Consider the following 66,981-nt stretch of genomic DNA (forward strand, 5'->3'; position numbering starts at 1 on the left):
ACTGCTCCCACTCCCAGTAAATCGAAGGGAGAGCTATGTTGTTTGACTTTTCTACTCTCAAAAGCATCTTCCTGCCCAGCCACTAACAGGGACTGGCAGTGACAGCTCCTGCCCATGGGTGTCCAGATGCACCCACCCCATCCCACCCCTGGGTTTGCAGCACTCTCCAGAGAACTCCACTCCTGGAGTGGCCCGGGAACCCCCTGCCCACACGCGGAGCCTCAGTCTTCCGAAGGAAACCAGGGCACCCAAATTCTGACAGCGGGGCTCTTTCACCAGCAGGAACCCAAAACTTTTTCCTTAGGACGCCAGAGTAAGGGAGAGGTCAGAGAGAAAGGAGACACCCTCTCATCCAGGGTGGCCGTGTCTCATACCCAGGTTCAGAGATGGCCACAGCTACACAGGCATGCCCAGTCACTTTCCCAAAACATAAGGAGAAACAGTGACAAAGACGCTGGAGTCCACAGCTCACACCCCTCGACTGTACCTATGACACCCCAATTTCACCTGCACTTCAACAGGACCTGAAAGGCACACCTAGTTCTACATTGCCTCCCCCCGCCGGGGGCCGTTTCCACACGCAGCATCCACAGACAGAGGAAGCCACGCAGCGTGACCCGCAGATTAGCGGGCCACACTGGTACCCACACCCATAAGGGACAGAGTTGGTTACACACACACACACACACACACACAGGGTTAACTGCCCCCCAGGACTGCTAAGATCTAAGCCAGACCAACCAAGACCCACCCGGGCCCAGCACCTCACCCACCAGCGCGCACTAACACGCGGAAAGACAGGCGCACGGCGGGCGTGGATGAAGCTTCACAAAACCCCACCGGCCGATATACGCACGAGTTGTACACAAAGCCTTGGGGCGCGCACACACGCACACGCAGGTCCACGCTGTTATACCCAAAGTTCCGCGCAGGAAGCGCCGACACCCGGCCGCCCGCCGCACCCGCGCGCCACCTTCCCCGCCGCTCACACCCCCCGGTTCTGCCCTTGACCACAAACGCGGCCGGGCCGGGTCAGGCTGGACAGGGCCGGGCGACGCCGGTAGCAGGGTGGTCAGGCGGCCCTGAGAGGCCAAGCTCCACGAGCACCGGCGTGCGCCCGGGTCCCCTCGCCGCATGTCCTTCGGCCGGGCCGCGAGGTCAGACTAGCTCTCCGTGGTAGCCCCTCCCCGCCTCGGGCCTCCGCCTCCCGCCACCCCCGAAGTCCCCTCTCCTCGTGGGTACCTGTGCCAGGCCTCCCTCCCGGCCTCCCCACGCGGGAAGCTCCGCGCCGGGAGGCGGGTGGACGAGGGCGAGGGCGCGTCCTCGCCGGCGCCCACCCGCTTCCCTGCAGCCGGCGCCCGCCAGCCGGTGTCTCCGCTGCGGCGCAGCCCGGGAGGGCGCGGGCCCGGCCGTCACCGCCTCTCCTTCCCCGGCTCCCGCCCCTTCCCGGCCCCGCGCGGAGCCGCTGCCGAGGCGCACGTACCTGCTCGTGCCGCGCGGGGCTCGGCGGCGTCGGCCGGGGCCGCCTGGGGGCTGCGGGGAGGAAGGACGAGGGAAGGGGCGGGAGCCGGGGATCGCCGAGCGCCGCGGATCGAGCTCCGCCCGCAGCCGGCGAGGGCGCCCGGAGAGTTAGCGTGGGGAGGGACTGGGAGGCGGGTAACAGACGGGGGTAAGGCTGGGGGGCCATAGCTCCATCCTTCTCCTGCTCTCTTAGGGCTGATCTGCGGGTTAGGGAAACTGAAGCTTCGTGCGCCAGTCGGCCGGGCCCCAGGGCGAGGCGTTGGGGGGTGTGCGCTGAAGAAGCCCCCTCCCCCGCTGCCTGCCCGTCTCCGCCGCCCGAGAGTCCGGACTGCGCCGAGCTCTGACGCTGCCTCCCGCCCCAGCTCTCCCCGCTGTCGCCCGACACGCTGGGCCCCCAGGTAGGTCCCAGGTCCTTAGGTCCGGACGGTCCACACGGACTCTTGAGGTTCCGTGACTCAAGGGCGCCACCTGAAGGCTGAACGAAAGCCTTTGACGAACGCCCCCTATATACCAGCCCCACCCCCACCTTTCCCTTGCTCTTCTTTCTCGGTGGGACAGGGAGTACGCAGCCCGAGAGAGGTGCTCTCCTGGTCCCCTGGAGCCCAGCGCGGTGGGTGCGGGTGAACGGGCGGTGAGTGGGAGTGACTTTCAGTCTGCCGCTTTCCTTCAGGGCCCGGATCAAGGTGGATCAAGTAAGGTGCCCAGAGCACAAGAGGTAAAGAGACACTCCCCTTTTGGGGCCCTGGCCAAGTCCAAACAGAAGTTTGGTCTGAAGGTCCTGGGTTCCTGGGAAGACTTGGTGGCCACTGGTGTGGCCTCAGGCAAGTCCTCTCGCTTCTGTGAGCCTCAGTGTTCACCCCTGCTGATGGGGTCGTGAAAAATGCAGGCTCCTAGGGCTTTGAGAGGAGGTCAGCCATCTGGAAGGAGACGCAGAGGAGGGGCGCTGTCCTGGCATCTCAAGCCACCTTATTGGACCTGCCCTGCTCCAAAGGCCTGGGCAGTCCTCAACCACCAGGACAGCGGAGGTCACTCTGAAGCCACGTGTCTGGCCCTTCGAGGAGGCGAAACGCAGGCAGGACCTCCAGGGTTGGGATGGCTTCAGTCTCTTCTTGCCTTCCAGAGGCCTGGGCTGTTGTTAGGGACTGAGAAGGTGCCCCTAGCTGTGGCACCAGACTCCGGAGCGAGTCCCAGCTCTACCACTCACAGCTGTGTGGCCTTGTGCAAAAGGCTCCCCTCTCAGAGCTCAGTCTCCTTACCTATGAAGTGGACTTGGTCAGGGTTACGGGATTAGATGAGATCCTCCCAACGAAGCACTGGCAGTTCCCCCGCCCCGCCGCCCCAGTCATGCACAGTCCGGCCTTCCTTTTGCCTGGGACACTCCTCTTCCTGATATCCCCAGAGCTCACTCTCTTCCTTCCTTCAGCTCCTCACTCAGAGACACCTTCCCAGACCATCCTTTTAAAAATAACAGCCCCCAGCCCCCTTTACTCCTTAACTCTGAATTTTCCTCCATAGCATGGATTAACTCCTGACATTAGCTTATCTTTGTTTATCGTTACTCCTACTAAAAATAATTGCAGCAAGGCAGAGGCTTTACCTGTTTCCCTCTCTGCTGTATCCCTGGAGACTAGAAAAGGAGCCAATACGTAGGTGGCCCTCGATAACTATTTACTGAATGGAGAAAATAAGCAAATATTTACTGAGCACCCATTTTTTCCCCTTTAAATCAGAGTCACCCATAGGCTGTGGTACATAGCAAACACTTTTCCCCCCTACAGCATAAACCTAAAGAATAAATAAGAATTGTAGGTCCAGAGTCTCTTGTTAGAAATGACGCGATGCATATACTGCAATTTACAGAACGCTCCAGTAGGTCTGGGGTAGCATCCCGGAATGAATGGAGATGCACACTAAGTGGGCTAGATAAAGGATATAAGTAGCCTCTTATCAGTTCAGAAGAGGTATTGCCACGAAATGAGTGGGGAGGAAGAACTTCCAGCGTTCGCAGCTTTTGGGGTGTGGGAGCTGCGGGTGAGGAGGTGTGGATGTGTGGAAGAACGGCGCGCCTTCGGGCTGTCTGAGGTGCCACCAAAGCCTCTCCGTCCGTAGGCACCCCACATGTTTGATATGGACATTATTTTCTCCCAAGAAAAGCTAGTCCAAAGTGAATTACTGGTAACCATTTGAGCTTACAGAGAAGACACTGAAGAAGTAGTTGATAATTTCAAGTGTGCATGTATTGTCCAGTGAAACCCCCTCGGCTGGTCTGTGTGAACAAAGTCTGATCTAGGCAAGGCTGCCCACCCATTTCCTCACTCGCTCATTCCTCTGTCTGTGTTTGCCACCCGCCCCCCCTTCCTTTGCCCTCTTTATTCAAGCCCCAGCTTGAATTATACCCTTCCTGCCCTCTCAGCTCCGGGCGTCTCAGACCACACTGATCCTCCCTTCCCCGGCTGCCCATCTAACCTTCGATCCTACTGTGCTATGCTACGTGCCAGTCATTGCCTTTTGCACATTTATTTTACAAGCTTTGCTTCCCCGGCAAGACCACGTCCTCCTTGAAGGAAAGACAGGAACTATAGTGAAGACTTCACCCGGGACTTCCATAAATAGAGAGGGGAACTTTGTAAAACATGAGTTTTGGGGTCAAGTGAATTTGAGAAATGCTGAATAATTTGTTCCCCTGTTGGAGATTTGCAATGCAATTGGCCTTAAAGGCTCTGAGGAGTCTTCCCGTAAAGAAACCTATTTTAGCCTCATCAACCAGGCATTTCCCATTCATGGTTGACCTCAAAACTCTCCTTTCCGCTAGGAATATCCTGCCAAACTGTTTTTTTTTTTGCTTTGTTTTTGTGTTTTTCAGTTTATTTAAACTAAAACAAAAAACAAAAAAAAGTTCACCCCATTTCTCCCCACCCCCACCTCTGACAATCACCAATATGTTCTCTGTATCTACGAGCTTAGATTTATTTACTTACTTACTTACTTACTTACTTATAGATTCCACATATAGGACAGATTATATGATATTTGTATTTCTCCACCTGAGTTATTTCGCTTAGCATAATACTCTCTGAGTCCACACTTGTTGTCACAAATGACAAGGTTTTATTCTTTTTTGTGGCTGAATAATATTCCGTTGTGTATAATATAAACAAAATATATTTGTGCCACGATTTTATCATCCATTCATCCTCTGATGGACACTGATGTTGTCTGCACGTCTTGGCTGTTGTAACTAATGCTGCAGTAAACACAGGGGTGCAGATATCTTTCCCAATTAGTTTTCTTCCGCTACACACCCAGGAGTGGAATTGCTGGGTTCTATGGTAGTTCTACTTTTAATTTTTTTGCGAAATCTCCATCCTATTTTCCAGAGTGGCTGCATCACTTACATACCCACCAACAGTGTGCATCCCTGCCAGCACTTGTTATTTCTTGTCTGTTTGATTATAGTCATTTTAACAAGTGTGAGGCTATAATCTCAGTGTAGTTTTGATTTGTATTTCCGTGATGATGAATGATGTAGAGCATCTTTTCCCATACCTGCTGGCCATCTCCTTGTCCTCTTGGAAAAATGTTCATTCGGATCTCCTGCCCATTTTTAAATCAGATTGTTTGGTCATATAGAATGTGTGTGTGTGTGTGTGTCTGTGTGTATATGTTATATATATAACATATGTATGTTATATATATATATATATGATGTTAATATATGTTATATTATTGGCACTTTTGGCACTCTCCCTCTGCCTTGCTGCAGCTCACCAGCATCACCCAAGAAAGAGATTATCCAATCGTCTGGAGCCCTGGTTTTTTAAAAATATTGTATTTCTTTATTTGTAGAGAGAGTGGGGAAGGGAGGGAGAAAGAAAGGGTGAGAAACATCGATGTGAGACACACTGATTGGTCGCCTCCTGTACACACCCTGACCAGGATGAAGTCTCAACCCAGGCCTGTGCCCTGACTGGGAATCGAACTGGTGGCTTTTTGCCTTGCGGAACAATGCCCAACCACCTGAGCCACACCGATCAGGGCTGGAGCCCTGAATTTTGCAACTGCCGCCTAGGTGCTACCTCCAGATCACCTGGCTCTGGTCCTGCTTTGTCCTCAGAGCAGTGAGTAGCCACTGATCAGTGCGAGTAACGGGTTAAAATCTTTCCCTCTTTTGTGTGAGAATTACACCTTTAGTTAACTGTCTAGCACTGTTTCCTTGGAAACAGATAAACATGTGTCCACTATGTTACTAGGCAACATTGCTGTGGTAAAAATGACCCCTAAGGAGGAGGCCAGAATGATCCGTGTGGTGATGGGTTAGAAGTGGAGATATCAGTATGGACTTGTGCTTAGCTCGATATAGACGCAGATGATGCCATACGAAAGTATCTATCGATACGTACATACACTCGGGTTAGTACGCATGCACAGATTTCCTTTCTCTGTCCGAAAAGAGGTGCTAGAAGCAATGATACTGCGTAATGATGAGCACACCTGGTACCCAGATCTTGGTTTCTAATACCATTCTCCAATAAAAGGAGCCATGGAGAAGTGGCCGATGCTGGGACCGGGGCAGGACGTATACAGGATGAGCCTGGAGCATCACATGGTGCCAAAACGTAAGGAAGTGCTTCAGTAACCAAACACCACACACACACCCAGGCTGAGGTGTGTCCAAGGGCATAGGGGCAACTGAAGGAGCTCCCGATGGCCAAACCTGGAAAACTTCGATCAACAAAATAAATAGAGGAATATTGGGTCGTAACCTAAAGTATGATAAATGAAAAAGAAACGGGGAGAACAGAGAAATCTCCCACTCAGAATTCCAAATATGCAGATATTCCATCCGCACGGAGAGGGAACATAACTCCCAGTTTTTAAGTGCGGGCTGAGCACAGTGCCCTTCAGAGAGTGCAGCGTGAAAGGGAGTTGGGATGGGGCGGCGGGGGCACAGGGTAACTTTCCTGGGGAGAAACCTGACAGACCTGGTTACCTTAGGCAGGTGGTCAAGGTCAACATCAACAGTCAAATCGTGTTGCTAGTCTGCACCCTGGATATGATGCAATGAGAATGGTGCTTTACCCCTGGGTCTTCCTCCCCAAACCCATATCCCTCGTGTAACCATGGGATGAACGTAAGACAAATCCCAACTAAGGGACATTTTAAAAAATACGTGAGCAGCATTGGTCAAAACTATCAAAGTCATCAAAAACAAGGAACGTCTGAGAAGCCGTCGGCCAAGAAGAGCCTAAAGAGACGTGATGACTAAATGCGGTTTGTTGTCCTCAGTGTGATCCTGGAACAGGAAAGGGGCATCAGGTAAACACTAACGAAGTCTGAATAAAGGACTTCAGCGAGTAATGCATCAGCGTTTATCCATTGTAACAAGCGCATCATGTTAATAATAGAGGAAACTGTGTGTGGGGTGTATGGGAACTCTCTGTACGATCTTCCCAATTTTTCTGTGATTTAAAATTGCTGTGAAAAAATGAAGGTTTTGTTTTTTTAAAGACCTCTGATAGGTAACTTGCACGTGGGCTGAGAGGAATTATAAACACGCAGTGGGAAATCACACTTTGGGCTTCAGAGCACGGTGACTTATGTAACTGGGCAGCTCCACAGGTACTGGCTCCGTGAGACACGAAGCTTTTAGCCGGGGCGGCTCCTGTGCCCACTGGGTGGGGACGTCACTGCCCTGCACCTACGCAGCGCTGTTCTGCCCGGCGGCGGGGAGGAGTGCCTGGTGCTGGCACTCACTGAGTGCCGTGCTAGCCGGCAGGGCGGCCTGCCCTGGATCCTGCAGAGCACGTCAGTGCCAAGCGTGGCCTAGGGCCATCTGGTGAGTCTGAGGGTGTAGCTGAACCTAAGAAGACCCTCTGTGGACATTGCAGTGGGCGAGGAGCAGGAGAGAGATTTGCATTTTGAAAACATTCTCCCTCCGGCCGCTCCCAGGGGATGGGAGTGAAAACAGAGGCCATTTGGGAAGTTCCTGTGGTCGTGTTGGCCTGCGGTCCGTCCTCCGTCAGTCCGCTGCAGTGATGTACAACGTGTGGGCCTGGGAGAGGGAGAGCGGGCACCTCTTGTAGAACCTCAGCGCGTCACTTAATCCAGAATTTTCCGAAGGCTAGTGGTATGTGACATGATTTCAGGTGTTATGTAGATAAATGTACTTTGATTATCTATTGCTACATAACAAATTACCCCCACGCTTAGCAGCGTAAAAGAAAATCATTATTTATTTGCTCGCTTTTTCAGTCTGGGCTGCATCTGGGGGGAGGGGAGGACAGCCTAATTCTGCTCTACTTGGTGTCAGCCGTGGTGGCATGAACAGCCAGGAGCTGACTGGAAGGGCCCAGACTTGGCCGTGTGTCCGGGGACTCGGTTCTCACTGTCGGCAGGGTTGTTCTCTTCCTCTTCTCTCCAGGTGGTGAGCTTGGGCTTCCTCACCCAATGGTGGTCTCAGGGTAGAGTCTGCTGTGGTACTCAACTTCGCCAAGACTAGAAAAGAAGACGCTATTGGAGCTTCTTGAAGAGAAGGGTTAGAACAGACACGGGCCACTTCTGCTGCGTTCTGTTGGTTCAGTGCAGGCCAGAGGCCAGCCCAGAGTCCAGGGAAAGGGTCTGCATGGGGTACAAACACCGAGAGGCACGGGTCCCTGGGGGCCATGACAGTCTGCCACTGTCGGCACCGTATCTGCATGCACTCGTGTGCATATGTGTGTCTACTTGCTGGGCATTCTTAATGTGTTTTAGAAAAACATAACTAGCTCATGAAACTGAAGGCGTCATAGGTAACATTACTCAGAGTGAGGGTAGGAACGTATGTCTGTATAAGGCTGACAGCGGTAAGAGGGGAGGAGGGAGGTGGGACTGTTTCAAAGAGGGTGAAGGGATTAGTCAAATAACGTATATGAAGGACCCATGGACGTGGACCGCGGTATGGGGACTGACCGTGACAGTCAGGGGCAGGCCAGGTGGAGGAGGGTGAAAGGGGAGAAATTAGGACTACTGTAACAGCATAAACAATAATAAAGCAAAGAAAAAATATGTCCATATAAAGGTGAGACAATGTCTAATCTGCTGGTTTCTCCCAATGTCCACTCTCCCTTTCTTCCACCGGGATACAATCCGTGATCAATAGCTAGCACAGTGCACTCAAAGTAAGAATTCCATTTCCCAGTCTCCATTTCCCAGTCTCCCTTGCAGCTAGGCAGGACCAAGTGGACAACAAGCTGTTAGAATATCAGAGAAGGTGATGTGGGCGAAATGTATTATGTGTTCTGGCGGAAGGTGTATGCCCTCCTTCTCCCCTGATGCAGACCTGATGGTGGAAGCTGGGGCAGCCGTCTTGGCCCGCGAGGTGGAGGGATGTCAGGATGGGGAGCAACATGGAAACACCAACCTGGGATAGTGCCCCACACTTCTATTTGTTAGAGAAATAAACTCCTATCTTGTATGAGCGACTATCACTTCAGAGTTTCTGTCACTCAGTAAAAAACGATGACTCTCGAACAGGATTGGTTTAAAGACAAATATGAGTAAATCAGAGCAGAGGTGGGAGGCACGAACTGAGGAGATATGTGAGTAGCTGAAGTTTGAAAAATATGGGTCACATCTGACCCCCTGTGTTCCAGGTGAGAAAACTCTGAGGACAGCCTGCATCGCGTCCAGGGGGCGATATGAGAGAATAGCCTTGGTGAGATTGAGATCTCTCCAGCTGAAGGAAGGGAGAGGAGGGAAAAGTATTCTTGGAGAGGGAACAGCACTCAGCAGGCTCAGGAATGAAGCAATAGTGATGAATGACGTGTGTTTAGTTTAGTGGACCATCACATACATAGGCCTCCCCGTGTGCCAGGCACTGCTCTAACTGCTTTACAAATACTAACTCACTTAATCATCTAGCCACCTTAGCATGCAGGTGCTATTATTATCCCCTTTATGATGAAAAAACAGAGACACAAGTGGTTAAAACTTGCCCAAGGTCACACAGCTGGCATACTGCAGATCCGGATTCAAATCCAGCCCCCAGGTCAGGGCCCATAACCACTCTACTGGGTACCAGCACAATTTCCAAAGCACAGGCAAAATTCCTGATCGTTAATATTATCCCCAGTTTTACATTTGGGAAAATTGACTGTCAAGAGAGAAGAAATTGTCCTATGGCCACACTGAGGGTTGGTAGGAGCAGAACCGAGGGCCTCTGACTTCCAGATTGATCGGGAGACTTCAGAGGGACCTAGAGTCTCAGGGCTGACCAGCCACAAGCCTCGTCTCCCCTACCCCATCCAGTCTGATCCGCCTCTGAGCACCTTGCTGAATCTGGTACCTGGGTTTCTTCACTTGTTTTATATTTATCCTCTGGCACCAGCCTGGCTCATCTGGTTTTCCTGGCGCTCTGAAGCTTTTATGGAGTGGCTCTGACCTCATGGTAATGGGACAGTTCAGGGATTTGAGGAAATGGAGTGCTGGCCACGGCCAGGCCCTGGAGGGAGTGACCACACGCACGCCCACACGCACGCACGTCTTCAGCCAGCTCCGTTGACATTCCCGTCCCCTCCACCTGGTCTGTCTGAAGCTCTCAGCCTTGGGGAATGAAAACCCTGGGTGCCACCATCTTTCCCTGCCCTGGAAAGAGAAAGAAGGGGAATGGAGGTCCACATTCCCAGCCTCTGGAAGAGCAAGCGCCTCCTGCTGGAGTTCCATGAGGACAGAGGACAGACATCCCATTCATGTGCCCTGCCCCCCAGGCCAGCGCAGAGCCTGGCGCACTGGAGGCGCTGGCTTAGCTAGGTTTCAAGCCATCCCCTTGGGAGAGGGTGAGCCCAGGAAGAGAGGAGGAGGGTCCAGTCCCTCACTGGGCTTCACGTGTGTTCTCTCACCTGGCTCCCCACCCCAGCCCTGACAGCTGACTACCTTGGAGTTTACCTGGGAAAGGAATTGTGATTCAAATCAATCAGACAACTTGCCAAGGGACACTCTTCCCTCTGTCCCATTCTGTTTCACCAGGGTCTCCACCACCTCGTCAGAGTCAGAGTCTGTCCTTCCCTGACTTACGGACACAGGACTGCGTTGCTTGGGCATGGGACAGGTGTGTGTGGGACATGTGTCCGCAGGGCACCTGTGTGCAGAACAGAAGGGCTGGAATACCTGTGTACAGAATGCTTATGGCCAGCACAGGTGGGCTCTTAAAGAAGGGCACCGGACTCATGAGTACAGGGTACACGTGGATAGGACACATCGCAGGCTGAGTTCCCCCAGAATTAGACCTGAGACAAGAATTTATGGGCAAGTGGCATATTTGGAAGGTAGTCCCAGGAAGCACAGTGGAGGAGTGGGGCAGCGAGACAGGAAGGGGCAGGTCCCCACGCACTGCAGGTGCATTGATAAGTCTATGACTGCAGTGGGCAACTGGAGCTCAGTCCTGCTGGACTGAGAATTGTCCCACCCAGGAGCCAAAGGAAGGGAGGCATTTATCCACCAATTCCTAATTGTCACTGTTAAGGGCTGTCCCCAGCATTCCCAGTGCTTCCATTGCACTGTTCAAGCATGTTCCTTAAGTGGAGAGTCAGGTGTGCTTTGCAGCAAAAACCCTTGGGCACCTGTGAAGAAGGTGAGTGTCATGGGGTACGGATGGGGCCCTGGCAGCATTTTCTAGAGACTACAGGAGTACAGCGCAAGCGCCCAGGCCCATGAGTGCACAGGAACAGGACATGGGAAAAGACTAATGATTGGCTTACCGACCTTGCTTGTCCAGGCCAAAGGGGGCACCCGCTGGAAGGGGAGAAACACCTTCGGGAGGAGAGGCAATGCTGGGACCCCCAAGCCGACTGCACTCCCTCTCCATCCTCCCTCTGGTCTGCACGATGGCGTGTGCTCACGTGGGAGGAAGGGAGCGTGGGAGGGTTTGAAGGCTCTAACATGCGGAAGCTGCTCTCTGCTACATGTCTATCTCATTTGTATTTTACTAAGTGGGGGAGGGGACAGCCCCAAGGCTGGGTAGGGCCTTAGGCTGGGAGTCAGAAATGGGGGCAGAGCTAAGTGACATGCGGACTCCACTTGCCCCATTCAAGAGATGGGGATGACCTCAGGGCAGGCCACCTACACCTCTTGCATCTCAGGTTTCCTGTCCGCCCTGTGAGCATCAGGACGTCCTCTCTCTGCTATGAGCTTCGCAGGGCTGTTGTGAGGAGCAGATGAGGTCATGAACAAGAAAACACTTGGAAGGAGATACAATGTAGAGCTGGGGGGAGCATAGAAGGGGCCTGAGTGGGGGAAATCCAGGGACCTGACGGCCGCTGCTAGCTCTGCTGCTGCGCTTTGGGACATTGGTATGACTCCTGTATTGAAGCAAAGACTAAAATCGTGTTTTAAATAAAGTAGAACTTAATTCTCTCTCGTGTAAAAGTGTACTTGGCAGTTAAGTCTGGCGTGGTGGCTTCACCAGTCACAGGAGGCCTGGGTTCCTTCTGTCTTGTTGCTCTGCCATCCTCCCCGTTGTGGTCCACCGTGGCTGAGCCACTGCCCGCCCTTGTGGCCGCATGCCCGTTAGCAGGACGGGGTGGGGGGAAGAGACAGGAGCCCTCCTCCTTCCTCTTAAGGGCACAACCCAGAATTTGCACAAATCACTTCCATTCATATCCCATTTAATCACACGGCCACACTTGCCCACAAGGGAGACTGGGAATGCAGTCTTTTGCCATGAGTGACTAGGAGAAGGGATGTGGAAGGACAACCCATTTTTGTCACAACTGCTGAATTGCTCGGCAACTCATATCTCCATCTGAGCCATAGTTTCTTCATTTGCAAATTCATTCATTCCTTCATTCATGCATTCATTCTAATATGTGACAGGCTTGTGCTATATAGTACAATTTTTGAGCCACTTGACTGTTAATGGGTCCTCTTAAGCATAAGGTTTAAGGTCTTTCTTGCTCACCGTTATACCCCCAGCAGCCAGTGTGGGGCCTGATACACGGAAGCCATGTTATTAGCTGCCCGTGGATGAGGAATGGCTGGCGATTCTGGTTTTTGTTTTTGGTGAAGACATTTATCCTTACTCAGAGTTCAAGTCCCTACCCTTTCCAGGCCCCCTGACTCCACCTTCCCTTATCCCCACGTGCCAAGCCTTTCTGAGCCCATGAAGTAAAACATGCTCTAAGCCAGAATCCTAAGAGTTGGATTAAAAAATAAATGAAAGTGTATCAAAACAAGTAATCGCGAGAAATGGCTTTCCAGGAGAACGAGGTGTCAGCGCTGGAGGCCAAGGACAGAGCGCCCAACTCTAACCGCCACGCATTCCTATCAACCCCACTGGGCAGAGAACCCCCTGCACCTGCCCAGGAGGTCACAGATGGCCCGGTTGGGCCCTGCTTGGCTCTCCATCACTCCGAGACAACAGGCAAGACCTCCCACACAGGTCAGGGGGACGGATTTTAATTCCAGCCCTGGTGCTTACCTGCGAGGGGAGATCCTAGGAAAATCCCTGTCTCTTTCAGTGTCAGTTTCCTCTTCTGTAAAAAGGGGTTACTGATAGGGTCTATCTGGAATCAACCGTAAAATGCAGGTAACAACTGTAGCTCCCTCATAGCCAGAGGCTCCTAAATTGTCAGCTCACAGCACCCTTAGCATCTCAGTAATTTTTTTTCCACAGTGCACCAGGCCCAAAGAAATACTTAACAGTTATTGATTAAGCAATTAGTTTCAAACAACTTAATCATTGTAGTTTGCACAGTACCCAACAGATGTCATTGTGTTTCCCTTGAAATTTTAGAATATTTTGCGGTGCCTCTGTGAGAATTCTGCCACGCCTCGGGGTGCCTTGGCACATGGCCTGGGAACTGCAGCCACACGGTTTTGAAGAGGAAAGGGAGTTATGTGTGGCAAGGGCTTAGCATGACACCTGGTCTGGAGTAGGAGATAAATAAGTGTTGGTTGTCCTATATTATCCTTCAAGCCTCTAGTTCTTTCTGGGTCTTCTGCCACTGCCACCCAGCCATACCTCCTGTGTCCAGCTCCCACCACCTGCTGATTTCTGCTTGCCATCCTCCCTCTGGGCCCCTCCAGGCCTGTGGCCCCTTTTCTGAACTAACTTCCATCCTGGTGCAGAACTGTTGGTTCACTTCTTCACCCCTCCCCAACTCCACACACTTGACATGACCTCTTCCTTAACTTGGGGCTCGGCTGTGTGACTCCCTTTGCCCAATGGTACATGTGAAAGTGACAGTGTGACAGTTAGGAGCATATGCCTTAAAAGTCCCCACATAGTTCCACTTGCTCTCTTATCCTTTGCCGCTGTGGAGGGGAGAACGCGCCCCCGTGGCCCAGTGACTCCAGCAGGAGCGTGACAGACCTGTGAATGAGGCTCAAATCTGCAGATCTCAAGGTTGACCCAGACCATCCCCGCCAACCCACCAACTCAAAAGTGAAAATAAACGGTTGTTTGAAAGTCTGGAGTTTTGGAGAGGCTTGTTCCACGGTGCCCTTCTGGCAATCCAACCCCTGTATCTGTGGCAAATTCACATTCTCCAAGAGAAGATCTCATTGGATCATGTGGCCACCACCCGGAACACAGCCCTTTCACACCAGTCGCCCCCAAGCTGAGGGTCTCCTTCCCGCCCAGTCTGTAGATGACTGAGATGACCGCCGTGGGCAGGGGCACCCACCTCTGATCCAGACAGTTGCCCATAATTACAAGGTCCCGTGACACGAAGCCTGGTGACCTGCTGAGAAGAAATCGTTTCGGCCCCTGTGTTCCGTAGGCGTGTGAATGTGGCGGGCAAGGGTTTCTCAGATCCTCTTTGGTTCTAAAGGGTGACAGCTGGCCCTGGCTGGTGAGGCCCAATTGGTTGGAGCGTCATCCCGTAGACCACAGGGGGCAAACACAAGGCCCATGGGCCAAATCCAGCCCTCCACCTTGTTTTATCCAGCCCAGCACCTTCTTTCTACCCGGGGGCAGCACTGAGCTCTCGCTTAACTGTTAAGGAGTAGTTACATTTATACAGTCCTAAAATTACATTCGGCCCTTTGAAGGCAACCGCGAGGTTGATGCGGCCCCCAGTGAAAATGAGTGATACTCTTGCCATAGACCGAAAGGTTGTGGGTTTGATTTCAGGTCAGGGTGCACGCCCAGGTTGTGGTTTCAATCCCTGGTCAGGGCGCGTACAAGAAGGCACCCTATCGACGTTTCTCTCTCACATTGATGTTTCTCCCTCTCTCTCTCCATTCTCTCTAATCCTCTCTATCTAAAAAAGCAATTTAAAAAATGTCCTCGGGTAAGGATAAAAAAAAAAATTTTGAAGAAAAAGAGTGACAGCTGGACAAGGAGAAATTGCATGTAGAATTTTCTCTGCGAGTGACTGTCAGGCTGCTTCCCAGGCTTGAAACCCTAGTGTACAAGAAATGTGACATTTCTTACAACTCAGTTTAGTAACTCTTCTGAGCCTTGTTATGCCAAAGACAGAAAGGATGAGGTCTAAGTTCACGTAGAAAGTTTGGTAGACCTGAGTGAGAACCCAGGTGTCCTGGCTTCCTACCCAACACCCCTCACACCCCGGTCCATCTCACACTCAGAAGGAGCCCCAGGCCGCACTGCTGAGCAGCGAAGCCCCTTCTCCAGCATCCCTGTGCCTCTGGGCTGTGCTTCCATGCTGCACTGAGTGCCCACTGCTTGGAGGAATTCCAAGCAACGCTTTCCTCCTACTGAGTCCCCATCTGCCTCCCTACATCCTGCACCCCCTGCCCTAGCTCCATATTCCAGAGCTACACTCAGTGTGCACTTTTTTCTTTAATTCATAAACATTTGCTGTAATTTGTACTTCTATACCTTCTATTTATTTCTTTTTTAAATCTACCTTTTTACTGAAGCGTAACTGACATGCAACACTTAATGACATGCAACATATTAATTTCAGGAGAACAACAGAGTGATTTGATATTTGCATGTATTGCAAAATGATCGCCACAATAAGTCTAGTTAACATCCATCACCACACATAGTTACAGAGTATTCGTTTCTTGTGATGAGAACTTTGGAGGTTTACTCTCTTAGCAGCTTCAGATATGCAACGCAGCACTGCTAACCGTAGTCGTCATGCCGTGCGTGACGTCCCCATTACTCACTCGTTTAATAACCAGGTTTGTACCTTTTGACTTTCTTCACCCATTTGGCCCCCCACCCCGCCCACCTCTGGCAACCACCAATCTTTCAAGTCTGCCTTTTTAAAATACTGTCTTTATTCTTACATTTTTTTATTCCTTTTTGGATGACTATAATTTTTTAAATTCTTTTCAAAATACTTTGTTATCCTCATCAGAAGTTCCCCGGGGAGGAGGGGTCTGATCGTGCTGCTGAATGTGGCTGCTGACTCTCACTTATGTTTCCTTGTGTGTTGTGAGTGTCTTTTCAGGGAAGTTTTAGCTGTGGGCAGCTTGGTAGCCTGGGTTGAGGGTGGCCCCTCCAAGATGGTTTGCATTTGTTTCGCGAGGCACCTCACTCTTTATCTGGGATCACTCTGTTCATTTTCGTTTGGGGTTCCTAGCTCGTGTGGATAAAATAAAAAGTTGTCAGGAATCTACATGAGAATAGGTCCTACTGATTTTCATCATAATATTAATTTGATTATTGTGTGTGGTTGTCCACTCTGGTGCCAGCCGTGGGAAAGCAGAACGTTAGTCTCTGACTTTGAGCTATAGCCCCAGTGCCTCCAGCAGAACTGGACACACAGCAGGCACTCAGTAAGTGCTTGTTGAAAGAGAGAACGAAAGCATATCCACTTCGTAGTGTGTGTGACGGGCACATGGGGCGTCAGTTATTAGGGCTGTGTTTGCTCAATTGGAACTGAGGTTTACTGTCTCACAAAACAGGCAAATGCTCTCGATGACTCTGTGAGGCAGGGGTTTCAAATGCCTGTGTGATTTTCTTGTCTCAGTGTTGCAAGGTGGTTACTGTAGCTCCAGGCATCACATCCACATTCAAGGCAGAAGGATGCGGAAGAGAGTGGGAACAAAGCAGGAGCATCACTGACATTTTGCCTTTTATCACCTGGGTGAAAGTTTTCCTAGAGGTCGAACAGTAACTTTCTGTTTTGATCTCATTTGCTGGAAATGGGACACCTGGGCACCCCAGAAGCAAGGGGACTTGGAGAGCGAGCATTTCCCTTTATCTAAACTGTATGGATAGGTGTGGAAGGGAGGCAGGGGATCAGGGGCACAGGTGGAATAGATGGGGTATTTGCCCCAAATAACTATATACATATGTATCATACATTTTTATATATGATACATATTATATAATAAATAATAAATGAGGTTTTACACATAAGTAATAGAGATATATATTTTATAGAAAGAGATCATAGGTACATATATCTTAGAGCCCGCAGAAGGGGACACCTATTCTTACAACAATGACTGTTTGTATCATATAAAGCTTTGCAGTCTCTGTGATCTTGCTGATGTCAGATCTTGGATTCCGGAACTCACAGGCACCGAGGCACCGATATCCCAGGGGTCTCCCTCCAACCCTCCCTCCTTTTTCTCTTCAGAGCACTGACGCCCTTTAAAAAAAAAAAAAAACCCTACATTTTCTAATGCGAGCGACTTCCTGATCTCATTAACTTCACCCTCGGCGACTTGGCCACAGCCTGCTTCCAGCCCGCAGCAAGCAGGAGGCTGTGTAAGTCAAAGGCCCCCCAGGCCCATCGCCAGGTCAGTGTCAAGGTCTCTCCCAAGGACACTGAGATGAAAACAGCCGAAGAGCCAGCCCCGAATCTTGGGCAGACCCTGGAGTGGCTGAGAAAGGAACTGGTAAGGCTTCGCATTTCTTTTTACCTGATGCCTCCACCCCAAATACCCCAAGGTTTGCCGGTGCCCCCTTCCCAGGTGCCCCACTGGCTGGGACAGAGACTGCAGGCTGGGGCATGGGCCCTGCAGGCACCCCTGTGGGACCAGCCATGCCGGGCACAATTGCCATCTCAGGTACAGGGATAAGTAGGTCATGGCCTACATAGGAGGCTCTGGGGGCAGTGCTTGCCAGACTGGTTTTAGAACTGTACTGAGTCCTGGGTGTGTGCCCACCTCTGCTGCTGCGTGGCTTCTGGCAAGCGGCTTTCCCTCTTTGAGCCTCAGTTTCCTTATCGTAAGATGGGGATAACAGTAGTAGCAACACTGCGGGGGTTACCGTAAGAACTCAGGGAGGAGATGGTATAACACACTCGGTGTCTGCCTGGAACATCCACGCAGGCTATGCCAGTCCTGACCCAGGTGGGCCTGGTGTACACTCACCGTCTTAGCCTGGGTGTACGCCATGTCCAGCTGGTCAGGACTGTAAACGGAGGCTTAGAGTGGGGTACTAATGATTTACTTGGAGGTGCAAGCCCAGAGCAGTGAGAGTGAGGGAAATAGGGAGCGGAGGCAAAAGCCAAGGCTGTGGGAGGCGAGACAGGCACTGCGCTACCACGCTGACGGCCACTTCAGAAGGGGTCTTAAGGAGGCCCAGAGGATGGATCTCTCAAGAGCGGGTTTATCTGGCTGCAGGCTTTCTCTGCAGGGTTGAAGGATGAGCTGCACCCTGGGAAGATAGAGAAAGAAGAGGAAATGTATCTGCCCAGCTCACTTGTGTCTCCCATTGCCTGATGGTGAAGGTCCGCCCAGGGGCACTAACTCACCTGAACTGAACTAACTCTCCCAGTTCTGTTTCTTGGTCTCTCGGTGGCTGCTCCGAATGCTAGGCCTTATGCCTCTTCCTGTGGTGTTTTCCCCAAGTTCAAAATTAGGAGGGTGTCCCAAAGTGTATGGAGGACATCAGCTAAGAGCAAGAGACAGTTCAGGGAACCTCCGAAGGCACCCAAAGTGTATATCCCATAATACCCCAGATTCTCCTTCTCGGGAAGGACAGGCAGGACTGTCCAAAAATGACCTCTCTGGATTGCAACAGATCAACGGGGATCCAGCCCCGTCCTCTCCCAGGGGGGGCTTCTCTTGGGACCAGGGGACTCCAGCTGCAGGAGCTGGAGCTTGTTAGAGTCCTCAGCCCCCAGGGGCTGGCCAGCAGGCCTTCCTCACACTCCCCTAAACACTGGGCACCCATGCTGAGGCTGCCCGGTGCCCGCACCCAAAGTGCCAGCTTCCAGCTGATAAAGCACCTCTCTCTCACCCCATAGAGAGGGGGAACAGGCAGGGCTGGGGGAGTCTACCTGGGGCATAGCCTCCCAGGCCCAGGAACCTCCCTGCACACGATGCCAAAACGTGGGAGCCTTGACTCTCCTCTTGCTAATTCCTGACTTGGAACTTCCCAGTCAAGGCCATTTTTACCTCTGTCACATAACTCCATAGGTCCCCTGTGGAGCCCAGCCAAGAAGCCCCACCTGACTGTCAGGGAAGGACCAGCACTAGACAGTGACAAGGAAAACATCAGTAACACCGACGACGACCACGGACCAAAGTCCAGTGCTCTCCCTCCTCCCCTGGAATCGTGTAAGCCCCCAAGTGCTGGTGGGATCTGAAAGAGGGGAGACCCAGTGATCCCGCTTCTGGAAATATAACATAAAAACCACAAAACACTAATTTGAAAGAATCTATATGCACCCCTATGTTCATTGCAGCATTATTTACAATAGCCAAGATCTGGAAATAGCCTAAGTGCCCATCAGTAGATGAGCGGATTAAAAAAAACCTGTGGTACCTTTACACAATGGAATACTACTCAGCCATAAAAAGAAGGAAACCTTACCTTTTGTGACAGCATGGGTGGACCTGGAGAGCATTGTGCTAAGTGAAATAAGCCAGTCGGAGAAAGACACACACCATGTGATCTCACTTGTATGTGGAATCTAATGAAGAGAACAAACTGATGAACAAATAGAAACAGAGGCGTAGAAACACAGAACAGACTGACAGCTGTCAGAGGGGAGGAGGGTGTTGGGGGACTGGATGAAAGAAGGGGAAGGGATTAACCAAGAAACATATGTATATAACACATAGACACAGACAGCAGTGTGGCGACAGCCAGAGGGAAGGGGGTGGAGAGTTGGGGGAGGGGGAGGTGAGCCAAGGGGGCAAAAATGGGGATGAGAAGAGACTTAGCTTGGGGTGATGGGTGCATGATGCCATGTGCAGGTGATGTTTTCTTGAGCTGTACACTTGAAACCTGTATGGTTTGAGGAGCCAATATCAACCCAATAAGTTCAAGTAGAAAAATAAATAAAGTAAAAGAAGGGAGAGAGCTGCAGCTGTTTGTGACAGCAGGGCAAACCAGCCGGATGACCGAGTAGCATTCATTCAGAAGGACAGAGCTACACACTGCGAAGCTCAAGCACACTGAGCGCAGAGCCCGCCTTCGCACACCACCTCCCGCCTTGTGAGACAGGATGCTTCCCTACTGTTGAAGGTGGTTTAGCCGGGGTTTTCAGCCCTCAAGGCCAAGGATGTGGAGCCCACCACTTCCCTTAACACTGCTTCCACATCTCATGAACACATACCCAGACCTGGTGCTACAGGCCAGACAGTGGGGGGAAAGCGTGGGAGGAAAACCCTAAAACTGGGAAAGCAAAGACAACATTTTCCCAAGAATTAGGAAGGGCTGGAGGAGTGCCTGCGTTCTTGGGAGTGGTCACCTCCAAGTGTCCTCTTTCTAGCTCTCTCCTCTCTTGGTGGCACGACTACTGCTGGAGTGAAGGAAATGGGCTTTGTCTTATTTGTAATTAGTATGCCGTGAAAGTAAAAATAAAAATACTATTTTTAATGGAGAAGCAATGTTAGTCATGATCTTTTAGAGAGAGAGACACAGAGAGACAGGGTGAGGATGCACAGCCTGGTCAGCTGTGTCTCAGGCAGCCTCGGAAGGGAAACCCACTCCCTGCGGTCACCTCTGGGGGAGGAGGCTGAGTTGTCACACAGAGGGATCAGGTGGGGGACTTAACACTCTCTGCCCCATTGCAGCTTTTACATGTTATGTCGTGAATAAGAATTACCTAGTCAGGATGTAATTTTAACATCTTACAAGGGGAAGCATAAGTTAGAAAACTATGGAGGGAAACACCCCTCGGAGGAAGTGGGAGGAGTGGAGATGGTGAGGGGGCATCGTAGGGTCTTGAAGCAGCAGTTCTCAAAGTTTGGGGTCTTAGAACCCTTCACATTCTTCAAAGTGATTAAGACACAGAAAAGCTCTTGTTTATGTGAGTCATAGCTATCAATATTGATTGAATCAGACAACAACATTGAGAAATTTTTAGCACTTATTTATTCATGCATTTAAAAATTACAATGGTTGCCCTGGCTGCTGTGGCTCAGTGGATTGAGTGCCAGCCTGGGAACCAAAGGGTCTTGGGTTCGATTCCCATTCAAGGCACATGCCTGAGTTGCAGGCTACGTCCTCAGTATGGGAGCATGTGAGAGGCAACCACACATTGATGTTTTTCTCCCTCACTCCCTCCCTTCCCCTCTCTCTAAAAATAAATAAATATAATCTTTAAAATAAAATAAAAACCACTAACAATAGCAAGCCCATTACATGTTAATAAATACTTTATTTACAGTAACTATATTTTCGCCCTGGCCTGGTGGCTCAGTTAGTTGGAGCGTCGTCCTATGTACCAAAGTGTTGCGGGTGAAGTCCCCGGGCAGGGCGCGTATGGGAGGCAACTGATCGATGATGTTTCTCTCTCACATCCATGTTTCTTTCTCTCTGTCTCCGTTTCTCTCTCTCTCAAATCAATAAGCATATCCTCCGGTAAGGATTTAAAAAAATAACAACGACTATATTTTCCAGAGAGAATATCCAATGAGGGGAGTGGCACTGTTTCACCACGAAATCTCTGTAGTGTCGCCCTTAATAGGGCGCAGCTGGATTCTCCCTGCCGCTGCGTTCAATCTGAAGCCATATCGCATCGCAAGGCTTCTGGAAAACTTCGCTGTGTGTTCGTAAGAGGAAAGCGAAAGGGGCCATAATATCTTAGTATTGTGATGGAAGTCGCTGACCCTCTGGAAGGGTTTTTGGGACCCAAGGATTCGCCGGCCCTTACCCTGGGAATCAGTGCTCTACAAGGGCCCCTGCCGGCCTGCAGGGTGAGCTGCACTTTCCTGCGAAGTCACCATCACCGGAATAGCTATAAAATGATTTGTTACAGTGACGATTAAAGCACATAAGTGGGGTTGTAGATAAGAAGAAGAATATTTAATATCGATGATGGTGATGATGATGAAGACAATCACAGACCTTGGTAGGGCAGCATGTCACGTTTTAGAGCGGGAACCAATTCATTTGGTCCCTGCAACGTTACTGGGCCAATGCCCGTGTGCCCAGTGCTTCAAAAGGCCAGAACTCAAAGTGTCAGGGTCAGGAGTAAGGGAAGGTGTATTCGTCAAGAAGACACCGACTGAGAAGATGGGAGACCTAGTGGTGCGTCTTGCTCGCTGGACTGGGTTAAGGGTTTTTAAGGGGTTAGGGGAACAGGTATGTGAAAGTGCTGGTGGGGCAAGTTTTAACTGGAGGACCTTGGTACTTGGCCATTTATGGTAAAAGGGCATCAATATCAGATCTTCCTGGACAACGGACCCCTGACTTCTGAAAGTTCCCAGTGTTCCAGTTCTGGTTACGTCCTGGTCATTTGGTTCCATAGGGAGTAGGGGTGGGGTAGGGTGAGACTTTGGTTCCGGGTACAGCTGGAAGCCAAAGTTCTCTCCTCTGTGCTATGCCCCAGCTGCCTGACTATGGTCTTGGTCTCTTGTCTGTGAAAAGCAGCTCAGCATCTCGTTAAACAGTATGGGACCATTTGGAGCTGGTTGCAGTAGGAGCCTGGAAAGGTTAAATAATTTGCTTTCTACTTTGCAGAAGAAGAAACTGAGGCTTTGGTGGAACCAGCTTCCCCGAGGTTGCGGGCTCGTCTCTGATGAGACAGTGATGGGAATGGGCTTTCGGGGGGAACATCCAGTACTCTGCCCGCCCCTCACAGACCTGTTTTCTCCCCTAGGCTGAGATGCAGATCCAAGACCAGAAGCTCCTGCTCACACTGAGGCACCTCCACAGCGTCCTGGAGGAGCTGCGTTCTGAGAGTGCCCACTGGGAGGACGCCAGGTCCAGCGGAGGGACATCACCCATCAGAGCTCGAGCAGGCTCCGAAGGCAGGGGTCACCATCCCATGTCGTCCAGGCGGCTGGCCCAGCTTCTCCAGGGGGTAGACGGCCGGCGAAGCTCCCTCCCGTAAATGGCTAGAGGCGACAGTGGGCTTGAACCCTCAAACCACTAGTCTAGGTTTTGTGATGTTGTTGGGGGAGAGCACTGGAACGGGGGTCAGGAAGTCTCTAGCGTCACCTCTGCCCTCCTCCACTGCGTGTCCCTGGACCCCTCACTCAATGCCTCTATGTTACTAGTTCCTTTTCTGTCACTTCTCAGCATTTTTGATGAGATATCACAAAATGGGATGCGAACATGCTTTGAAAAACACAACTATTTTACATGGCTTCTGGAAAGCACCGTGAAGTAGTCCTATCTTTAGGCATCTCTCAAAAAAAAAGATTGTTAAAACAAAGAGCTTAATGCGTGAGGATGCTCATCCAGCCTTGCCATCGTGAACAACAGAGCGCTGTGTAATGACAGTGTGGCTGTTTGCTGTTTTCCCAGCAGGCCTTCTCGTCCCCCTTTATCTGAAAGCAACAGACCCTGCCACCCTCTGGCAGTAGGGGTGGACATGTGATCAGGCCTGGCCAATTTTAATGAATGGTCACCCTAACAACATGATTGGCCCAGTGGGTTGGCATGTGACTCATCATAACCAATCACAGCCCTTCTCTGGGACTGCTAGCTGGGTGTTTGTTCTACTGCAGTTGCAAAGCTGGGGCTGCCAGGGTACATGTTCCCTGCCAGCTGGGGCAGACCTGTCTGTGCTCGGAAAGAAAGAGGCTAATCTTAGAGAAAGGGTCACAGAAGAGATAGGCTTGTTCTTTTCAGTCCCTGGTTTCAGGTCCTAGTTCTATGAGTTACTCCTGCCTTCTTTCCAGTGACTGAAATCAGTAAATTCCTCCACCATCACACACAGCAATTTGTTTTTGCTTAAGCTGATTTGAGTAGGGTTTCCCTCATTTGCACCCAAAACAGTCCTGAGGATTACAGTGCAGAGAGTCAAAGAAGCAAAGGAGGGAAATGATGAAGAAAACAGCATCTCACTCACTCAGAGTTGGCAGTTACGACGCTGTAACAGCAGAGAGCAAGGTTTGTGATGTGGCCGAACACTGAGCTGCATGGGGTGCTGGAGTTAGAACCCTGAAAATTTCTATCTGCTTATGAGAAAGACTTTAAAATGGAAGAGGTGAAAATAAAAAGTCCTGTTGTTCAGATGGCCTGATTATTGGTAGGCCTTTCTATTTATTTATTTTTTTACTTTATTGTTGTTCAAGTACAGTTGTCTGCCTTTTCCCCCCACTACTTACCTCCCCCAGACATCCCCACCTCCCTCCCCTGATTCCAAGGCCTTTTTATTTTTGATTGACTTGCATGTTGTTAGAATATTGTTTTTGTGGCTTTGAAAAAGTAAACCCATTGAGTATAGAAGCAAAGTGAGGGTGTTCCATAGTATGTACAGTGTTTATAGTCAGACTAACCGGGGATACTTTATCATATTTGATAATATAAAAATTCTTCTCTGGCCCTGGCCAGGTAACTCAGTTGGTTGGAGCATTGTCCCAATATGCCAAGGTTATGGGTTCAATCCCCAGCCAGGGCACATACAAGAATCAACCAATGAATGAATAAATAAGTAGAACAACAAATCAATATCTCTCTCTCCCTCTTTCCCTGCCTCTTTCTCTTTAAAATCAATAAATAAAAATTAAAAATAAATACTTCCCTGTCTATTGACAGCTGAATGGATAAACAAAATATGATATGCACATAAAGTGGAATTTCATTCAGCCTTTAAAAGGAAGGAAATGTGGCCCATGCTAGAACATGGACTAACTTTGAAGACCTGATGCAAAGTGAACTAAGCTGGTCAGTCACAAAAGGACAAATATATGATTCTGTTCATATGCGATGCCTACAGTTATCAAATCCATAAAGACACAAAGTAGAATGGCAGCTGCCATGACTTTGGGGAGTGAGGAGTGGGAAGGTGTCATTCAGCGGACACAGTTTTAGTTTTGTAAGATGAGAAAGTTCTGGAGATGCCAGGTGGTGATTGTGGTGTAACGATGCGCATGCAGGTGATGCCACTGAACTATACACTGACAAATGTTACAATGGTTACATTTATGTTATGTTATCTTTTATCACAATTAAAAACAAGTACTTACAAAAAAAACAACAACAACCTGTACTGCGATGCGGCGGCTGGGGCCCCTCGAACCACGTTTCTTTGTCACCAGTGCTCCAGGAGAGAGTTTGTCCGACTTTGCCCATCATCGGGGTAAAGCTAGAGGGACACCCCAGGGCTGGCGGAGGGAGAAAGCACTTGATTCTTCCTCTTAGTTCTCTGTGGCTTCCTGTTCCTATGAGCACCGCCCAGCAACGCTTCTTCATCTCACAGCAGCAATTGCTCCCCACGGCACCAGCCAGCACCCCCTTCTCAAGCCTCTAGGTCCTGGACCCCGTAGGCAGTTCACCAGATGCCGCAGCAAGGAAGATACATTCATTTGGAGATTCACACACAGGCTCTTTCACAGTTTAGTCAGGACGTGATACATGTTTCTTCCCCCCACAGTCCCTTAGCTAGAGTAAATCATGGGGTCTGTCCCAGGAGGCAGCTGGGACACGTGGGGAACAGAGGGAGAGTCTGGGGAATGCCAGAGTGTCAGACACGCTGGGTTCTCTCTCAACAGCCCGCTTCCCCACCCTGTCAGAGTGCTAGGAGCATCTGTTGTTCTAATCCTTGTCTTTGACATGGAGCTCCTAAAACCCTTGTAAATTCCTAAGTGGCGTTGACTCTAGGTGGGCTCCTGGGTGGCTCCTGGACGGGGACTGGTCACCAGAAAGACCAAGTCATGATTAGAAGCTTGGAATTTTCAGCCCCATGCCCCATCCTCCAGGAAGGAGAGAGGGGCTGGAAATGGGGGTAATAATTGTTGATGCCTCCTTGGGGAAGTCTTCGTAAAATCCCAGTAGTAGGGAATTTGGGGAGCTTCCAGTTTGGGGAACACATCCACGTGCCAGGAGGATGTAGATTTTCTTCTGCCCTGGGGACCCTCCCATACCTTGTCTGATGTTATCTCCTTATCTGACTGTTTGTCTGTATCCTTTAATAAACTGGTAAAGGTAAGTAAGGGTTCCCTTGAGTTCTGTGAGCCTTCGGGCAAATTAATTGAACCAGGGAGTCACGGGAACCTCCGATTTTTAGCTCAGTTGGACAGAAGTTGTAGGCAACCTGGGGACACACTACTTTTGATTGGCTTCTGAAGTGGGGTGGGAGCAGTCCTGTGGGACTGAGCCCTTCGGCTGTGGGACCTCCAGGTAGTGTCAGAACTGTGTTAAATTGTAGGACACCAGCTGTTGTTGTGAATTCTTGGTGTGGGGAAAAACACCCACACATGTGGTGACCAGGCGTCAGAAGGGAAGTATTCTGTGTAAATGTAAACGAGAAACACACAGGAGGTGGAGAATTGGGTATTTTCCTAATCAGGAGGGAAAGACTAGGTTTTCCTATTCAGGCCTAAAAAGCAATGGCCAAGGAAGCAAAAGTAGAAGAGTCAAGAACAAATTAAACTGGCGGTTCGAAGTTTGGTTTTTGACAAATGCTTTTGTGTCCCTTAACCAAGTGCTGTCAGCCTAGGGTAACTGCTCTGTGGATGGGCGCCACCTACTGTCCATGCGCAGTAATTCTTCCGGGAACCCGCCTGCCTCGGGTTTAAGACTAGCTCCTTTGCCACCTACTTTCTTACTGTGGGACAGCTTATTGAGAGGGCCAAGAGGATAAGGTTTTCTGGCCCTTGAGATCTGGGTTTGAATTTCAGCTCTGCCCCCGAATGACCCGGGGCAAGTCACTTCTCCTCTGAGCCTCCATTTAACTTTAACTCTAAAATAAAAATGAGACCTCCCAGATCTGTGAAGAGTATCTTGGGAAAATGCTTTCTAAACTGGAAAAAACCAGAGGCAATGGAAAGGGCATTGTCTGCAGCTGCACAGGCCTGGATTCATTTTAAAAATATTATTTCTCACCAGCTGTAGCCCAGCCACTATTCTGCATGTGGGAACGTAGCAATGAATAAAACAGACAAAATTCATGTTTTCCTGTAGTTATCATTCTAGCATTCTAGTTTCTGAGCCATTCATTCATTCATTCATTCATCTACAAATACTTTTCTGATATTACTATGTGCCAGGCATTTTCACAAGCAGTGGGCATAGAGGGGGTCCAATACGGCTAGAGCACAGGGAGCCAAAAAATCAGGGGTGGGCTAGGACAGAGCCAGGTTTTATGGGGCTTGAAGCTTTTCAGATTTAGAATACTCTTTTCTTAAAGAAGAAGAATAGATGTCATAAATACCAAATTTGGTTAGAAAGGACATTTTTATGGAACGACATAAGAAATAACAAATTACAAAATTTAAAAAGCTGACAAATATCACAAACATCATACAATCTAGACATAACATTTTTATTAATTAGCTGCATGATATAGCTCCATAATAATTTTTCTTATACAATTTTGCTGTAGATTCTGTGATCATCCAGTCATAAGACAATTTGTTTGGTTGGCTTTCTATAAACATATAAAGAAAATAATTCAGTGTTCACAAGATTAACTTTTGTGTGAATAGTTTAAACAATTTTCTTTAAGTTGTAAAGCTTGATGCTATGTTAATTTTTAAGATTACTGTCAAATTTGGGACAACCGCTAAGTTTTTTCCATATATAAGACGTGAGTCTTCAGGGACAGTGACTAATTTTAATTACTCTTTGAATTGGCAGCGCTTTGACCAGTTTATTTGTCAATTCCTCCCAAAACTATTCAATCTTCGTCCATGTCAGTACTTCCTGTCAAATAAGTGAGAAATTTAAATATTTTCCCAAAGTATTTATATAATATACTCTTTTTAATTAATTAGATGAGGAATTTTCAACCGCTGTGCTGCAGCAGACACACGGGTGTGCCGCAAGAATTTTTAAAACCTGCAATACCTAACAATTTAGTCAGGGGCACAGTCGTCTTTTCTCTCAGATTGTCAAATTAAAAAATGACAACAGCTAACATAATAATAGCCGTCTGGTGTGAATGAATACAAATTATACCGATTTTTTTTGGTCAGATCAGCAAAACATATATTTTTGGGTGCGCTGCAGAATTTTAGTAATTAGTTTATGTGTGCCATGTGATGAAAAAGGTTGAAAAACATTGCATTAGATTATCCAACAATCCAAGTCCATTCATTACTTTGATTTGAAAGTTATGAGTATGATCTGGAAGCACCAGACATCACTAGGGCAGAAATGACAAGTAAGGATGACCCAATAGAATGAGATCATAAAACAGTAACTTCCCACTCGCTGTTTATAGTACGGTCACATATTTGCCACACAGCCTACAAACACAGGACTCTGATTTCTCTCGTTCGTGCAATTCCTTCTACAAAGGAAGAAAAAAGCGTGCAGGGCACATTTAATTGTATATGCTGTTCTACCAAATGTATTTCTGATAGGAAAGAACTTCCGCTTTAACTAAGCTTTACTGAGAAACAAATTCTCTGCTTATTGTTTAAGATGTCTGACGACTGGGAGAATTTTCCATAGACCAGCTTCTGGCTCTGCATATTTCACATCTCGTTTCCAACCCACTATGTACACACTCCTGATGCTAGGCACTAATACAAAGAATGGCCCTGTACCTTCATGTCACAGTGCAGCGTGAGATGGCACTGTGGGCAGCAACTCCTACACTGAGAGGGACAGCAATGACATTGCTACAGATGAAAGTGACTGAACCATATAAATGGATCCCTCTTGTCTTCATCTTTTGGGCTGCTATAGCAAGCTACCATAGACTGGGTGGCTTGAACAACCAACATTTCTTTCTCACAGTTATGAGTCTGGGAAATCCAAGATCAAGGTGCTGGCATATTCAGTGTCTGGTGAGGACCTACCTTCTATATTCAGTGTCCGGTGAGGACCTACCTTCTGGTTCACAAATGGCTCTTTCCTGCTGTGTCCTCACGAGACAGAAGTGGCAAGGGAATTCTCAGGGGTCTCTTTTATAAGGGTACTAATCCCATTCACTAGAGTTCCACTCTGATGACCTAATCACCTCGCAAAGGCCACCTTCTGATTTCATCACATTGGCGGGTTAGGATTTCAACCTATGAGTTTTGGGGGGGACACATTCAGTTCAAAATATCTCTGAACCTAAATGAAATGTATACCTAACTCACTCTGCCTTGCCTGGATCCTTAGGTCTTCCCTTGCCACCACCTACATAGCCTGACAGAGGGAGAGTTGGAGTGGAAAGAGATACTGATCTTAAAGGATTACAGTTAAATATCTTACTTCTGCCACATTTACAAAAACATATGCCCAAGTGAACACAGACTATGTTTCCTCCAGGGCCTTGGAGGGGCCAATGCAAGCAAGGGCCCTGAAACTGAAGATTCATTGTTGTCAGGGGAAATCCACCCATCTGGAATGAAGCTAGAATAGTAAGTATGGGGTGGACCATAAGTAGTTGTTAGAGGGAGTTTGGGTTTTATTCTAAGAGCAACAGGAAAACTACAAGGGCTTTAAAGGGGGAGGTCAGGGGGTAATGTGATTTGATTTATGTTTTTCAAAGGCCCTTCTGGCTTCAGTGTGAACAATGGGCTTAAGGGAAGCAAGTGACATGAAAGGAGACTGCTGAGGGAGCTGTTGGAGCTTTTTCAGGAGAGCAGTGGCTTAGACAAGGGTTGAATGAATAGATAGCAAGAAGTGAATAAAGTCATATCTGAAGGTGGAGTGATGATGGGCTTGCTGATGGATTGACATTAAGGTAGAACCAAGGCTGGCATCAAGGCTGTCTCTCACACACCTGCTTGAGTGGTCGCTAGGACACTGTTCCCTGAGGTGGGGAAGTGGGAAATGGGAGCCACCCCGGAGTTTGAGTCCTGTCTCTACCATTCCCAGCTATGTAACCCTACTCAGGTTGCTTCTCCTCTCTGGGCCATGTCCTCGATGCAAAAGCGGCACTACCTTGTGAGGGTGTTTAAGAGTGAACGAGACAACCAATCAGCAAGGAGCCTGAGACCTTATCAATAACCTACATATTAGATGGCATTGCTGTTCCAAGATTTATTAGTACTCACCATGAAGCTTAAGGGAGGAAGCCAACCTAGGATCTTCATGCTCTAGTATGATTTTTCTTACGTTCTAGCAATTGGCTTTGGCTATTGAAAGCTGTGATATTCCAGGCAGAAATATATTTTCTCTCCCCAGAGGGTGTATCAATGTGAATAATCTTTTTAATAACTACAGTAATAACAGATAGTATTTATTAAGTATTTATTATTGCTAGGCTCTTTATGTGCTTCATCTCATTTATGTTTTACAGTACATAGGCACAGATACTTTTATTATCATCATTTCTAGTTTTTAGATGAGAAAAACTGAGGTTCAAGGGATTACATAACTTCTCCAGGGAGCCCCTTAGCCAGTAAGTGGAAGAGATGCGACTCCATCCTAGGGATGTTCAGAGACCAGAGAGAAGGGTCTGACATTCCCACCTTTCACAGTTTTTCTGTAGGGCTTGGGCCCCACCCCTGACATCCCCCTGCACCAGTGAGGTCCAAGGTCGCAGTGCCTCGCCCCGCGTCCTGGGCCTACTGCCCCGCCCTTAGCCCCACCCAACCCTTGAGGACCCGCCCCATCCCCTGAAGCCCCGCCTCTAGCCTTGCGCTGCCATCGCCCTCGCCCCGCCCATTCCCTGCCACTCCGCCCACTCGCCCCGCCCTGGTCCTTGCCCGCCCCGCCCCGCACTGGCTGACGCCCCGCCCCTGTGGAAGCGAAGCTCTCCGAGTCTACGCGCAGAGCCCGCCAGGTCTGCGGGACGCAGTCCTGACACGAGCGCGCTTCACCTCAGCTCCTGCGCTTAAAGTAGGGCTCAGCCTGAGGGGCCGGGCGGGACCTGGAGGCTGAAAGCCCGCTGAGCGACAGAGCCCGCAGCACCCCGCCTCCATGCACGCGCCCTGGCTATCTCCTCACTGGCGCGAGCCCGGGCGCCCCCGCCTGAGGGAGAAAGTCCCAGGGCTGGAGGCGCGGACGGGTTCTCCCCGCTACACGAAAGTGGGACGGGGCGGGGGGGGGGGGGGGGGGGGGGTGTGGTCCGGCGTGCAGTCGCTGCTCCTGGAGCACCCGGCCTTGAACTCCAGGATGCGTCTGTGGGGGGAGCTCTGGGCGTCCCCGCCCTGGACGCCGGCGCCCCGGGCCCTTCCTTTTCCTCGCCCCTCTCCCCGACCCCCTGCGTTCCCCCGCCCCGAGGCAGCGCCCCCTCCCAATTGGCTCTTCCGCGGGCGTCCCCGGCTCCCCTCGCGCACCGCGCTCCCCTCCGTCCCCGGGGCTCTACCGGAGCCAGCCTGTCCCCGGGCTCCCAGGTCCGTGCGATGGCGTCAGCCTTGCTTCGCGCCCAGCAAATTCCGTCACGACGACGGCCCCTTCGGGGCGTTGGGGGTTTTGGGGGGGGAGGTTGTTCGGGAGGGAGGTGCTCAAGAAAAATCAATGTCTCCGGAATATTAAACTACAGGTGTTTTTTTTTTTTCTTCTTCTTAAAGTACATTAGTAAGCATACGACTGGGAGCAGTTTTAAAAGGTGAACTGGAATGTACTCCGGGAGACCGAGCACACAGAGTAGAAAGGGGGAAGGGGAACGACGCAGACTCGGGCCGTGAGCATTAAAACCTCTCGCCGCCCGCGGGGGAGTGCGGTTTGGGAGGCCGTGTGACCTTTCTTCGGGGCCCAATCGTTTGATTCTTGGTGTGCAAATGGGCATTGATCAAAGCTCAGCTGAATTTTTAATTCGGTGACTGATGCTGTTTCTGTGTTCATTTGGGCTCAATTTGCTCTTTTCTCAGAACTTCAGAAAAGAAACAAAAAGAAGCTTTTATAGTGGCTGCTTGAGGTCACGTCTGTGAGAAATAAATTAATTGGATTCTCCTCTAGAAGTCAGCCGAAGTAGTGTACCATCCCTTAATAATGGGACCTTACGATGTTACGGACAGTAGTGCAATTTGTAGAATTACGCATAAATTCTTTGTTTTTGCTTCAAGTGGTTTCCTTTTACCACTCTTACGTCAAAACATTTTAATTTGATTCTTGTTTCCTCTCGTGCCTTCTTATTCTGTTCTTACATTTTCTTGTTTTATTTTAACTTCAAAAAATAATACATTATTGATTTATTACAATTAATGTACATTAATACATTATTGGTTTATTGATAATAAACCAGAGCATCTTAAAGAGAACAAAGAAATTCAACTCCTGGATATAAATCAATGATCCAACACTTCTCAAATTCTTAAGTTTTAGGGAAAAAAGGAGACCTGGGTTCCCTTAGTTTGGTCTACCTCTTCCAATTCATTGGGTTTTTTTCCCCCGTTTCCATCCCCTATTTTTTTCCAGCCTTTCTCCTCTATTTAGTTGACTATATTCATATAAGAGAACTCAAACTCCTTACAGGACAAAATAAGTAAAATGTAAAAAATGATCGGTGACCAGGATACATTTAAACCAGGTGTGAGTCACAATCTAATAGAGCTCTGTAACTAGTTTATTATTTTGTGTTTTAACTAATGGTTCCTTCTTTACAAAAAAATAATTTAAATTCAATAATGCTTTTTACTGGAAGATAATCTGAGTGTTGTTATAGAATTAATGAACAATATTTTTGCTTGCTGAAAATTAGCACTAAAAAGTTTTTGTAATCAAATTTTAATTATCTTTTAATGTTCTCTCTAGTTCCTTAAGTACAACTAAGGAATACAGGCAATATGTTCTACACACATGTGCTTATGAGTAAGAGAGGGCCGTTGGCCAAAATCTGGCTTGCAGCTCACTGGGAGAAGAAGCTCACGAAGGCCCACGTATCTGAATGTAATCTAGAGATAACCATTGAAAAAATTATTTCACCGAAGGTATGCTATTGATTAACTTGTAGTACGTATTTGCCATGACTTATGGAAAGGAAAGGAATTAAAGTACACTGCATCGTGAAATACATTTCCAAGGATGTTTTACCTCTCACATGGTCTTCAGTCATTTAGCTTCTATAGAATTTACTATCTGAATATATACATATGTTGGTTTCTGTTAATAATTAACTGTTGTGTGTTTGTCATAAATAGAGTGGACGCTAAAGGATAAAGACCATATTTTATACATATTTTGTAATCCTTTGTTATTCCCTATCAAATTATTATATACGTAGTAGTATCACATAAGTATTTATTAGAAAAACAATGAGTGAATAAATAGGGAAGTAGAAGAAAAAGGAGGATCGTGTATAAATGAAAATATATATGAAAATACTTCATAAACAATAAGATGTTATGTTCATTATAAAAGTATAACAAGCTATTAGAATTTACCTTAAAATATTCTTTTAATATTTTATAAGTTAAGTATTTTTCTGCTTGAGAGAAGGATGCATTATAATTGAAAGCCAACCATGTGTAAGGCGCTAGACTAGACTTTATTATGTTCATTAGTCTTTTTAATCTTCACAACAATCCTGTGTGATGGGCTTCTTTTGCCTCCATGATGTGTGGTAGTTAAGAGTATGAATTTCTGAGTTTGTCAAGTTTAAATTGAATTCCTGCTCCATCACTTAATATTTGTATTAGTTTGGGCATACTACTTAACATCTGAGTCTCAGTTTTTTCTCCTGTAAATAGATGTTGTTGTCAAAATTAAATAAATGAATGAATCAAAAGCCCTGAGGGCAATGCCTATCACAGAATAAATAAATAATAAATTATAGCCATTGTTAATAATCAAAGTTCAGGAACGTCAAATGACCCAGCCTCAGCAACTGAGCCAAGGCTTGAACCCAACTCTGCTTGACCTGGGACTTTTATTCTTCCCATAAAGCCAATAATAATAGCACACGTCACTTAAATATCACATTAAATTATCTTCATTGAAGAAAGTAACTACTGGGTTGGCCAAAAAGTCCATTTAGTTTTTTTCCGTAAAATAAAAGACGCATTTTTCATTTTCACCAATAACTTTATTGATTTGGGTATTTTGAGTATGTTGGCTTATTTCCCACTATTGGCTTCTAGTGCGTAGAGGCCAGGGGTGCTGCTAAACATCTTCCAGTGCATAAGACAGCCCCACAGCAAAGAATTATTTGGCCAAAATGTCAATACTACCAAGAAACCTCACAAACCACTTTTGACACATTTGATCAGTCACAGCACCTTCTCCACACACTGCACCAATCTTTTTTTGTGTTTCAGTTCTGTTTTTACCTGTCTTGAAATAATAAAGCATAACATGCCAAAATGTTGCGTATTTTCTTCCATCTTCAATATTAAAATGGCTGCACAAAAATTCAATTTTGATACATTTTTTAAATGCACGCTGATATGACAGCTATCACTATACAATCGAACAAAATTGTTCTGAATGAAGTTCAAGACAACTAAACACTACTAGAGACATCGTATAGCAAACGTAAATGAACTTCTTGGCCAACCCAATATTTTACAAGCTGAGGTAAAAGTTAAGTGATTCACTTTAAATAAGAATACAAAATATCTGCTTTTTAAAGAGGAGGAGTTCTTATGATTTTGTAATTTTCAAAGAACAGGGTTTATGAGTCTAATCTTTAATATTCTAATACTTTAAAAATTATTGAAAGGTGAAAATTGCACTTCGAACTTCAGGACACCTTCTTTTGGGAGTTGTTCGAATCTATAATAGGAAGGCAAAATATCTTTTGGCAGATTGCAGTGAAGCATTGCTTAAAATGAAGATGACATTCCGCCCAGGTATATGTGCATATTGATTTGTCTCATTTGTCTCGGTTCCCTTTTGCGTTTTTATTTTGGGCGGGCTTTTTTAGTTGACAACCCTCTATAATTCCAGGGTGAGTAGAGTGAAAGTAATCTTTCTTTTGACTGAATCCAAGTTAAGTTCTTTCCTTCTCCTTTCCCTGTGTTTACAGGGAAAGCTGAGGCTTTCAAAAACTTGTAACGTTTCTGCACGTTTACCTAACGAAATATACTTAAAGCTACCACACTTATGCAACAGACTCCAACATTCAGTTTTAATGTGTTATGTTGTTTGCAATGTCTGTTTTTGCCTTTTGAGATAAACTGGAACTAATGCGACTAACAAAACCTACATATCAGTAATTGTTTTCAGAATTCTCAAGACTCCTTAAGTAGCGTGCTAGTGATAAAATGTAAAAAAACTCTAGACATCCCAAAGTGCTCGAGATTTACATATAATATAAATATAATGCCTTTAAATTTAACTTTAAGACATTCATCATTTTCCATCTTGCATTATGGTTATTTAGGTATAGGCTTGCCTCTCACACTGGCCTATAAGCTCCTTGAAGGCAATATGTTGGCATTTATTTTCTGAATTTCTTATAGCGCTTTTCTCAGTGCATTGCATACTCAGTGCATACTATTTCCTCAGTTAATATTTGTTGAATTAGGATTGACAGGGTTTTCTCTTTATTTAAAATATTTGTATAATCTCTATGTAAATTTATAATAATATCAAATATGGTTCATTTGTTCATTATTTCACTCATCTATTTCACAAATGTTTATTGACCTCATACTTCATTGAAACTCTATGCTAGGTGCTGGGATACAAGGACAAACAAGACAAATAAGGTCCTTTGTGGTCTGGTGAGAAAATCAGATAATGGAGACTTTTTTTTTAAGGGTTAGAGTAATTATAGATTGTGATTGTGCTGTGAAGAAATATAAAAAGGATGCTACAACAGAAAATAACAGCAAACTTTATTTTAGTTAGTCTAGCAATGGTTGGGGGGAGGAGGAACCTTTCTGAGAAGATAGAATTTAGCTCAGACTCGAAGAATGAGAAATGTCCTGAGGGAATAGCATTCTGGGCAGAGGGAACTGCAAGAGCAAAGGTCTTGAGGTTAAAAAGTGCTTAACTTGTTCAGGGAACAAAAAGACCAGTATGGCTGGAGTATAGTGGGTGAGGAGAAGAGCGTCCTTAGATGATGCCGATAGGTTTGTAGGGCTGCAGAGGCCCTGATTAGAAATTGGGATTCTATTTAAATGCACCGGGGAAGTCACTGAATCATTTTAAGCGTGGGAGTGATCTGATCTGCTTTCGTATTTAAAATACCACGCTGGCTGCTGTGTGGAGAATGGACTAAAGAGGGGCAGGAGTGACTACAGGGAAACCAGTTAGGGGACTAAGCAGTAGTCCCGTGAGAGAAAGCCTCACCTAAATAAAAGAGATTTATTTGGGAATTTCTTATTTTACAGAGCATCATTGCTTATTGAATGGGACCTTTTTATTCTTTTCAGGACTAGTTGACCTTCCAAAAGAGAATTTTGAAGCAACTTACAGTGCTATCACACTACCAGAAGAATTTCACGATTTTGAAATCCAGAATGTGAAGTAAACTGTTTTATTTATTTTCCTTCAGTTTCTTTCCTGATACTGTATTGTTTTCATCTTCAGATTTCATGAATGCAGATGCAATGTAGTTAACAACTGAAGTAAACATGCAATTGACAGAGCCTTAAATTGAGTGTGAAATTTCAAAGTACACCAAAATGTGTCATTATATTTGCTAAATGCAGTCAATAATTGTTGAGTGCCTTCCATGTGCCAGACGCTGTTCTAGGTATTGAAGAGAGAGCAGTGAATAAAACACAGCTCCTGCTGGGATGGATCAAACATTTAGTTGGAGTAGAGAGACCATAAATAAATAACCATACTTTATGACAGGAGATGATCATCATTATGAAGAGAACTAGAATATAAAATAAAATAAATAATAGAATGGTCAAGCAAGGCTTTTCTGATAAGGTCAGAGCAGAAACCTGCAGGAGGTAGAGGAACAAATCTTTCAATAATGTGAGGAAGAAGGATTTGTGTAGAGCAAGTGAATGGCGCTAAGGCCCGGTACACTGGACATTTTCAAGGAACAGCAAGGAGGCAAGGAGACTGCAGTGGACTGAACGAGGGTCTGGGTGGTAAGAAATGAGGTCAGAGAGGCAGCCAGGAATGCAGATGTAGGGTGTTGTAGGCTACAGGAAGGACTTTATTTTACTGGGGAGCACAGGAGGGTTTTGATTGGAGAGTGACTCGATGAATTTGACTCGATGTCCACGTGCTCCTTTTGGCTACGTACTATACTATAAGGGGAAAAGAGGGGAAGCAGGGAGCCTGTGAGACGATTATTGCAGTAAGAAGTCCAGGTAAGATATGACAGTATATGTCATCGGTTCTCAATCTTCATTTTATTAAAATGGTAACAGTCAAATTATGAATCTGTTTTGAAGTCAGAGCCAACAGAATTTGCTGACTGGATATGGCTTTAAGAGAAGGAGAGAAGTGAAGGATGACTATAGGATTTTTGGCATAAGAATGGAGTCATCAGTTAATGATATTAGGGTAACTACAGAATGGCAGGTTTAAGAGGGGCAGGATGAAGGAATTAAATTAGGTTTTGGACATAAGTTCTGTGGTGATTGTTATACATCCAAGGGGAGTGTGTAGGTAGTTGAATACCTGGGTATAAGATTCAGGAACGAGGTCCGGATGGGATATGTAAACTTGGGAGTTGTGAGACAGAGATGGAACTTCAACCATGAATCATAGGAGATCCCCAAGGGAGTAAGCGTAGCTTGAACATGGAGAGAGGGAGTAAGGGAGAGAATGAGATTGAGACCTGAGGACTGAGTGTTATTGGGTCGTTCCTAGTAGTTAATAGTCTGGGAGATGAGAAAGGACTAATAAAGGAAATAGAAAAAGAGCAGCCAATGAGGTAGAAAGAAAATCAAGACAGAGTGGTATTCCAGAGGCCAAAAGTAGAAAGTATTCCATAAGGAAGGAAGTTAACATCTATTTCAAATGCTATTGGTTAGGGTAAATAAGAGGGCTGAGAGTTGACTGTTGGATTTGACAACCTGGAGATCATATGCATGTACAAGAAATTAGTATTTATAAATAATACTGTTGAGAAAATAAAAATCTTTATGTTTATAATAAAACATGTATTTTTGTTTTAGGGGCTTTTGTTGTTCTGCAGTATAACTACAACACATGTTGTGTTCACATGCTTTCCTCAATCTTATATTTCTCCGTAGTGCTATTAATGTTTTAGAAAAATTTGCTCAGAACCAAAGCAGACCAGAAGAAATCACGCTTAAAGACTATTATCACAATGATCTACTTTTCCAAGCTGTGAGCTTTGGTGAGAATATTTGGGAAATCAAAATTGTATCAGAACCAGTTATATTTGCATTTTTATATTGAAATGATGCCAATAGAAACAGCTATTTCTCTGCCAGTAGAAATATCTTTAGAATGAATCTTCTGATGTATAAATGTAACCCTCCAACAATTTTATCCTTGCCTTTTTCTAGTACATGTGGGAAGAACATGTTCTTAGTAGACCAACAGACCTGGGTCTGAAGCTGGCCTTTCTCTGTTTACTTGCTGTGTGATCCTGGTTCAATTACCTAACTTCTCTGAGCCTTACTGCCCTATTCCTTACCGCTTTACTCCCCTATATTGGGATACTACTAGCAACATCACAGTGTTATTTTCATTACACCCTCCTTTAAGCTTTTCTACCAGTGAGTAATTTTTCTCTTCAAAAACTAAATGAAACCTAATGTCCTTCAAGAACTGTTTAATATGAATCCATCCTATTGTGGATATCAATATAAGATTGAAGGCAATGATTATTTCATTAATTGTTTTGCATAATCTCAGGTTCTTGTGATGCTCAGTGCTAAGAATGTAGTGTCTCTTCATAAATGTTATCTTATTGACAAGCCTTTTCTTTTGGCAGCTGTCAAGCTGTGCCTGGAACAAGCAGACATCTTTTTAGTTCTTTTTGAAAAGTCAATCTTTTCTTTTAAGCAAATGTTTAGTCCAGGCCAGTGAAGGTTGCCTTTTTAAATTCTTACTTTCTAGAAGAGGTGTGCCTATAGAAGAACTTTCAATATGAGTGATACTTCATTATTTTCTTTACTGAATAGCACTTACGGGGGTTGTCAGAGGGCAGGCAGGAAAGACCAAACTCTGACCCTCTGGGATTTCAGACTCCTGGGCCTAGAGATTCAAACCCAAGGAAGGGAAAGAACACGCGCTCTTAGCTAATCTTAAAGCAGGCCAGTCTGAAGTAAGGAGTTTATTTTATCTGCTGCTGTAAGTATCTTAGGAGTTTTCTGTCGTAAATCTCCATTTGGCAAACTATTTTACCAGTTAACCATCCTAACACTGATGTCTCTGCTGGGTTCAGATCCTGGCTCTTTGCCATTTATTAGAGTGTGACTGTGCGCACATTACAAAATTATTCTGTGGACGTGTTTCCTTGTCTGTACGATGAGGATTGTAATAGTATTTCTATTGCATACTCTAACGCACAGAGTAAGCACTCACTTAGCGCTAGTTGACTAGTTTTTGTCTTTTTAATGGCTGTATCTTCAGTCCCTAGCATGTTGCCTATAACCCAGTCATTCAATGAATATTTATTGAACAAATGTTGTAAGCCCATTCTTTAATATTTTACCCACATTTCCATTGCTAAGAAGGCAGATATGTTCCTTATTTTCCAAAGCCCCATTGTGGATAAACAGCACAGCAATTATCCTTGCAATAGTATGAAATCATACTTGTTCAAGCAGAACATGACCTACCTGAAGTAGAAGAATCATTCCACTGCCAGTAATAGCCTGGGAAATTGTTAAACTGTACCACAACTAGAAACTCCATTCCTGAATAGAATAGAAACTCTATTCTGATGTTTTGGCTTTTTTTTTATTGTATTAGAAAAAGTGTTAGACTAGAAATCTAGTATTCACTGATTAACTGAGTGACTTTAGTTTAATAATTCAAATCCATTTTTTAGCTCTCATTTTCCTTATATGTAAAATGGGGGGGAGCTATATAAGATGATATCTGAATTTCCTTCTAACCGTAAAATTCTGTGTTTTTCTGACTAACTCAGTATTAATGATATATATTTACTTAGGAGAGGAACCTGAAATTCTCAGAAGCCATAGCTTCTTTGATGACAACATATTGCTGAATTCCAGTGGTGCTATAGTTGAAGATAGTTCTGGAAGCCTCAATGGAGAAAAATTTCTGCTGCATGACAGTGGGGATGGATTTGGTGATGAAGGGGCTACAGGAGAAATGATTGGTACGCTGTCTGGTTCTATAGAAATTGGGTATTTATTTCTATGAAATTACTATAGTGTATTAGTAGATATGTTAGATCAAGCTAAAACAATAAGGCATGTTTCTACCATAAATCAACCCACCGTTTATGCAAGTTTTCAAAGTGTGTAGGATATTTAATCATTTAAGCTAGGTCTAAGTAAATAGCCATCTGTTTAAATACATTTTTTATAAAGATTGTGAAATACCGAATTGTTTTTAGTTTTAAAAATTTCTAATTTTTAGAAGGGAAATAATGAGGTTAGTATATTCCTCACAAAATATACTAGATTATATACCAAAAAAATTTGTTTTCTTTAACAGAAATTATAGAAGAGCTATTCTAAAGGATCTCTCCAACATTTTATATTTTTCATTTTATTTTTATATTATATTAATCATAGTAGTGTAGGCAAAAACTAGGAAATCCAAAGGTACATATTTTAAAGATATTGACTGCTACACATCACATCTTTTTTAAATTTTCTAGTTTGCGTTAAAAGGCTGGTTGCCCTGGCCAGGTAGCTCAGTTGGCTGGAGCATTGTCCTGATACACCAAGGCTGTGGGTGCTTCCCTGGTCAGGGCACATGCGAGAGTCCACCAACGCATGCCTAAATAAGTGGAACAACACAATCAATGTTCCTCTCGCCCCACCGCCTTCCTCTCTCAAACCAATAATTTTTTTTAAAAAGCTGGTTATGGCAAACTTCTGGAATTTTGGAACTCTGAAAACACAGTGGCTGTACCTCAGATCTCTACCAGAGGAGTGTGAACGCTTTCACTTCGTGATGGGAAACTAAGCGTGGCTGTGTAACAAGGCTGCTGTCTTGGTATCAGTTTAGAGTAAATGTTTTCTGAAATTAGACATCTAAAAATGGATGTTAATAAAGGAAAGAAAATTAAGGATATAAAATTATGTCATTCTTCATGAAATGTGATAGTCTATCCAACCAAATCTAATCAACTACGGTTCATTCATTTTTGTGTCCTTTCACAACTTCTTACATACAATAGTATCAGTCACAGTATAGCGAGCAAATGATAGATTCAGTTCTGTATGACAAATGTATTTGTTGTGTTTTTCAAGACAACCTGTTGCAAGATGATGAGAATATCCTATTAGAAGAAGTACATTTGAACAGAGAAATTTCCCTGCCTCCTAAACCTCCTGATAACATAGTGGGTATGTTGAAATTTTCCTTTGTGTAGAAAGTGAACAGTAACCGTTGGTAATATTGAAATTAAACCTCAGGTCTTCTGAGTCTATGTTGCATATAGTATATCAGAAGATAATAAAAAATGTCCCTCCAACGCTTAGCCTGACTCAAGGCTATGTAGGATAAGAAACTGGGCTTTGAGAAAGGTACAGTAATGGTTATTTAACCAGTACTGGGTTTATTTCATATGAGAGCATGTTTAAATACTCTGCCAAAATATTGTGCTTTTGAATCATTAAAATAACATATGTTACATGGTAAAACATTATTAATGTTTGACATAAAATGGTTATTTATTATATTAATGCCATATTAGTATGGTTTGATAACCTATATACAATTGGAGAGATATTATAAATGGGAGGCATATTTTCTACTTGAAATTTGTGTAAGGTACCACAAATGATTTGAGTTCTTTTAGTCTGATTTTTTTAAAGAATTAAAGGTATGATTAGCCTCATTTTGATTTTTTACTCTTTTTGATGTTACATTTGCTCTCTAACACATTGGTGAAAATTTAAAATGTGTAAAGAGATAGGCAATTAAAATTTAGTTACAGTTTTTTATGAGTCAACTAATAATTAAATGATTTAACGGAATACAAATGTTTTAGCAGACTATAATCAAATTTAAGCCAGTCGTCTATTATGGCTGACACCATGTTTTCACTTTGTGACAATAGTCACAGTCATATCTGAGTCCGGCCTTAGATGTCACATGTGCAAAAGACGGTAATGCTACTCGACTCGCCTCGATGCTGTGCGTCCCAGACCATGTAATAGCTGATCCCCCCAACTCTATGAAATACATCATTCTGAGAATTCACATGTGGCTCTACTTAGCAATATAAATCTTCAGTTAGTTTATCCTTCACTTAAATTATCATAGAGTCCTCTGGTTATTATTTTTATCATTTTTATGGTGATGCTGATGAGTAGAACCAGATAATCCAGAATGTATACATCTACTGGAAAATGAAAAAGTGTATGAAACCACATTATCAAATGAAGAGGAAGGATTTACCCTCGATCCAATTGATGCTTCAGGTAAGAGGCATTCATGTTTTTATTTTTATTTTTGACGCCTACTATCTTACTTACTGTGAGATATTTGAATAATCTATGAAATACTATAAAAGGTAGTCTATCTAGTAATAGCGTTTGTAATACAATAGGGGAAGAGTGTTAAGGAAATTTGAGGTGGTCTTTTCATTCTATTCAGTTCTGGTCAAAATATATTTCCAGTTTGGGAAACTGGAAAATTTTAAACTGAGTTCAGTAGTTATTGAGCCATTACTCTGTATCGAGCACAAATGAAGAAGACATAGTTCCTGCTTTTAATAAACTTAATATATGTATTAATATATATATTAATATGTATATTAATATATATAATGTACAGGGTCCAGCAGAAGTGACGCCATTGAGTGTGGTGGGGAGGGTACATGAATATCTCATATGAGATGGACAGCAATTTGAATATTTCACCTAAAATGTCATATGGTGTGCTCAGTTGTGATATTATTATGTTACAGAATTACATGCTTATGATTTTGTAATAAAAGATCTTTATGTAATAAAAAGGGGGATTATTTGTGCTGGACCCTGTATATTAACATATACTTATATACATAATATATAATATGTATTATATATATGCATATTTTTTATATATATACACACACACATACACAGACAAGAGCAGTCTGGTGACAGCCAGAGAGAAAGGGGGGCAGGGAGGTGGATGAGGGCAAAGTGGGGATAAACGGGGACAGAACAGACTTTACTTGGGGCAATGGGTGCATGATGCAGTGTGCAGATGATGTTTTGTTGAGTTGTACCCTTGAAACCTGTCTGGTTTTGTTAACCAATGTCACCTCCATAAACTCAATTAAAAAACCCCTCACAATCTGATCAGGAAATAAATAAATATGTAAATGAATATAAAATAAGGCAGAATAAAAGAATCAGAAGAGAGACACTATCTCTTCTAATATTTAACTCCAAGCATGTCTTTAGGAATAAACAGTAAATATGAATCTAATATACAACTACACTTCTAAAGAATGCACGAGTTTTAAGTAGTATAATTGATATGGATTTCAGTTTATAAATTCAGGCATGCAAGGACTAAAGCATTCAATTTTTTTTTCTTTACCAAATTCAACCTTGAGCCTCTATCCCACTGGGCTGGCAAGAATTTCAGCCTGCATAACTCCATTATCCTGCCCTAAGCCATGTAGTGTCAAAATTTGGGGGGCGTCTGTGGCAAGTGGAAGGGAACCTCTGGTCATCAGCCATACCGGTTTGTAATGCTCACTGTCCCAGCCTGCATAACCTCTGGGGTCATCACACAGCCAGCCCCTCTGGGATCTTATGTTCCCAGGATTTTACTGAGGCGCATCAACAAGCTGGTGCCTGTTCCTTCTGGCTCCTTCTGATCTCAGATCTTCTCCCAGTCTTGGAAATTTAACCCTCCCTCCCCTTTTGCATCTTTACTAAGGAAAAAAAATGACTTCTGCTTTCTACCTAGTAAAATTACCTACAGGCACGAAATCCCATGGGCTACCCACTTGGACTTTGTGTATGAATTTCAATGAGGGAGGGAAAAATACACAGGACAGATACAAATGATTGTTTCAAAAAGTTATTCTGTTATGTTGATAGTCAAAATCGAGTGACTTTCCTATCAATATACCCCAAGTTCCCCATTTCCTCAGTTGCCCACTAGGTAGGTCAACAGAGTCCCTCCTCAGAAACTTTGAGCAACACCTTCCAAAGTGTATGAAGTCTTGGCTTCTCAGACACTCTAGTTGTGCAAAAAACTTTGTAAAACATAATTTTCAGTAGAGAGAAGGGGATTATCTTCTCTGTGCAACTCTGTAGGTTGAATGGTGGGATATTCCTTTGATATGCAGTGCCTAGAATATCATTTGACAAAGTTGCACAACCAATCACATTTGTGCCTATTTCTTATATTTAGACATTGTTTGGAAGAGGAAAAGCAAAAAGAGGAAATTGCTCATAGATCCAGTCAAGGAGATCAGTAGCAAAATTATGCATAAACAACTTACTTCCTTTGCTGACACTCTCATGGTTCTGGAACTTGCACCGCCTACCCAAAGATTGATGATGTGGAAAAAGAGGGGAGGAGTGGATACACTTCTGTCAACTGCTACCCAGGATCTGACTCATAATGAACTGAAAATGGTAATAGTTTCCGTACTTTTACATGTGTGCAGTGTTTAGCTATAAATAAATAAATGCATATTTATACTCATATTTTTAAGAATTTAAACTTGTGAAAAAATACCCCCTTATTTTGAATGAATTTGCTGGATATGTGGGCATGAATTATAATTTCGACTTTTTAGCATATGTGCTTAATGTTTTATTGAATTGTTTTATTTGTGCAAAAACTAGAAACAAAAACGTATATTTTTGCAGTTGTTTACGAAATGCTTTCTATCCTCTGGCTTTAAACTTGGAAGAAAATTGATGCAGAAGGAATCAGTAAGTGAAGTAATGAGAGGTGGAGACATAGTAGGTAAGACACCCTAATTTTGTTGATTTTGAGGGATGTTGTAGAAACGAAAACTTTTCATTTTGCATTACAAAATGAGGATGGAATCTATTTTCATATTCCCAACTATAAATGCCACCTCTAGAAGAGTATTTGAATTTAAAAGAAATGTTATAGCATCATTGTATTTTTCTGCTTTGCAGATTAATTTTTGTCCACAAAGCCACATTAAAAAGATGGTTTATATACAATGGGCACCATGCTTAATCTCACGCTTTCCTACCTCCCACACCCCAAAGGCTGTATTCACAAACCTTCAACAAAGAAAATTTTTGTATCTAGTAAGATAATATTTCACTTAAAAACGACTAACATGAAAAGTCCTAGTGAATAAGAATAGCATTTAAACAATTCAGTTAACCAGAGACAGATATTTCCATATACCCAGAGGATACATGGGGTGTTAATAATGGCTGATTATTATTGTGACTGTCATAAAGGAGTAATAAAACCGACCTATGAGGTGAGTGAGCCTCTTCTTCCTGATCACCTTTCCTGCAATCATTAAAATCTGCTGAATGATATGCCAAGGTGGACTTGAACTACCCAAGTTGTCTTGCGAGTAAAGGTATGGGTGTGAGAGAGGTGGTGGAAGACGGGAAGTGGAGGTGACAGAGGCAGGTGTGGGAAATGGGAAGATAAATATGTCACTTGGGAGCCACAGAGAGTTTATATACCATTTGTGTAAATGGTTCCCATGTCAGAAGTTTTCTTCTGTAACAATCATATTCCAATTTAAGTTGAAAGATATTTTGGTGAAATCTTTACTTTCCTAATAATCCAGAGACCTCTATGATGAAAGATCCAAATTCCCAGCAAGAGTTAAGCCAACCCAAAACTTGGAAGGATGTGATTAATGGATCAAATTGTAGCTCTGTAAATCATGAGGATACCAATAAAAATATTAATTCTGAGGTAAGTTAACCAAAAAGAATAATCAAAATCTTGTTATTTTTCTGACACAGATATAGTGAAGGAATGTTGAGACTCTGATTAGTATCGTCTTACATTTTTATAACTTATCTCATATCATCCTATAATTTCTTTAGTAGGTAGCAATACTACAGGATAAAACATTATTTTCATCTGCGGAACAATATTTTCTGGAACTTTAGGGTAGTAACTCACAAGACAAGTAGTTTCATACTGAAATGATATTTTGCTCAGTACATTAAATAAGTGATTGTACCTGAATCTGGTTATATGCTGAGGATACTCCTAGGCCCCACATTTAATATGTCATGGAGTCATAGGACTCTAGACAATACACCTATGTTTTGATTTTGATCATAAATTCACCCTTCCCAGCTCTAAGAATAGTATGTTTTAGTGTTGGGAACCGCCCTGCCTAGTTTCAGAAGCTGTAACCCCCCATGGCTAAGGCTAAGTAAAAAGACCTTGGGACCATAAGCCACTAAGGAGACAAAGCTTATCTTCCCGGTTGTGCTGCTGCCTCTGCCCCCTTTACTTCACCCTGCTTGGCCCTGGGAGGATGACTGGTTAGCCGATGACGGTAAGACTCCTCAAGGGAGGGACGACCTAAGACAGGTATGGTCACGATGGGGCCATCAGGGAAGGACTTGGGGGGCTATAGAAAAAGGGGGTGATGGACCTTCACCGCTCAACTTTGACATAGCCTGAGTCCTCATTCTGTCTGCAAGAAGTCTCCTAATGTCTTGGCTGCCTTACTTTCCCCCACTCTGACCTAAGCCTGAAACAATGTCAGAGGGGAGTGCAGCCCTGGGCAGGAACAGGCGGTTCCCCTGAGTAATCAGACCTAAGAAAGAATGCATAAAATCCTGTGAAACCTGCTTTGCTAAGAATGCCCAAATTTTCTGATAAGGGTCCAAGCATAAAATGAGTTTGTTTCCCAAAGTTTTATGGCCCTTTAGCTAACTGACCCTGACTCAGAATAAGCCCTTGTAGTTCTTTGAATGTTATCTATTGTTTGATCATTACTGCCTGACAATGACTGATGAGCTTTACCTGTATACCTGTGCAAGTTGAACCCAGTAAACGCCCATTGAGGAAGAGGCTCCTGGCCCTTCTTTGAGAGACTGGCCACCTTTCCTCCCCAGGCGGATCATGTCTTGGTAGACTTATTCTCATCCATGGCGGGCGGAGCCCCCCCACATTTTAGACCTACCAGTTACCTCAGTCTTGAATCTAAAACTATCTAAAGATCCATGACCAAAACTAAATTTTTTTAATAATTTTTATTTGAAGACATAACTCTTATTTGAAAAACATAGTTATTTGAAAACATACTTGGAAACAATTTACTTTATAATATTTTCTCAATTGTCACTTTATTGATTGTACAAATGTAAATATTATAGCCATACCAGATAAAAATAAACCAGCGCTTTTCTAGTCTGTTCCATCATCACTGTGCTTTGATAACCACTCAGGGAATTCAAAGTCAGTCCACACTGAAACCGAATGCCCTTGGAGGGAAAGACAACTTCATAATGCATTAAAAGAGAATGTGCTTTACTAAATATTTCATAACATGCTAGATATTGAGATGCTGGGTTGCCAGTACTACTGTCTTCTTTATCTGAGCTTGGGCATTTCTTAGAGTGCAACTACTGAAAATTATGATTAAGTGAGCTTGTTTAGTTTATTACTTTTTAACATATTAACAAAATTGGGTTTTCCCAGGTGCTTGAAGTTTGATTGATGCACTTGTTCCTTTGAACCTTTTGCTCCTTTATCCTGTGCTTACGCTTTAACCTTCAATTCCACTCTTCTTCTGCTTCCAAAAATGGTGAACAGATGTGAAATATAGTCAGTAATGGGAGCACAATCAGTTTGGCGGGGCAGGAAAAACTGATTCTGATTTAGCATTTTCATCTCTTCATAAAAGAGAATTTTTATGTAAAGTAACTGCAAAATTGAGAGTATCTAAAGTGTAGAATATTCATAGAAATTAAAAGAGAAAAACATGATTTCTCACAAATATGTATATTAAAGAATAAAATGCAACTCCTTATATTCACTAAAGTTTTAAAAGCTGAAGTGGAAAATCAAGTAAACTGTTGTAGGAAGCGTCTAACTTAATCAAGATCAGAGATGACAGCTGGGGAAGGAAGCTTGGAGACGGGGTGAGGATGAAAAGGGGGCTGACAGCTTCTATAGCAATGAAAAAGGGAGAGGGTGGGGAATGGAGAATTCCTGGCTGTCTTTTCTTCCTTCTCCCTTTATGTCTTTGCTCCGCTGCCAGGTACAGTTTTTCTTCCCTTTTGCCAGTGGCAAGAATCCTGTCATGGCCGTAGGTAGGGATATTAATATCCCTTTCTTTGTATCACTCCCTCTGTCTGCAGATCTCCTTCTTCTGCCACCTGGTACTGGCATGAGAATAGAGGTAGGGAACTGGGGCTAGATAAAATGCTTCAAAGGAAAGTGGCCTCAGCCACATAGCAGCAGAGACTTTTGATATGAGATCTGCAGAGGCAAGAGAAACAGGAGGGACAAGGATAGGAAGCAAGCGGGGAAGGGGCATGCAAATTCTTCATTTGTAGGAGACATATGGAAAACAGGAATATTTAAGTCAGAGGCTGCCTGCCTGGGATATAGTACTTTAAATTAGTTTTATAAATGAGAGTGCATGTGATTAAAGCATTTATCAAAATGAGATTGTTCCTGTGATGACTACTACTACTGTGTTAACTTACCTATTTTTTTTCTAATTTGCTTTAGCAGGATATTGTTTCTTTGGCTGCTGAGGAATCCCCTTTAGTGAATGTTACCTCTGCACAAGAAATTGAAAATTGTCCAGTTGAATTGGCAAGTATATGTATAGCCTTGGAAATGTTTTTAAAAACTTTGTTCCTAAATGTTTAACACTTCTTTACCTAAACATTGGTTTTCAGAGCTGTCATGTTATTTTTTTAATTATAATTTATATTAGTGATCTCAACAAAGATGTGTATGAATGGTTTGATAATACATATTCAGAATGACTTTGACTTTTTATTTTGAAACTTTAAATAATTTTAAAGGGAAGAGATTTTTATGCTTATCAAAAGTAGTCACAGATTTAAAATGTTGAGAATCACTGTTTTAAGTTACTGTTGTAACATCTCTAGAGAAACAGAGCTATATTAGGGGTATGGCCTAGGGCACTGGAAATTTTACTTTAGAGGGCTTCCAGTCAAGATGGCAGCATAGTGCTTGCATCCTCCCGCAACCACATCAAAATTACAACTAAACTACAGAACAACCATCGTTAAGTACTGCCTGAAATCTGGCTGAATGGAAGTCCTACAACTAGGGAATTAAAGAAGCCACATCAAGACTGGTAGGAGGGGTGGAGATATGAAATGGGCTGGTCCCACACTCATGTGGTGGGTAAAAATCAGGAAGGAAATCTTGGCTGCAGAGGTCCCCCCTGAGGAGCATGGGGTCCCAGCTCCACACCAGGCCTCCCAGCCCAGGGCTCCAGTGCCAGGAAGAGAAGTTCCCATAACTTCTGGCTGTAAAATCCAGTGGGGATTGAGGCTGAGTCAAACAGAGGCTTCTGGAGTCCCAGACATTTCCTGTTAAAGGACCTGTGCATGGATTTACTCATACTCCCTCATCTGAGTGCTGGCACTGGGGCAGCAGCTTAACAGGCACTGAAGTCACGTGGAAAGGAACCAAAGGTCCAGTATCAGGGTCAGAGCTGGAGGGGCAGCTTTCTCCCAGACAGAAGTGCTTGCAGAGGCCATTGTTCCTTTGATGAGCCTTCCCTTGACAGAGCTGGCAGGGAGGCAGGCATCATATCTGAGACTCCATCATCAACCTGGCTCACACTGTTTGCCCCACCCTGGTGATTCTCTGAGGCACTGCCCCACCCACTTCAGGCCCACTCTACCTGTTTCCAGTGGGTTTTTCACACGAATGGCCTGTCTTCGCTTATATTTCAGGTTTTCTTAAAATCTCTCAAACAAGCAGCATCTTGCATGGTCAAAGTTAGCCTGTTCTGGGATAAATGAGCTCATCCCATTACTAATGTTGATTTTTGTTTTTGAATACACAAAATGCTATTTTTGAAATATAAAAAGCAATTGTCCAACTCTTTGTTAAAGATTCACGAAACTGAAGCTTCTCCCATATTGCACAACTAAACTAACCAGGAAAAGGCTCAGGAGAAATAGTGTGTGTGCTTTGCTGATGCCTGTCCAATTGATCTGTCTGGACACCGTACAGCCGAATCCATTGTGTGGAAAGCCCAGTGGATTATTAAAACAGCTGAACTTGTGCTGTGTTGCGCTTTGCTTGACCCTGTATGCAAATAACCTGTGTCTATAGAGGCAAAGAGAAAGGCAAAAATGAATCAGCCCACTTCTGGCTCAGCTGTTTAAATGTTTCAGGTAAAAAGTTCAGGTATTTATTCTGTCCTAGCTTATCCAGAGAATTCACTCTTTTTTTCCACATATGAAAAAACAATCTAATAGTCTTGGAACTCATCATAATGATAATTTATTTAAAAGCAAAATTAATATCAGGCATTAAATGTTTTGATATTATTTACTAAAAAACTTCTAAAATTCATTACAATCTTAAAATGTCTTTACATTCTGGGACAAAATGTACAGACGTAAAACAATAATATATATGGAGTTAGGCAGGTCAGATGTTACTTCTAGCTTTGCTATTGACTTGTGGCCCTTTGAGAAGAAGTCACATATATAGATATAGGCCTTGAGCCATATAATGTTTTAGAAAAAATACATTTTTTTCAGGCTCATCAGCACCTTTCCTACACCCAGTTCTGTTCTCAACTCATAATGTTTTAGTTGGTAAGGGCTTAGAGTGAATTCTTGAAAAGGGATTTCAGCATTACAATTTTTCAATACTGAAGTGTTTCTGAAGATTTAAAGACTGAAAAGAATGAATCTATTCAGATAACGTGACAGGCAACTCGTTGATCTTCACCCTCAAAAATCTGAAAGTTTTATACCCCAATTGTATAGAAACTACTAAATATCAGTTATTGTTAGAGCTTCTATAGCACTAAGTAAGTTCAGATAAAGGCCTTTACAAAGCAGTTTTTTAGTAGTTTTGTGTTTACTCCTGTTAACTGGGTTTAGATTGACCAGAGCTGCAACAAGTTCCAGCCAAAAGTGGTGGTCTTCGCTGCCTACTTTTCAAAGTAAGGGCCTGATGCCCTGGGATGCATTACCAGTAAATACTGAAGATTCTCCTACTCCGGAGCCCCGTAGCGGAAGATAGCCTGGGCAGATGACATGATACTGTACATAGAGAACTCTAAAGATTTCAGCAAACAACTACTAGAATTCATAAGTGAATTCAGTAAAGTAGCAGTGTACAAAATAAATATGCAAAATCAGTTGCATTTATATACACCAACAGTGAACTATCAGAAAGGGAAACTAAGCAAACAATCCCACTTACAATTGCATCAATAAAAGTAAAATAAAATAATAAAATAAAAAATACCTAGGAATAAATTTAACCAAGGATGTAAAAGACCTGTACTTAGAAAATTATAAGACACTAAAGAAAGAAATTAAAGAAGATACAAATAAGTGGAAGCATATACTGTGTTCATGGATAGAAAGAATTACCATCATTAAAATGTACATACTACCCAAAGCAATCTATAAATTCAACACAATTCCTATTAAGATACCAATGGTGTATTTCACAGAACTAGAACAAATATTCCAAAAATGTATAAAGAACATTCATAGCCACAGCGATCTTGAGAAAGAAGAATTAAGTTGGAGGAATGAAGCTATACTACAAGGCCATACTAATCAAAAGAGCATGGTACTGGCATAAAAACAGACATACAGATCAATGGAATGGAATAGAGAGCCCAGAAATAAACTTATGCTTTTATGATTAATTAACATTTGATAAAGGAGACAAGAACATACAACTGGGTAAAGACAGTCTATTCAATAAATGGTGTAAGGAAAATTGGACAGTTAAGCCAAAAAAAAAAAAAAATGAAACTAACCACCTTCTTATACCATGCGTAAGAATAAACTCAAAATGGACTAAAGACTTAAAAGTTATACTCAAAACCATAAAAACCCTAGAAGAAATCATAGGCAGTAAAATTTCGGACAGTGCTCATAGCAACATTTTTTCTGATATATCTCCTTGGGCAAGGGAAACAAAAGAAAAAATAAACAAATGGGACTACATAAGACTGAAAAGTTTTTGCACAGCAGAGGAAACCATCAACTAAATTAAAAGACAACCCACTAAATGAGACCATAATTGACAATGATACATCTGATGAGTTAATATCCAAAATTTATGAAGAACTTATAAAATTCAACACCAAAAAAGCAAACAGTCCAATTAAAAAATGGGCAAAGGACCTGAATAGACACTTCTTCAAGGAGGACATACAGATGGCCAATAGACACATAAAAAGATGGCCAAATGTCACTATCATCAGAGAAATGCAATTTAAAGCCACAATGAGTTACCGCCTCACACCTCTCAGAATGGCTATGTGAGGGTGCAGAGAAAAGGGAACCCTTGCGCACTCTTCATTGGGATGCAGATTTGTGCAGCCACTGTGGAAAGCAGTATGGAGCTATCTTAAAAAATTAAAAATGGAACTTCCTTATGACCCAGTGATTCTACTTCTGGGAATATGTCTGAAGACACCTGGAGCATTAATTTGAAAGAATATATGCACCCCTATATTCACTGCAGCATTATTTCTGATGATTAGTGATGTTGAGCATCTTTTTATATGCCATTGGCCATATGTAGCCCAAGTGACCATCAGTAAGTGGGTGGATGAAAAAGCTGTGGTACATTTATACAGTGGAATAGTATTGACACTTGGCTGTAAAAAAGAAGGAAGCCTTAACCATTTGACAGCATGGATGGACCTGAAGAGTATTATGCTCAGTAAAATAAGCCAGTCAGAGAAAGATAAGTACCATACGATTCACTTATATGTGGAATCTAATGAATAAAATAAGCTAGCAAACAAAACAGAAACACTCATAGATACAGAGAACAGACTGACAGCTGTCAGAGGAGATGGGGGTTGGGGAGCTGGGTGAAAAGGGGTTTTTTCAAAGCAAGATATTAATACAAATTAAACCATTTTTATTATGTTTTTGTTGAAGCCAAATTCTACTGGACATGATTATGAGCAGTATGAGTAAAACTAAATACGGCAGTTTGTTTTTGGTGTCTACATCAAGTTCTAACTAGAAATTTTTTTTTTAATATATATATATGTTTGCTTTTTTCAGCAAAAAAAAAACCAACCTCATAGACACCCACAACAGTATGGCAATCACCAGAGTAAAGGAGGGTAGGGGGAGGTAGAAGAGGGTAAAGGGGGGGATAAGTGGTGATGGAAGGGGTAGTTAACATACAATACAATATACAGATGATGTATTATAGAATTGTACACCTGAAACCTATATAATTTATTAACCAATATCACCCTGATGAGTTCAATAAAATTTATTCTTAAAAGAAGATTACCTGGGGAATAGAGATATAATCCTGCAAAGGTTGATCTCCACCTGTATGCTACTTTATTCTCTCTGTTATCAGACTACAAGCTCTTTATCTGGTAGGACCCACTGTTATAATTGTGTTTCTTGCAGCAGCTAACACTATGCCTGACAAACAGCAAACATGCACTAAATTTGCTTGAGTGAATTATTTTCTCAATCATTCAAACAGGAGTCATTGGGAAGTGAACAAAACATTGAGGGGGAAAGATGGAATCAAAGAATACGTCAGATGTTAAATGCTTTGCAGGTAAGATGATAGAGTTTGTTAACCCTACTTTTATTTTTAAAAATAAGTAAACTGTTGACTTCAGTTTTCTAGATATTAATAAAAATTAAACCATTTTTATTATGTTTTTGTTGAGACCAAATTCTAGATATGATTATGAGAGTATGCGTAAAACTAAATATGGGAGTTTGTTTTGGGTGTCTACATCAAAACAGTTTTAATTAAAAATTATTTTTTAATGTATCTTATTGATTATGCTATTACAGTTGTCCCATTTTTTCTACCCTTTATTTCCCTCCACCCTGCACCCCCCTCCCACCAGCATTCCCCCCCTTAATTCATGTCCATGGGTCATACATACATATAAGTTCTTTGGCTTCTCCATTTCCCATACTATTCTTAACCTCCCCCTGTCTATTTTGTATGTACCATTTATGCTTCTTATTCCCTGTACCCTTTCCCCCATCCTCCCCCTTTCCCCTCTCCACTGGTAACCCTCCATGTGATCTCCATTTCTGTGATTCTCTTCCTGTTCTAGTTGTTTGCTTAGTTTGTTTTTGTTTTTGTTTTTTAGGTCAGTTGTTGATAGTTGTGAGTTTGTTGTCATTTTACTGTTCATAGTTTTGATCTTCTTTTTCATAGATAAATCCCTTTAACATTTCATATAATAAGGGCTTGGTGCTGATGAACTCCTTTAACTTGACATTATCTGGGAAGCACTTTATCTGCCCTTCCATTCTAAATGATAGCTTTGCTGGATAGAGTAATCTTGGATGTAGGTCCTTGCCTTTCATGACTTGGAATACTTCTTGCCAGCCCCTTCTTGCCTGTAAGGTCTCTTTGGAGAAATCAGCTGACAGTCTTATGGGAACTCCTTTGTAGGTAACTGTCTCCTTTTGTCTTGCTGCTTTTAAGATTCTCTCCTTATTTTTAATCTTGGGTAATGTAATTATGATGTGCCTTGGCATGTGCTTCTCTGGGTCCTATGTCTTTGGGACTTTCTGAGCTTGCTGAGCTTGCCAGATTGGGGAAGTCCTCCTTCATTATTTTTTCAAATGAGTTTTCCATTTCTTGCTCTTCCTCTTCTCCTCCTGGCACCCCTATGATTCAGATGTTGGAACGTTTAAAGTTGTCCCGGGGGTTCCTTAGCCTGTCCTCATTTTTTTGAATTCAGGTTTCTTCATTCTCTTCTGGTTGAATGTTTATTTCTTCCTTCTGCTCAAAATCATTGATCTGAGTCCTGGTTTCCTTCCTGTCACTGTTGTTTCCCTGTACATTTTCCTTTATTTCACTCTTCATAGCCTTCACTTCTTCCTCTTTTGCAACCATACTCAACCATTTCTCTAAGCATCCTGATTACCAGTGTTTTGAACTATACATCTGATAGGTTGGCTATCTCTTCATTGCCTAGTTCTATTTTTGGAGCTTTGATTTGTTCTTTCATTTGAGCCATATTTTTTTGTCTCCATGTGTCTATTACATAGTAAGGAGTGGAGTCTTAGGTATTCACCAGGGTGGAGCAACCCACTTTGCTGCATTGTGGCACTGTATATGGGGGAGGCGTCCAAGAGTGAACAATGTTGCCTGCTTGGCTCTCAGTTGGCTTCCAGTCACTTCTGCCACTACCCACAAGCAAATTGGGCCCTTCTGGTGCTGCTTCCCAGGTGGGTGGGTTATATACATTCTAGGATCCTGTGGGTCTTTCCAATGAACTGTCCTGTGAGGCTGGGAGTTTCTCCTACTGCAGCAACCCCCAAAGTTTTTTACAGTCAGAGATTTTGAGGCTTCATTTCTCTGCACTGGAACCCTGGGTTGCATGGTCTGTCTCACTCCCCAGTTGTTCCTCCCTGTTTATCTGCACGCAAATGTGGGACCTCCCAGTCTGCCAAACACCACCTTGCCACAAGTCCTCCACCCAGCTGCTGGTCTCCGCCACTGTTACTGGTCTGGATGAAAGTTTCTTCTTTAATTCCTTGGTTGTTGAGCTCCCATACAGTTCAATTTTCTTGCAGTTCTGGTTATTCTTTGTTTTTAAATTGTTGTTTTCCTTCTTTTGGTTGTGCAAGGAGGCAAAGTGTATCTACCTACACCTTCCTTGGCAAGGAAGTCCTTAATTAGAAATTCTAATCAATGTCTTACCCACACTCATGCCCCTAGACATCTATTTTATGTTTCATTCTCATTTTTAGTAGACTATTAATAAATATTCAATGTGGAACTTGGTTTATAACAGTTTAAAAGTGAAATATAATTTTTAAATTTAACTGATATTTTTATCAAAATAATACATGTATATAATTTTAAAAGTTTAATAGTACCATGCTGAAAAGGAACCACAGAAGTCCTTTGCCCTACCCCTTCTTATCGCTAAGTCCTGCTCACCAAAAGCAACTGTATTAAGAAGTTTCTTTTCGTGTTTATATCCATATTTCTGATGACTTGCTTTACTGCTCTTTCTTGATATTTTAGATTTAAATTTTATTTATTACTCCTTCCAACAGAAAATGAAAATTTAGCTTAATTACATCTCTCCTCCTCAGTATGTTTTAGCACAGTATTCACTGCTTACAATGTCATAATTTTAATAGTTATGGAGTGGGTTTAATTGTGACAGAAAGCCAAAATATCAGTGGCTCAGAAAGATAGTTCCTTTCTCCCTCAGGTAAAAGCACGATCTGGTACGGCAGCTATGCTCACGAAGTCCTCAGAGACCCACTTTCCCTCCTCCCATTTTCGTTATTCTCAGGATCCAAAGTGGCCAACCACCCGCCAAGCCTGCATTCCAAGCAGCAGCAAAGTTCTTTGAAGGCACAACCTAGTTGTGCATATCATTTCTCCCATTTCCTTGACCAGCACTTAGCCACCTTGCCCCATCTAGCTGGGAAATGTAGTCCTTATCTGACACCCTTTGGCCCAGGTAACACTTCTGTCGCTATGGAATAGGAGGAGAATGGATATCAAGGGACAACAAGCAGTTGCTGTCACAAAGACTATGTAAAAATTAGTTCACATTGAAACTTCATAGTGTAATTGCGTTTCTTTTCTTGTCAACTTTATGGGGAGTGGGGACAGGGGGAGAGTTAATCATTACTTCAGTTTTTTCATTAGCCTCATGTCTATATACCCATCTTAATTCTATCTCCAAACTCTCTGGTACCATAATAAAACCCCTTTTAGTATGGGCAAATATATCAATTAGTTTATCGGTTCTACTCTCTTTTTCCTGAAAATAGCCCCTCCTGGAGCTCATCATCCTCTTGTTCTAATCTGAATTAGTTGCTCCCTAGGTCTGCTCCACAGTTTTTGTCTTGGGTCATTTCCTTACCATAACATGGAATTCCTTTGTCTTTTTCCTCTATTAGTTCCTCTGTTTTCTGGTACTTGGATCTTCCTTGGTAAACATCCTCTCCTAATTTCCTTAGATAAAGAGTGCATGGGAGCCCTGGCTGAGTGGGTGGCTCAGTTGGTTGGAGCATCCTCCCACCAAAAAAAAAGGTTGCAGGTTCAATCCCCAGTCAGGGTGCGTAGGGAGGCAACCGATGAATGTTTGTCTTTCACACAGATGACTCTCTCTCTCCCTTCTTCTCTCTCTAAAATCAATAAGTATATCTTCAGGTGAGGATTTTAAAAAACAGTGCGCATAAGACACCTTACATGCAAGTCTGAAAATATTTTTACTTTACCTTTAGCTTGTTTGGCATGTCTCTGAACATAGTTTGAAAATATTATGTCTCAAATGTTGAAGGCTTTGTAACATTTCTAGGCTTCTTGGTTGTTACTGAAAAGTCAGATGCTGCTTGGTTGGTGAGCCTTTGTAAGTGACCTTTATTTTCACTCTGGAAGCTTTTAGATCTTTTTTTTATTCCTATTGTTCTGAAATTTCATGATCATGTACTTTGGTATGGGGTTTGTGTGTGTGTGTGTGTGTCTGTGTTTTTTTTTTTATTATTGTGCTAAGCATATAGCAGGTTCTTTATTCTGAAAGTTCATATCCTTGAGTTCTAGAGAATTTTTTGTATTTCTTGGATTTCATCCTTGTTCTTAATCGATTCTCTCTTTCTGCACTGCCCGACAGGACCAGATGGGTCAGATCTTGATTTCCTAAATTGCACCTTTAATTTTAAAAAAAATCTTGTATCTCCCACATTAATTTCCTTTGTTGGTTTTTTCTACTGTCTAGAAGATTTCTTCAACTTTATCTTCCAGTCTGTTGCATTTTATTTCGACTTTTCCTTTTTATGTTTTCAAAGAGTTTTTTCTTAGATTTTAGTTATTCTTTTGTTTTATAGCATCCTAATCTTTTTATTTAGTTAGTTTTAACAGCTTTATTGAGGGATGACTAGTATACAATAACCCATACCTATTTAAAGTGTATGGTTAGATAAGTTTTGACAGACGCATATTCCTGTGAAACCATCACCACAGTCAAGATAGTGAACAGATGTACAATCCCAGAAAGTTTCCTTGTGCCTCTTGATAGTGCCTTGTCCCGCCTCTCCCATCCCCAGGCAAACCACTGCTCTGCTTTCTCCCAATCTCATCCTAGTCATTTTTCACAGATATAGTGTCTTGTCTTAACTTTTAGATGTTATCGTTTTCTTGGGCTCCCTGCATTATCTCTATTTCCTTAGCAGTTCTTTTGAATTCATTCTTTTTTGCTCTTGGATATTAGAAATTTTACTCAAATGTCTTGTAGATGTTGGTTATCTGTTTCTATTTAAGAGTGAGACCCAAAAATCTGATTAGAAGTTATAAACTCGTGAGTGCAGCTTGTAGATTTGAGGTAATTAGGTGGCCCCCTCCCCCACCCTGCAACAGATGTCTTTATCTACAGGTGTTTTTCCCCCACAGTGGACAGTTTTCCCAGCTTAATCTTCACATCGACTGCCCGGGAGATACAAGCGTGATGTCTGTGGTCTGGGAACCAGAAGTGGGTCAGGGAGAGGCTGGCTGTCTCATTGTTTAGGGTGTAGAATTTCACTTAACCCCGTAGTTTCTGGTATGACACTTCTCTACCGTCCACAGTGCCCGCTGTCCCAAGGCTCGAGTCTCAGGGGTAGTTATCTCTAGAAAAGCACCTTCCTGCCTCTCTCATTTTAGAGGATTTTCTGAAGGACACAGAATAAACACGTGTGCTCAGTCTTGCACATCTGTCCCCTTGGGGTATTTGTCAAAAGGGTTCGTGAAATTGGAAAGACTGTCCCCGCTCTCTCCCGGGGGAAATAGCCTGCTGGGGTGTGGGAGGAGCCGTGTCTTAGTTCGGTGAAGTGGCGCAGGGCTCCCGAGAGCCTCACCGTTTGCAAGCAGACTTTCAAGAAATTCTCCTGTTTTCTGCTTCTCCCCGCGTCTCCAGCTTATCATATACAGTTACCTCTAATTCCTGAGCTTTCCAAAGGTTCCGCAGCTCAAATTGGCTTGCTTTTTGTTGGCTTTCCTCCCTGTTGGCACTAGTTTCAGCTTCATCCGCTCTGCTAAGTCAATTAGGCCTGCCCTTTCTTTGTCTTTATCTCCGCTCTTTGTCATCGTTTATTTCCTTTCCTTCGTTTTAGAGGTGTTTTTGGAGGGAACAAAATAAGCACATGTGTTCAGTCTTGCATATTTGCCCGTTCAGGGTGTTTTTCAGAAGGATTCTTGAAATTCAAAGGGCTGTCCCTGCTCCCTTCCAGGGGAAAAAGCCACCCAACCCGCATCTGCTGGGGGAGGCGTCATATTTCCTCAAGAGCGGGAATAAATGGAGGCTTGTCATGCCGTCTCTGAATGGCTGCCAAGATTGGGCCACTCCTTTGGTTGAGATAAAGTGTGATAAAGTATTTAACTTATTAATTTGTTAAATGTTATAAACTGGCAGAAAAAAAACTTGTGTATCGCATTTCTAAAAATGTTTAACAACTTTCCAAGGAGTACAGTACTCACGGGAATACTGACCAGTATTCATCACAGTAACTAAAAAGCTACACTTGTGATTCCAAGTACTAGTCTCATAAAAGGAGTTATCTTCATCCATAATTGAACACTTTATTGGACCTCAACTTTTTCTAGTGGCTTCACAGGTGCCCTATGGTGAATCCAACATCTTTTAACCTCTGCAGAGAAACTGAGAGATGTTTATAAAGTCATATTGCCCTGTCACTGAGATGTACAAATATAATTCTACGTTTAACAATAGAGTTTTATATTGAACACTTCCACGCCCCCCCCCAGTACCTTCAAGGGAAAGAAGCCTGATAGACTCATAATCTTCATTGTATTTAAGCCTCCCAAGTCCTGTGGATTTTTTCCTCCCTATAGGTCTAAACTAATAGCAGCTATTTATGTTAACATCAATTTTTTAAGATTTTTATTTATTTTTTAAAAATAAATTGTTATTAGAGTAGTTTTAGATTTGCAGGAACATTGTGAAGACAGTGGAGTAAGTTCTCATACACCCCATCGCCAATTCCCCACGTTAGTCACATCTCGCGTTCTATGCTACACTTGTCACAATTACTGAACCAATATCGAAACAGTATCATTAACTGAAGTCCATACTTTGGTCAGATTTCTTCTTTTTTTTCTATTACAGGATCCCATCGAGGATACCACATTACATTTAGTTTCATATCGGGTTTTTTAACGACCTAACATTTGTATAACACATTAAAATTTTTCATAACACTTTAGAGTTCCTTTGCATGCATTTTCTCAATGAGCCGAGCTTGTGATCCACGGCCTACATGGCTTTTAAGCTTACTACAGAGTCATTTGAATTTCTCCACTTAGGGATTTCGCAGTCACCTATCAAAAATGTCAGTGTTTCGCTGTTCATTATACTTCCACCTGCTCTGCTTTTAATGATCTTGTCTCCCTTTCCTTTCCTTTTTTCTAATTATTTTCCCAGGAATCCAACAAGGCGGGAATGAAGCGCTTTAGTCTGATGACTCTCTGCAGAAATAGTGACCGGAAACAAGCCGCTGCCAGATTTTATAGCTTCCTTGTTCTGAAAAAACAGCGGGCTATCGAGCTGAGCCAGAGTGCCCCCTATGCAGATATTATAGCTACAGTCGGACCAATGTTCCACAAAATATAAAGGGAATTCAAAACTTGCAGATTCGTGTCGCCACCGAAATTTCGGTATAGATTGTTTGGTTTCATGCAGCCGCTGGCTGGAAGCAGCTGCAGGTCCGATCCATTTCATAAGCAGGTTAACCTCCCATTTCTTCTTTGTAAGTTCCGAAGAATCAGAGCCAGAAGTGGAAACTTATATGCTTACAGAAATACTGAATTATAGCTAAGTAATATTTTTTATCCTCACCCACGGACATACTTAATGATGTTAGAGCGGAAAGAAGAGAGAGAGGGAGAGAAACATCAATTGATTGCCTCTCGCACGTGCGCCAACTGGGACCGAACCCAAAACCCAGGCATGTGCCCTGACTGGGAATTGAACCCAAGACCTTTCAGTTTATGGGACAACACTCCAACCAACTGAGCCACACTGGCCAGGGCTAGCTAGGTCATATTTTAATTTAGATGACTTGAATGTATAGCATTTACTACTTCCTTGACTTGAATGTTGCATTTAGAATACGTTTTTTAAATACTATATGTCTTCAAGAAACATTCAAGAATGTTATTAAAAGGCTATTTTACATTGGATTATTTATGTAAAAGTTATGGGATTAATTAATAATTAACACTTTCGTACTTCTCCACAGGCAATAATTTATTTAATTCAAATTCTTATCATCCTTGATTTGACATAGTACCGTGATTTTTAATCTAATACCTTAATTGAAGAGTTGTAAAATTCATCTTTGTTTTAAGTTATCTGAGTGGCTTTCAATGTGTTTATAGGTCATTTAACCTTTTTATTCACTATTTAATGATTATTATAACCACCATTCATGTGTCAGCAAAATTAAGTATGTTTCTTATGTTAACAAATTAGCATATTGTCTGAAACTGGAATTCACATCACTAAAATAAATGTTCTTTTACTTGGTGATTACTGAACACTTTTTACATTAACACTACTGTTTTTCTTTTTTCTTATTTGAAGTTTGTTGGGAAATTGTCATATAATGCTCTGTGAGCTCCATGATACACTGTAAAATGAAGCCTGTGCTCCTCTCTCAAATCCTGGTGCTGCAAATGGAATTCTAAATGACCTCTTTGAATGTATTAAGTATGATTTAAATGTCAAATTGCCTTTTAAAAAATTTATTTTTTTAAATTCGCATACAGAAAAATTGACTTTTTCATTTTGGTGCACAGTGCTGTCAGGTTTAACACACACGTGGATGCGGTAACCACCACCACAGGCGGGATGCCGAGAGTCCCGTCGCCCAGAAACACTGCCTTGCGCTACCCCTGCAGAGTCACGCACTTCCCCCTTCTAACTCCTGGCAACGACTCTTCCGCATGAATATAGTTTCATTTTTTATTTTTCTCATGTCATATAAATGGAATCATATAGTATGTAACCTTTTGGAGTCTGGCTTATTTCAGTCAGTGTAATGTCTTTGAGATTAGTCCAAGTTGTTACACGTATCCGTGGTTCTGTGCTATTTATTGCTGAGTGTCATTCTGTTGTCTGGATATACCATAGTTTATGTATCTATTTATCCCCTGAAAAACATTTATTCCCAGTTTTTGACAATTATAAACAGAGTTGCTACATACACCTGTCAGTTATTGTGTGAATATAAGTTTTCATTTCTCTAGGGTAAGTAGGAGTGAGATTGCTGGGTCATACGGTAGGTGCGTGTTCAACTTTATTAGAAATTACAAAATTATTTTCCAGAGTAGTTGTACCTTTTTGCTCTCACACTAGCAGTGAATGAGAGTTTTCACTTGACTTTTAGTTTACTCTATTTTCAGATCATTGTAGGCTCACATGAAGTTGTAAAAAATAACACAGCAAGGTCCTGTGTGCCCTTCACCCAGTTTTCCCCAAAGGTAACATCCTGCATAATTATAATGTGGTACCACTGGAAATTCACATTGATACAATCCACTTACCTTATTCATATTTCACCAGTTTGACATGCACTTACTTGCTTGTTATTTAGTGCGTGCGATTGTGTCACGTACATAGCTTCATGTGAGCAGAACGAAAGTCCCATCACCGGGATCACTCGTGCCTCGCTTTTGGGCCCACCGCCACCTCCCTTCCATTCCCCTCCCTCGCCCCTTCCAACCCCTAATCCGTTCCCCATTTCTGTAATTTTGCCATTAATGCAATTGATCTTTGTAGATTAATTTTGTCTCCTGAGACCTTGCTAAACTTACAGATTTATTCTAGGAGTTTGTTTTTCTGTAGATTCCTTGGGATTTGCTACCCAATCATGTTGTCCACAAATAGGGACAGTTTCATCTCTTTACCATCTGTCCCCAATGCAAGGAGGAAAGTATTCTCTCTTTGACCACGAAGTACAATGTAAGTTATAGCTGCTTTTATGTGGGGTGTGTGGGTGTGGGGGGGTAATTTTTATCAGGTTGGGGATATTTATTCCTTTCTACTTCTGCTTCGCTGAGACGTTTGTGGATTTTTTTTAATCATAAGAGTATATTGAATTTTAATTACTTTTCCCGAATTGATTGATTGGATCATGAGGTTTTTCTTCTTTAGACTGTTAATGTGGTGGATTTCACCAATTGATTTTTGAGTTTATAACCAGTTTTTCATTTCCAGGATCAACTTTACTTTGTCGTATCACTGCCTTCAGTTTGCTAATATATTTTAACAGCTTTATTGAGATATAATTCACATAACATAAAATTCACCCTTTTTAAAGTGTTCAGTTCATGGCTTTTGGTATACATAAGTAATGTGTAACCATGACCATTAGCTAATTTTAGAACATTTCCATCCTCCAAAAGGAAACCTCAGGCTCACTAGCCATCCCTCCGCATTCCCTCCCTCCCTACGACTCCTGGAGACCACTCGTTTACTTCCTGCCCCTGGCCTGTTGCATCTGCCTTCCTTCACTCAGCGTAATGTTGTTAAGGGCTATCCACGTTGTAGGGTGTATTATACTTCATTTCTTTTAATGGCCAAATTAATGTTACATTATGTGGATATACATTTTGTTTATCCATTCATCAGTTGGTAGACGTGGGTTGTTTTCCACTTTCTGACAATTATTAATAATGCTGTTATGAATATTAGTATGTACGTTTTTATATGTGTATGTTTCCATCTTTCTGGAATATATATCTAGGAGTGCATCTGCTGATTTATCATGTGAGACCATATCTCTGTCATAGAGGCATCACATGATAACTGTGTGTTCAACTTTTGAGGAAAAGTAGCTGCATCACTTTGCGTTTCCACCAGTAACATACGAGAGTTCCGATTTCTCGGCACCTTCGCCAATGCTTTTGTGACTGACCCTTTTTGAGTATAGCAATCCTAGTGCGTGGGAAGTGGCATCTCATGGTTTTGACTTGCAGTTTCCTAATAACTGATGATGTCAAGCATCTTTGCTAATGTTTTGTTTAGGATTTTTGCATCTGTGTTCATGAGGAATATTGGTCTGTATTTGTCTTTTCTTGTACTTTTTCTGGTTTTGGTGTCAGGGTAAAATATAAATAACTTGGAAAGTGTTTCCTACCATTTTATTTTTTTGGAAGGCTCTGTGTAGAATTGGTGTTATTTCTTCTTTAAAAGTTTGGTGGAATTCACACATGAAACCATCTGGATCCGGAGATTTATACTTTGGAAGATTTTGAACTATGAATTCAATTTTCAAATAGTTGTTGAGCTATTCAGTTACCTACTTCACTTGCTGTGAGTTTTGGTAATTGTGGTTTGCGAGGAATTATTCAACTTCATCTAGAGTAATGATTATGTGTGTGGAGGTGTTTGGAGTATTCGCTTAGTAGCTTTACATTGCCTAAGCCCATAGTGATAGTCCTTCTTTCATTCCAGATACTATTAGTTCACGTATTCTAGTGTTTTCTCTTTTCAGTAGTATTAGAGGGTTACTAATTGTATTGGTCTCTTCAGAGAACCAGCTTTCGGTTTCATTGATTCTTCTCTTTTGGTTTTTTTTTCCATTTTATTGATTTCTGCTCTGATATTTATTCCCTTCCTTTGACTTGCTTTGGATTTATTTTGCTTTTATTTTTCTAGTTTTTTTTAAAGATTTTATTTATTTTCAGAGAGAGGGGAAGGGAGGGAGAAAGAGAGGGAAAGAAACATCAATGTGTGGTTGCCTCTCATTTCACCCCCTACTAGAGACCTGGCCCGCAACCCAGGCATGTGCCCTGACAGGGAATCGAACTGGCGACCTCTCGGTTGGCAGGCCAGCACTCAATCCACTGAGCCACACCAGCCAGGGCTATTTTTCTAGTTTTATTAAGGTGGAAGTTTAATTGATATGAGACCTTCCTTCTTTTCTAATACAAATGCTTAATGGTATATATTTTCCTTCAAAAACTGCTTTAGCTGCATTGCACAAATTTTGCTATGTTGTATTTTCACTTTTGTTCAGTCCAGAATATTTTCTAATATTCTTGAGACTTCCTCCTTGACCTGTGGAGGGGTTATTTAGAAGTATGTTGTTTAATCTCCAGGAGAGATTTTCCTATTCTTTTTCTGTGAGTCATTTCTAGTTTATGTCATTAAAGAACATACTTTAAATGATTTTGATTCTTTTAAATTTACTTAAGGTTTGTTTTATGACCTAGTATAGGATCTGACTGGGTAGGTGGAGTGTTCTGTAAATGTCCGTTGGACCTAGTTGGCTAATAGTGCTGCTCAGTTCTTCTGCATCTTTGCTTACTTTCTGTCTACTAGTTCCATTCATTACTGAGAAAGGAGTGTCTATGTCTGTAGCTATAATCGTGAATCTCTTTCTCCTTTCAGATCTGACAGTTTTTGCTTCATGTACAGGGTCCAGCAAAAGTAAGGCCTGCTTGAGTGTGGTTGGTGGGGCGATAATATGGGTGTCATAATTTATAGTTTTAACTTGAACATTTCACCTAAAACATCAGACAGTGTGTTCGAGTGTGGTATCATTATGTTACAGAATTACATGCTTATGATTTTGTAATAAAGGATTTTGTAATAAAAAGGGGCGTTATTTGTGCCTGACCCTGTAGTCTGAAGCTCTTTTACTAGGAGCATTCACATTTCTAATTACTATGTCTTCCTGGTGAAGTGACCCTTTTATTGCTGTACAATGGTTCTCTTTATCCCTAGGAACTTTCTTTACTTTGAAGTCTTCTTTTACTTTTCATTTTTTTAATTGAAATATAATTGCCATACAGTATCCTGTTAGTTTCAGGTGTGCATCATCAGCATTTGATATTTATGTACGTCATAAAATGACCACCACAATGAGGTATCACCCGTCGCCAAAGTTGTCACAATATTATTGCCTGTATTCCGCATGCTGCACATTACATCCCTATGACTTGTTTATTTTACAACCGGGGTTTGTATCTCTTATTCCCCTTCACCTGTTTCACTCACTCCCCAACCCCGCCCCACTCCGGTAACCACCAGTTTGTTTCCTGTACCTACGAGTCTGTGTCTGTTTTGGTTTGCTTGCTTTATTTTTTTGGTTACACATACAAGTGACATCATACGGTACTTGTCTTTCTCCGGAAGTCTTTTTCTCACATTAAGCCATCCAGCTTTCCTTTGATTAGCATTTGCGTGGTGTATCTTTTTGCATCTTTTACTTTTAGCTGACCTATCTCATTGGATTTAAACTGAGTTTCCTGTAGTTATCTAATTCAGTCATTTTTATCCATCCTAATAATCTCTGTTGTAATTGATGTATTTAAACCATTTACAGTACATGTAAATGTTGATGTGCTTGGATTTAGAGCTACCATTTTATTTTTTGTTTACTATTTGTTTCTTCTACTTTGAATTCTTTTTTTTAAAGATTTTATTTATTTACTTTTAGAGAGAAGGGAAGGGAAGGAGAAAGAAAGGGAGAGAAACATCAGTGTGTGGTTGCCTCTCACATATCCCCTACCTGGGGACCTCTTTTGAATTCTTGTATTTCCCCCTTTCCTGCCTTATTTTGGAATGGTTGAACATTTTTTAGAATTCCATTTTAATTTATCTGTTGATTTTTATTACATCTTTTGTTAGATTTTTACATGGGTGCTCTAAGAAATACAAAACACATGCTTAACTTTTCACATTCTACTTAGAATCAATATTTTACCACCTCAAGCGGAGTGTAGACAGCTTGCACCACCTAAGTTCCTTTACACTCCCTCCTTCATATTGCCGTCTTACATTTGCATATAATGAAAGCCCATCAGACAATGTTGCAAGTTTTCTTTCAACTGTCAAACATATCTTAAAGAATTCAAGAGGAGAAGGAAAGGCTATTAAATGTACTCAGATATTTACCGTTTTGATTGTTCTTTCTTTCCTTCCGGATGTTCCAAGTTTCCTTTTAATATAGTTTCCCTTCCAACTGAAGAATTTTCTTTAGCAGTTCTTTTAGAGCTGGCAATGAATTCTCTTAGTTTTTCCTTATCTGAGAGTGTGTTTATATTTCTCAGAGGATGTTTTTGCTGGGTGTACAATTCTGGCTGACTCCTCTCTTCTCTCATCAGTTTAGCTTTCTTCCCCCATC

The 66,981-nt window shown here is 43.2% G+C and overlaps 3 protein-coding genes across 6 annotated transcripts in view; 2 read left to right on the plus strand and 1 right to left on the minus strand.

The window, feature by feature from the left end:
- Positions 1–1,858, minus strand: part of TMEM74B (transmembrane protein 74B) — a 6,885-nt gene extending 5,027 nt beyond the window's left edge. The window contains exon 1 of one of the 2 annotated variants that reach the window (XM_053927298.2): positions 1,484–1,858. The gene's annotated coding sequence lies outside the window, so the exon portion shown is untranslated. Of the gene's footprint in view, positions 1–1,242; positions 1,426–1,483 lie in introns of those variants that run through there. The other variant, XM_053927299.1, reaches the window with a different exon arrangement.
- A 15,383-nt stretch (positions 1,859–17,241) lies between these two features.
- On the plus strand, positions 17,242–22,839 carry C6H20orf202 (chromosome 6 C20orf202 homolog). The gene is made up of 2 exons (XM_024559235.4): positions 17,242–17,322; positions 22,485–22,839. The coding sequence occupies exons 1-2, from the start codon at positions 17,257–17,259 to the stop codon at positions 22,716–22,718; spliced, it is 300 nt and encodes a 99-aa protein (XP_024415003.2). The 5' UTR covers positions 17,242–17,256; the 3' UTR covers positions 22,719–22,839.
- A 9,604-nt stretch (positions 22,840–32,443) lies between these two features.
- On the plus strand, positions 32,444–60,501 carry RAD21L1 (RAD21 cohesin complex component like 1). Of its 3 annotated transcripts, none has more exons than XM_024559876.2 (13): positions 32,444–32,589; positions 34,320–34,449; positions 35,980–36,073; positions 37,771–37,877; positions 39,666–39,836; positions 40,942–41,037; positions 42,007–42,117; positions 44,054–44,280; positions 44,518–44,617; positions 45,438–45,568; positions 48,356–48,442; positions 53,336–53,413; positions 60,270–60,501. In XM_024559876.2, the coding sequence occupies exons 1-13, from the start codon at positions 32,446–32,448 to the stop codon at positions 60,456–60,458; spliced, it is 1,665 nt and encodes a 554-aa protein (XP_024415644.1). In that variant the 5' UTR covers positions 32,444–32,445; the 3' UTR covers positions 60,459–60,501. The 3 variants fall into 3 exon arrangements, with proteins under 3 accessions (XP_024415644.1, XP_045050791.1, XP_045050792.1); XM_045194856.2 differs by having other exon boundaries at positions 32,446–32,589; positions 48,359–48,442; positions 60,270–60,458; XM_045194857.2 differs by lacking the exons at positions 32,444–32,589; positions 42,007–42,117 and having other exon boundaries at positions 34,410–34,449; positions 60,270–60,458.
- Positions 60,502–66,981: the final 6,480 nt, after the last annotated feature.

This window comes from Desmodus rotundus, chromosome 6 (genome assembly GCF_022682495.2).
Source record: "Desmodus rotundus isolate HL8 chromosome 6, HLdesRot8A.1, whole genome shotgun sequence".
Lineage (NCBI taxonomy): Eukaryota > Metazoa > Chordata > Mammalia > Chiroptera > Phyllostomidae > Desmodus > Desmodus rotundus.

Excerpts from the sequence above, each read along its gene's own strand:
- C6H20orf202 (XM_024559235.4), top strand. The coding sequence starts at position 17,257 with ATGAAAACAGCCGAAGAGCCAGCCCCGAATCTTGGGCAGACCCTGGAG. Across the intron at positions 17,323-22,484 it reads AGTGGCTGAGAAAGGAACTG|GCTGAGATGCAGATCCAAGA; the intron begins GTAAGGCTTCGC and ends TTTCTCCCCTAG.
- RAD21L1 (XM_024559876.2), top strand. The coding sequence starts at position 32,446 with ATGTTCTACACACATGTGCTTATGAGTAAGAGAGGGCCGTTGGCCAAA. Across the intron at positions 45,569-48,355 it reads ATAAAAATATTAATTCTGAG|CAGGATATTGTTTCTTTGGC; the intron begins GTAAGTTAACCA and ends AATTTGCTTTAG. Across the intron at positions 53,414-60,269 it reads AGATGTTAAATGCTTTGCAG|GAATCCAACAAGGCGGGAAT; the intron begins GTAAGATGATAG and ends TTATTTTCCCAG.